Raw genomic sequence first — 72,089 nt, 5'->3', positions numbered from 1 at the left:
TGTGTCAATTATGAGGATGATGTAGACCCTAGGATTGCCTATGGTGTTGATGTGCTTGAGGAGTGTCCACAATACTACATGGGACAAGTAAAGCTTGTTTATCAAGTAGATGCTCTTGTAGCAAGAGGTAAAAATATCAATAGAGCTGCCAAGAGACAAATCTTCAGTGCTACGAGTGTAAAGGTCCACATCGTGTAGCGGAGTGTCCTATTAGACTACAAAAGAATGCCACACTAGTCCAAGCCAATCAAGGAAGCACATCTACGATGCCAATACTCACTTGTAATTGACTTTGCATAAATCATTTGATTGCCCAATGTCCTAATAATCCAAATGTGCCAAAGATCACACCATTGAACTTAATTGAGATTACTAAGGCATCATCACAAACTACACCTGTGGTACTCGTACATGTACTCACACGACCGATGCTCCAATACCAAAATTATATCCTTAAAGAAAGAGATGAAGCATCGATCACCCAATCAAATAAGAAGAAGAAAAGATGAAAGAAGAGATCTCAAAAATTAGCAAATTCAAACCCTAGTTCAAAGATTAGCATAGGAACCGGTTACAACCCCGTGTATATGAATGACCTTGAAGATGATTTAGAATCATATGAGACCATGGAGACTAAAATTGCCACATGCTCAATTATGTGGGGGCATGTGATGCTCATTGGAATTTGTAGATAATTGGGGAAAATATCTTCAAAGTGTCATGTGGTGTAGTCCACAACCCGTTGATATTTCATAATTAGAGATCACAAAGAATCCAAAGTTAAGCCGTATTGTAAGGAGATGCCAAAATTGAGAGCTAGCTCAACAAAAAAGGAAGCGGAAGTAAAATCATAGTCCATAACACAGCAAGATCCCACAGACTTACACCATGCACTTGAGCATTTAAAATCTTACACCACAGAGGAGTGTAATGTTGTGTACACAAAAGCCCAAAGAATTCCTATCGATGGAAGTAATGGAGTCTATGATGGTTTGGTAGCAGTAAAGAAAATAGAGTTAGCACAACTAGGTGAGGAGTCTAAACCTGTTTTCATTGCCCAAGACCCATCAGAGATTGAGGAATTTGTACTTAAGGATATCCTCAAGGAATTCAAGGACATATTTGCTTGGACATATCAAGATATGAAGTACGTTACACCTTTTGTAGTGCAATGTACAATTCCAATGATTAGCACTACTAAACCAATCCAGCAAAGATTCTATCGAATGAATCCTAAGTATGCAAAAATTGTTCAGGAAGAACTCAAAAATCTTATCAGTTATCGTGCTATTTCTTGTTGATTTTGCAGCTTTTGAGTGAAGATAAAGAGTGTGCTCTTGCAGAGAACAAGTGCATCCTCTTGTAGTGTTAAACTTCTTGATTGAGGGCACATACATGGACTACTACTCTCATCAAGATGTTTAACTACTACAAGACCTATACAAGCGGATCCACAAAGTTCCTGCTTTTCAAACACACATTCCTAAATTTTGAGGACGGATTTCACATCAGGAAGGGGGGCATGTTAGCTTTAAATATCATTCTTAATTATCTATATTGAGTCATGGGCCGGGCTTATCGGTTCCACATGTGTAGTCATAGGTGATTGCCAATGATAAGAGCACACTAGATTTAGTAGAGAGAGAGAGAGAGAGAGAGAGAGAGAGAGAGAGAGAGAGAGAGATAACATGTTTGCCTATCGGTCAAGTGTGGGCGTCCATAGGTGGATGGGACGACCCACATAAGTTGTAACCTAGTTTTTGTTCATGCTCAAATGTATGGTGATTGCTCTTGCTCGTCTCCTCTCTTGCATTATCTCTGGGCTGTGTGTGTGTGTGTGTGTGTGAGAGAGAGAGAGAGAGAGAGAGAGCAAACGGTGATATGATAACAATAAGGTGGTTGAGCAGTGGAGGTGAGCTCCCTCTTCACTACGGCACGAGTTTTCTCATCAACAGCTACACAAAGGTGAGTGACGCACTTGATTGCATTTGTGAGTTTACCTACATCCAGGTTGTGTGTTTGTAGACTCAGTGATTCACACATGATGCACAATAAGTTCCTTGCGATCTAAAAAATAATATTCAATGCCCATAGTTTTACGTAAGAAATTGAAACAAAAAAACTCTCATTCTCTTTCTTTCTATCTCTTCTCTCTCAAGAAAGAGAAGAGATAGAATGAGAGAGCAAGAAAGAGAGAATCAAATTTTGTTGCCCATCTTTTGCTAGAAATAAAAAAAGAATCACTCTCTCTCTCTCTCTCTCTCTCTCTCTCTCTCTCTTTCTTAGAAAACTCTGTAACTCCAAAACCCTAAACTCCCTCTTCTGCTCATCTCCCCCTGGGCGAGGGTGGCCTTGTGGGGGGGGCGTTAATGCATGAGCCCCATCCAAGGCCCGAGCTCAACTCTGCGCTACATCCAAGCCCGCTACCTGCTGCTGCCGACCTGCCTCAACTGCACCCTTGTGTCGACCTCAACTCTGCACTACATACAAGCCCACTGGCTACTGCTGTCGACCTGCCTCAACTCTGCCCTCGTGTCGACTTCAATTGCGCCCTCGTGCCGACTGCTTGCACCGACTACACAGAGCAGAGCTGCATCACACTCAGCGTGCAAGGGTCTCTCTCTCTCTCTCTCTCTCTCTCTCTCTCTCTCTCACACACACACACACACACACACACACACACACACACACCACCGTCAACCTGCATCAGACTCAGCGTTGCAGGGCTCTCTCTCTCTCTCTCACACACACACACACACGCACACACACACACCCGTCAACCTTCTCGGTGGTGACTCAGAGCGACCAGTCGACTGGCTTGCCTTCGACTTGCTCTCTTCTGCTCTCAACAACCCCGATCGACTGGCTTTTCTTTTCCCACCAGAGAAAAAAACACACGAGCATGGCTACAAGGGCTTTGTCCTGCGACAAACTCACTTTCGCCGGGGTCTTGGCAACGCCCCCAAAAATGGACAGCATTGCCCGTCTCCAAAATGAATGAAGTCGAATGACTTCGCAAAGAGAACGATGAGCTGAAATAGAGAATCGCTGCCATCAAGACTCGACTCAACACAATGGAAAATGGCAAGAAAGAGGAGATAGAGTAGATGGAAGCCATACTCAACAAAACAATGGTAGAGATAGAAACCACTCTCACAAAGGCGATCAAGAGTCAAGTGCAAGTGGTTATCTCCAACAAGGTCAAAGACCGTGTGCATCCACGCTATGCGAGCGACAACGACAAGAGGACATCTCCCTCAATGTTCGTATCGGCGGGCTCCCAAGTGACTGGAAAGGGGAGGGAGATCACAAGTTTCACAAGTGCTTTGCCCGTATCCAAGTGGTAACCCTCTTGGTACAATGGGATCCAGCAACAATCACCTTTCTTACACATGAGCATCGCACCAATCACGCAATCGTCACTTTCAAGACCAAGGTGGATCGAATCGAACTCCTTGAGCAATCAAGGCTTCTCAAAGATACTAAAATTTGGTTTGCAGAAGATCTCACACCCGCCCAACTCAAACAAAAAAAGGAAGAACTCCAGAAGATGCGAGAAGCACGCACAACAGGGAAATGGGCAGTCTATCGAGGAGGTAAAGCCATCATCCAAGAGTTTCGAACTCCCAAGCCGGCTCCCTCCTCACCGTCCCCTTCTTAGTTTTGTTTATTTTAACTTTCCTTTTGACACCTCTTTGGACCCTCAGTCCTTAACTGAGATGTATCTCACGATCCTCCTGCTTAGAAGAACTCCTTTGTAATGTTTTGATTTTGGTCCCATGGGTCATATCTGGCCTCCGCGGGGACGATAATTCAATCTCTCTCTCTCTCTCTCTCTTCCCCCCCCCCCCCCCCCCTTTCTCCCTAGAGCTAGATAAAAGATAAAGAAAGGCAGAGAGTGGATCAAATTTCATTGCCCATTTTTTCTATTAAAAAGTGAAACAAAAGAAATCTCTCTTTATCTCTTATCTTTTCTCTCTTAAGAGAGAAGAGATAGTGAGACAGACAAAGAGGAAGAAAAGACTTGATGAATCAAGCATCACACACACACACACACACACACACACACACACACACACACACACACACAAAGGCACATGGGGAGGGGGCCAAGATCCATTCTTTTTTTTCACTTTTGTTACCTATGCTCAATGACTCACTCCATGTGTCACTCTCTCATGCACTCTATCACGGTCACTCACTCCAATGCTCACTCACTCGACAATAATAAAGGGGGCTGCCTTTAATCTTTGTGTGTGTGTAAACAAGAGGAACGTGATTCTTTTGTTAACATTACCCCTTCCACATGGCACCCACCAATTGGGTGTCATATGAAGGGAAAAGCCACTTCACATAACTCATCAAGTTACATGGGGTATATATGTTATGCTATGTAATGCAAAATATGCAAGACAAACGGGATTCTTTTGTTAATATTACCCCTTCCATGTTGCACCCATCAATTGGGTGTCCGATGGATTAACAAGCCAATTCACATAACTCATCGACTTACGGGATGACAAAGGGCCAAAGAGGAGACTATATGGCACTTCCACATAATTTGTTGCTATACACTCGGGGGGTTCACTATTCAGTGCACCCCTATAAAACGTGCATTTGCAGGGTATTAAAAAGCCCCTCTTTTAACATGTCTGAATGAATAAAATGACCCCTTATTTTAGGAATTTTTTCCAAAATTGAATATAAAACCCCGTTATTTAATGTATCTTTGTTAAATTGCTTAAAATTTTTGCATTTTAAAACCCTTCCTTTTGAACTCACGTTATACATTAACATGATTACATAGTGTACCCCCCGAGGCTATACATGAACGTTTCATTATAGCATTGTCATGAAACTTAGTCAGTTTCATGGCAATGACACACTTGGTTATTTGGTAGCAACCATGGAAAAGACACATGTCTTGATGACTTACATGGCATGTTCTTGAGGCTTGCGGTGACACGTTTCTTTATGAAAAAAGTGGCTCAAAATGTGGCTCAAGGGAGAATTGGGTGTCATAGTTGGCACCTTCTTGTCAAAATCAAGTATTCTTGATTATGCATCCACTCAGGTCTCCTTATCTTTAAATATAAAACATAAAGGAAAATTTGAAATTTTGTAGATGGGGCCTCTATAAACCTAGCTTTTTTTAGCATTGCTATAGAGAATAATGCATGTTGTGTTTCCCTCTCTTTTTTGCCATAGACTTTAACTCCATTACTTAGTGGGAATCAATCATAAAGTGGCATGAATGTGTTATGCATCATTTGTAAGCTAGGAACATAGCGTACTATGCATTTGATTACATGAGTAATGTGGGGAATGTCAAATGTTGGATTTTGAAAAAGTACTTGACACTGGTTCTTCTTATGGAGCTAAAGGTTGGGGCAAGAACTTTTTAACTTCTACTTGAAAAGAGTGAAGAATATCCAAAAAACAAAATCTTACAAACTTTCTCCGAGTTGAAAACATAAACATTGTATATGCTTCTACTACTTGTTTCGGGTTCTCTTCCTATTGAGGTTATGGGCATGGAAGGGGTTGTGGAAGATAAAGATGCTAGAAACCCCCCCATATTGACTTCTTGAAATTGCATGGCAAGCATGAAAAAAGTTCAAAAGTCACATAAATGCAAGATCATGGCATAAAGAAGTGGTTTGAGAGTTGAGATGTATTACACTTGCTACATTATGCCACAATAAACTCCCAAGTCAATGAAGCTTTTCTACAATGCTAATGTAGTACGGCTTGGGAGGAATTTGGTGGGTCACGCTTCATACATTAACCTCCCATCTTGCTCCCAGCTACAAAACCATGTTCTTTTCCAAAAGAAGAAACAACACTGGGGCCCTTATATGCTTGAGTTCATACCCTTGTCAGCAATACACACTATCATATCCATTCGGCTTAGCTTCTACTCCCTTTGATGCAAAATGAGGCATCAAGGCAATGAAGAAGAGTCCCATATTCTACGCACATTATGATCACTACAAGTTTGAGAGTCTTACCACACACTAATAGAGTGCTCATCCTTTTCTCATGTCAAAACTTGCTTCACTCACATTTTCAGCCATGACTTAGACCTACACACTTTCCTCTCGTAGCCACAATGTGGGCTCTCCATTGCAATTCTCATCACCATAATCCTTGAGCATTGAGAATAATTTATCAGCTCTACATGCATTAGAAAGAGGATGAGTCTAGGAGGGCCTCTTTTTTGCCATGAGGGAGGTGCTTAACATTTTGACAAACATATGTACGCCATGTGTGCAAGAATGGTGGATGTGTAAGAGTGGTAATAGGATACACTTTTCCCCTATTTGTGGGTTGCCGCAATGGGCGTCCATAGCATAGCTCTCAAGCATCAATATAAAATTATCGATACAAGGGAAGCGACTCGGATGAGGCATGGAAACTCACTAGGGTGTCAATCCTAATGAAGTGAACTCGAAGAGATGCAACTACTAACTCTACAAGAAAATCAAACGCACTAAAGCCAAGTAATCTGTCTATGTCCTTCTACACTGCTCTACAGTCATCACGCCCGTTTACCATGCAAATCATATCGGAATCGCACGAAACTTGAAGGCAAGCTACAGGGGACTAGCATGAACATACCCTATCACTGTCACAGCATTCTAGAGAGGTACAAAGATCACGATCGTTCGTCCCACAGTACGCAAAAACAGTAAACGGATGATCCTAGAGGGTCGTTTTTGGGTCCCTAAAGCCTCTCCTAGGGTCAAAACAACATAAAATACGCATATAAACACTCAAAACAGCGATTTGAGGCCTAAACGGATGCGTTTGAAAACTTCACCGAATCTTGAATGCTTACATTTGAATGAAAGAGCATAGTAAGAGGAACACAATGCAAGAAACAAAACTGAATTTGGATTATCGTAGCCATAGAAGCGATGATTACAAGTTTGAGCAAAGAGGTAGCTCTCTGTGTATAACGCAATAGTCACTTATCTTCAAAAAATAATCCCTTTCCCACTATCCTTAGTGTATTATATACCTAGGGCTTTCTAAAGTGACTGGCGGCCAACTTCTCATGGACCTTTACATACACCATTGGAAAAATTACATCTTGACTTAGACTTGACATAGACGATTGTCATTAGGCTTCTACAGGGTTTGATGTATTAAACATCGGAAAAATAATGTAACCACATCAAAACTTTGGCCGGCTGACCCAACGGGCGCCTTGGCTAGGTGGGCACTTGTATGTTGTTATCACCTCCAAACACCCCCCCAAAAGGGGGTGGACAACTTTATGATTTTTGGCCTTCCATAACTCCTACATATGATCTCCGATTTGAGCAAGGAATCAGGATTATAGATTTATAATCTACATGCCGATCTCTTTCTGTAGATATGTTACATGATATGGTTTTGCCCGCTAGATTTTAAATTTCATTTTGGGGGAAACATTTGAATTCAAATAAACTAGCCGTTTTGCCTATTTGAATTCAAAAGATGTCCCTTGATTGTTTTCTTAATACTAGACGTTTGACTCCCTTGAACTCTTGAACTGCCAAATAAAAAGGCCCTCCTAGACCCCATTCTCTTCCTAATAGGAGCATCACATGTATCTTTGGTCCCATAGGTCACATTTCACCTCCAAGGGCAAGAATAAAATCTACCTATAATCTATTTGAACCCGGTCCCTTGGTACCATGTAGTCTCCTATGGGAGTATTGCATAACTCCATAAATACCATTCGGTTACCAAAATTTATCCTATTCTAATACGTTTATTATATGTTGTAACCTTCCATGTAATAGCCCATCCAATGGGAGATGGGTATGGAGGGAGATTTTTGTCCACAAGGCGAGCTTTTTTATATGGATTCACAAAAAAAGCTTTCTGAGAGAGAGAGAGAGAGAGAGAGAGAGAGAGAGAGAGAGAGAGAGAGGGGGGGGGGGGGGGGAGAGGGGGGGGGGGGGCAAAGAGATTGTCATGGGATGAGGAAAAAGGAAAGTATGCACTATGATTAACCAAGCTTCCTGCACAATTAGAAACCCATGTTTCATTCTTCACCGCATCAACACACGTGTTTGGCTCAGTATTGAGTCATAATATGCTCCACTTGTTTGCAAATAAGGTGTCATTGACCCCCTTTTCCTTCTCCATGAGACACTTACACTTAATCAAATCTATGTATTTCACCATAATGGATAAAACTACTACTAAATCCTTATGGAACAAGCTATACAATACATACTAGAGAAAAAGTACAAATAACAAAGTTTATGTGATGAAGAAGATTTTTGAGCTTTGCATGAAAGAAGGTGACATAGTTATAAGGTCTCCACCATCCTAGCAGAGAGGGTCCTCCATGTAAAATATTATCATCAATAAAAAGTCTCTATTGTTAGCAATTTTTCCGCCTCTAATAGATTGTTGATGTTAATATGGATTTAGGTCTCTCAAAAATATAATTTCTTACTTTTTGTCAATTTTACCTAAAATAGTAAGTTTTGAGTAGCTTGCATCTTTTTGAAGGCGATCATTTCATCTTAATCTACTCCACTCTAAGTTTCCATAAAATCAGCTACTTGTTCCAAAAACTGCTAATTATTGTAGGTGTGTGCATCTACCATTAGTTCGTCATTCTCAAGCTCATCTTTCAAAAGAAATTTTTGAAATTGAATTTTGATAAGCTAAGTGCACCCAATATATTATTTTTTATCGTAATTCTAGCAAAATTAATTCATCAAACATATGTATGTGTATATGCATGTGCACGGGCATGGGCATGTATGCACATGTGTATGCATGTCCATGGGTGCCCTTAGGATGACCCATATCCATGGATCCGTCTCTTTTGGAAGAATGGCTCTAAACATGGGATTACATAAGATTTAGCACCCAAAGTTGACATAAAAGGCTTAGGGAATGGTCAACTGACACCTTTCATAACAAGCAAGGGGACACATGACACCTCTACAGTCTGTCTTAGCCATATGGAGTGCCCTAGCAAGGTAGGGTCTTTCTTGGGAAGCAAGGGGGCAGCTTAAGCACACCCCCAACTTACGAAAAAGATATAAAAAGGACCTTGTTTCACTCATTTGTACCCACACTCCAAGGAGAAGAAGACTCTGCTATTGTTGTTGCTAGTGACCTTGGTGATTACTTATTCAAAGCTTTGAGAGATCAATAACACCAAAGCATAATTAGGTCATGGAACCTATTCTTTTTTTCATGCTACCATCACTCACATTTCTTGTTCATTTGGAATCCTCTCCAAATATTGCTAACCTATCCTACTCTTATTTACTATTATCTAGTTGGGATCAACAAAGATTATACATATACTATGATAATTTCTCTACATTACGCTCTATGAAAGTAATGATGGACTCATTGCTCAATTTCACAACCGCTTGTGTGTGACCATATATTCAAACTCCCATAATGCACTCTAGATGGTTGCAAACTAAGCTAATCTTGTTCAAATTCCAAGTTGAACTAAAGTGATGGAAGTTTCTTGTAATAAATTTATGTAAGTCAAAAAGTTAAAATTGGCTCGGTATATGTGCAAAAATAAATGGTATGGATGTGGATATTCCTTAGCCTTTACATAATCAAAATTTTGCTTGTCATAAGTTTGAATTATTAGGAAAAGAAAGTGAAATTGACCTGACTATCATGGCCTTAATCTTATTGTCAAATGGTTTTTGTCAAATTATCTCTTGCATAATTTCATTTCAACTAAGTAGTGGTGAGATGGCCCCAAAAGGAACCCGTGTTAGCAAAATTCACGGACACTTGTTGGGTAGCTGATAATTAAGGGAAAAATAATCTTAATAGAGGAGGTGCCACTAAAGTCACTAGGCACCGGTCCTACACTAGACAAGGTTAAAATAGTGTGATTAGGTATTGCATGCGTTACATAGAAGATAGAGTAGGAAAGGAAAATATAAAAAAAATCTCAAATGGAATTGCAAATCGTGGCACATGTTTTCATAATTTTCTTTGGTAGGAAAGGACTATTTGAAAAATAGACTATTTGGTCATAGGAAAGAAGTAGGAAATCACTCAAACCTTATTCATTCAAAATCCTATACTAATATAGTCAAAACTTTCTTTGATATCCAAGGAGAAGGGCTTAGTGGAGTGAACATTAAAGCAGTGTATTTGGGTGCACATATCTTGCGGGGTTTTGCCCTAATTGCAAAAAAATTCTTGTAGGTTTGTGCCTAAATTGGAAGACAATTTTGTGGGTTTGTGCCTAGATTGCAAAATAATTTTGTTGTATAGAGAGCCAAAGACTCCATGGGTGATAAACTCTTCCCAAGAGGAGTGAATCTTGGGGTTTGGATATTTTAATGAAGAATATTTGTAAGTGGTTTTTCTTCTAAGAAAGAATGTTTTGGTGCCAGTTAAAAATGTTTGAGGGGTTGTTTTAAGGAATCCATGACAAGAATTATGAGAAAGGAACTTTGTGTAATGAACAACCAAGTGGTAGTAATTAGAAAACAAGTTTAAAGTGTCATTGTGGGGGTGGAAAGTGGATACTGGCTCAGGTTGCCATGTTTATGGATGGGTGGTCTTGATTAATTGAGAAACTCTCCACTCCCCTTTATTTAAAAAAAGAAAAACTAGAATCTCATTAAGTCAAGAGCTAGGAAACTTTGAGATATTCATGCTTGGGTATATGCATGAATAGGTGGTACACTAGCTACCTATTTTTGGGGTTGGTAGCAAGCGGGTGGGATGTTTGGTAGCTAGGTGAGGGAACATAATTACTTGAATATTAGAATTGAATCAAAAGCTTCATTATTTTAAAATTGTAGAACTTCACTACGTAAGTGAAAGTAGTGGGGACAAACACTTTACCACACAATCATGAAGCTTGCTCATCAACAGTTGCAGAAGGCAAGTAACGCTGATGGTGAAGCGACTCCCCCAGCTGAAGTAAAGCAAAGTAAGTCAATAGGGAGGAGGAGGAAAACCCATTCTCCATCTCCCTCTCCTCCACCCTCAAACTCGCATTTTTCCACACCATCAACATCCATTGCCAAGAAGAAGACAAAGAAAGTGTTCACTGCTCCTTCATGCAAGGCCTCCACTCCTTTAAAGATGGATTATTTTGTAATTCCCAACACAAAGATACTATTGCAAGCATTTATGTTATTTACTAAACTTATGTTGATGTTGATGTTGTGACCTCTGAACCTTATGCATTACTAGTGCATGAATGCATGCATTCATGTATTTTAATGTTGGTTGTCTCTGCACAGAGTACATTGTTATTTCCAAGGTCCATCTGCTTATAAGTTTTCTTTGAAGAAAACTTGGGTTAGAGGGAGTTGTTAAGTATGGAGCCTGATTTACCCTTGTAATTTTCTGTGGTAAAAGGGCACATTTGTAAGGCCCCCATTATGAGGAGAAGCCATTGTGCGTGAAAGAAAGTCACTCGCCAAAAACCAAAATTTTCACGGCCAAAAATCAGGGACAACTTTAGGGGCCTCGGGGGCGGAAGCCCCCGAGACTTTTTTTCTTCCTTCGTTGGAATATTCCTTTTTACCGGAATATTATGGCCGGACGGCAGCCAAAAAGTGGTCGGAAAACAACCGTTGGTTGGCCGGTGGCCGGAAGTCAATGGTCGGTGGCCGAATTCAAAAGCGGACTTGTCTTCTCAAGGGCGGCCACACATGGGCGGATTGGAGGGTCCGATTTGGAATTATCTACACAAGGGCGGCTACACATGGCTGCCTCTCATGAGAGAGGGCAGCCCTTTTGGCCTATAAAAGGAGGCCATTTCTACACACATTTCATAGTGTGAAGTTGATGCAATAAGGTGAGTGTGATGTGGTGAGAGTGAAGCAAGGCGGGAGCTCCATTAAGGGTATAATCCCTTTATAAACTACTTCTTGTTTTGAAGTACTAAAGCCATTGAGTGGCTGCTTTCCCGTGGACATAGCCCACACTGGGTGAACCACGTATATCGTGTGTACTCTCTCTCTCTCTTTCTCTACTCTATAATCTCGTGTATGTAAATCTATCTCTCTCCATTAAGTAATCTACTCAATTATCTATTTAGCTATGTCTTATTTCCTAACAACTGGTATCAGAGTAAGGTTTGCTCGTAGCTAAATTATCCCAAGGAAAGGATTCCTTGAATTGAGTGGGAGTTATGGCGGAGGAAGGGAAGCTCAAGATTGACAAGTTCAATGGCAAAAACTACCAACATTGGAAGATGCAGATTGAAGACTATCTCTACTAGAAGGACCTCTATTTGCCTCTAGGCGGTCTTGCGAAGAAGCCCGCAACAATGGAAGATGAAGCATGGATTGTCCTTGATCGAAAGGCATTGGGAACAATCCGGTTAAGCTTAGCGTCAACGGTGGCCTTCAATGTTTCGGAGATGAAGACCACGGAGGACTTGATGAAGTCACTTGACGACTTCTACCAGAAACCATCGGCATCCAATAAGATATTTCTTATGAAGTGCTTGTTCAATCTAAAGATGGCAGAGAATGGTTCAGTTGTAGAACACCTAAATGACTTTAACACAAATATAAGTCAACTTCGATCGGTGAAAATCAATTTCGATGACAAAGTGCGAGCTCTCCTTATACTATCATCTCTACCGGATAGTTGGGACAGCCTTGTGATGGCTGTAAGTAATTCTATTTCTGGCACAAATACTCTTAAGTTTGATGATGTTGTGGGTGTTCTCCTAAGTGAGGAAATACGAAGGAGAAGCACAGGAATATCATCAAGCGCTGCACTATAAGTGGAAACAAGAGGAAGGCCTAAGGAAAGGTTCAAAAACCAAAAGGGTCGTGATCGCTCAAGGCGCAGCAAGTCACGCACAAAGTCAGTTCTTGAATGTTGGAACTGCGGCAAGAAGGGCCACATCAAGAAGGATTGCTGGTCCAAGAAGAAGAAGGAGATAGAGTCTCAAGACAACAAGACAACATCGGAGGCCAATGTGGCAGGTAAAGTAGAGCAAGATTCTCTAATTCTCTCATTAGACAATGTGTTTAATTCCTCGATAGTAGATTCCGGGGCTTCATTCCATGCGACACCACACAAGCAACATTTCCAAGATTACACCAAAGGTAATTTTGGGTATGAATACTTGGGAGATGATGAAGCTTGTGAGATTGTCGGCAAAGGTACAGTTTCTGTCAAAACTGCTAACGGAAATGAATGGAAGCTTAAAGATGTTAGGCATGTTCCTTCTCTTTGCAAAAAATTGATCTCTACAAGACAATTAGACGATGAAGGTCACAACATTGCATTCGGAAACAAACGGTGGAAGATCTCTAAGGGATCTTTGGTGGTTTCCAAAGGAGAAAAGGTCGGTACACTTTACTTGTGTACTGTTAGCACGCAACCTTCAGTTTGTGCAGCAACAGAAGTTGACAGTGTGGTGTGGCACTACCGGCTTGGGCATATGAGTGCCAAAGGAATGCAAATCCTTCAAACAAAGAAGCTTCTACCTCGTTTGAAAGAAGTGGACTTACAGTTCTGTGAAGATTGTGTTTACCGGTAAACAAAAAAGGGTGAAATTTCAAAATTCAGGAAATGAAAGAAAAAATAAAAAACTTGAGTTGGTTCATTCTGATGTTTGGGGTCCTGCAAGTACACCACCACTTGGTGGCTCATTGTACTATGTAACATTCATAGACGATGAGACTAAAAAACATGGGTTTATGTCATGAAGAATAAGTCTGATGTATTTTCCATATTTCAAACATGGAAAGCCCTTGTGGAGAATGAAACAGGTACCAGGTTAAATGCCTCATATCCGACAATGGAGGTGAATATTGCAGCCAAGCTTTTGAAAGCTTTTGTGCTAGCAATGGCATTCGGAGGCAAAGGACAACCCCAAGGACACCTCACAAAATGGGATTTCGGAAAGGATGAACAAGACAATCATGGAGCGAGCACGAAGCATGCGGCTACATGTTGGCCTACCACTTGAGCTTTGGGCGGAAGTTGTAAGTACGTCTGTGTACTTAATCAATCGGTCACCCTCAACGGCATTGGATGGGGCAGTTCCAGAAGAGGCATGGACAGGTAAACCGGTGAATTATGCATTTCTCAAAGTGTTTGGGTGTGAGGCTTTCATGCACATAGATAGAAGCCTAAGATCAAAGCTAGATGCAAAGTCCAAAAAGTGTTTTTTCATTGGCTATGGAGAAGGTGACTTTGGGTATCGCCTATGGAATCTTGAAGATGGTAAAATCTTAAGAAGTAGAGATGTAATTTTTAACGAAAAAAATATGTACAAAGATTACTTGGAAAGAAAACAAACAAAAGAAACAGGTGATGAGTACATGGAGTTTGAGGACGGTGAAGACTCAAGGACTGCAAACGGTGACAATGTGTAACAACGTCACCAAATGAGGAGCCTCAACCTATTCCCCGAAGATCTACAAGAGCAAGTAGACCTCCAGAAAGGTTTGTTCCTTCCTTCAACCATCTCTTGATCTCAGATTCTGGACGGCCAGAATCATACGAAGAAGCTATGCAAGATGAATCCAAAGAAGAATGGATGAAGAGTATGCAAGTGGAGATGGACTCACTACATCGCAACCAAACATGGGAGTTGGTTGACTTGCCTAAAGGTAAGCGGGCACTTCAAAACAAATGGGTGTACAAGCTGAAGGAAGAAGAAGGTGGGAAGAAAAGGTACAAGTCTAGGCTTGTGGTAAAAGGTTTTTCTCAAAAGAAAGGTATTGACTTCAATGAAATAAATTCTCCTGTTGTAAAAATGAACTCAATTAGGCTTGTCTTAAGCCTTGTGGCTTCTCATGATCTAAATCTTGAGCAAATGGATGTAAATATGGCATTCCCTCATGGTGACGTAGAGGAGGAAATCTACATGCTTCAACCAAAGGGGTATGAAGTAAAAGGTAAGGAGAAAATGGTTTGCAGATTAAAGAAGAGCTTGTATGGTTTAAAGCAAGCATCAAGACAATGGTACTTGAAGTTTGATCAATGGATGTTGGATCATGGATTCACAAGATGCAACTTGGATCACTGCGTCTACACGAAGAATTTGGGAGATGGGAAATTCATCATCCTAATGTTGTATGTTGATTGCAAGTGCTAACATGAAGGACATCAAAGACCTAAAAGAGGAGCTGTCTAAATCTTTTTCAATGAAAGATCTAGGTGCTGCAAAGAGGATACTTGGTATGAAAATATCAAGGGAGAGGACGAAGAAGACAATAAAGCTATCTCAAGAAGATTAGATCAAGAAGGTACTAGAAAGGTTTGCAATGCAAAATGTAAAACCAGTTTCTACACCTTTGGCTAGTCACTTTAAACTAACAAAGGATATGTGTCCAAAGACACAAGAGGAGATAGCCTATATGTCTAAAGTTCCATATGTTGTAGCGGTAGGTTCTCTAATGTATGCTATGGTCTGGACAAGGCCAGACATTTCACATGCAGTGGGAGTTGTGAGTAGGTTCATGGACAACCCAGGTAAAGAGCATTGGCAAGCTGTGAAGTGGATACTTAGGTATCTAAAAGGGACAACAAAAAATGCTTTGTATTTTGGAAGAACTTATATTTTTCTAGAAGGGTATGCTGATGCAGATATGGCAGGTGACAAAGATACTCGAAGGAGCACTACTGGCTATGTGTTCACTGGCTATGTATTTTGGAGGAACTAATATTTTTCTAGAAGGGTATGTTGATGCAGATATGGCAAGTGACAAAGATACTCGAAGGAGCACTACTGGCTATGACAGTTGGAGGCACAGCAGTAAGCTGGGCTTCAAAGCTGCAGAAAGTGGTTTCACTTTCTACCACGGAAGCAAAGTATGTAGCAATGACGGAGGCAAGCAAAGTAATTCTGTGGCTTCACAGATTTTTAGAAGAGCTTGGATTCAAACAAGACAATTGTGTCTTGTACAGTGATAGCCAAAGAGCTATTCATCTTGCGAAGAACTCAGCCTTTCATTCAAGGACAAAGCACATTGAGGTGAGATATCACTTCATACGCACTCTTTTGGAAGAGGGACAGCTAAAGCTAGGAAAGGTGCATACAAGTGAAAATCCTGCAGACATGTTTACAAAGGTGGTCAACAAGGAGACGTTGAGCTTTTGCTCATCTTCAATCAGCATTCAAGGATAAGAAGCCAGAATGGAAAGCAGTCACAGGTTTGGTTTGGAGATCAGCCTCCAAGTGGGAGATTGTTAAGTATGGAGCCTGATTTACCCTTGTAATTTTCTGTGGTAAAAGGGCACATTTGTAAGGCCCCCATTATGAGGAGAAGCCATTATGTGTGAAGGAAAATCACTCGCTGGAAACCAAAATTTTCATGGCCAAAAATTAGGGGCAACTTTAGGGGCCTCGCGGGCGGAAGCCCCCGAGAATTTTTTTCTTCCTTCGTCGGAATATTCCTTTTTGCCAAAATATTATGGCCGAACGGCGGTCGAAAAGTGGTCGAAAAACAACCGTTGGTTGGCTGGTGGCCGGTAGTCAATGGTCAGTGGCCAGTGGTCGGAAGTCAATGGCCGGTGGCCGAATTCAATCGCCAGTGGCTGAATTCAAAAGCGGACTTGTCTTCTCAAGGGCGGCCACACATGGGCGGATTGGAGGGTCCGATTTGGACTTATCTACACAAGGGCTGTTAGGAAATAAGACATAGCTAAATAGATAATTGAGTAGATTACTTAATGGAGAGAGACATATTTATATACACGAGATTATAGAGTAGAGAGAGAGAGAGAGAGAGAGAGAGAGAGAGAGAGAGAGAGAGAGAGAGAGTACACACGATATACGTGGTTCACACAATGTGGGCTACGTCCATGGGAAAGCAGCCACTCAATGGCTTTAGTACTTCAAAACAAGAAGTAGTTTACAAAGGGATTATACCCTTAATGGAGCTCCCGCTTTGCTTCACTCTCACCACCTCACACTCACCTTGTTGCATCAACTTCACACTATGAAATGTGTGTAGAAATGGCCTCCTTTTATAGGCCAAAAGGGCTGCCCTCTCTTATGAGAGACAGCCATGTGTAGCTGCCCTTGTGCGAATAAGTCCAAATCGGACCCTCCAATCCGCCCATGTGTGGCCGCCCTTGAGAAGACAAGTCCGCTTTTGAATTCGGCCACCGGCCACCGGCCATTGACTTCCGACCACCGACCACCCGACCGGTTGTTTTCCGACCACTTTTCGGCCTCCGTCCAGCCATAATATTCCGGCAAAAAAAGAATATTCCGGAGGAAAAAAAAAGTCTCGGGGGCCTCCGCCCTCGAGGCCTTTAAAGTTGCCCCTGATTCTTGTCCGTGAAAATTTTGGTTTCCGGTGAGTGATTTTCCTTCACGCACGATGGCTTCTCCTCATAATGGGGGCCTTACAAATGTGCGCTTTTACCACAGAAAATTACAAGGGTAAATCAGGCTCCATACTTAACAAGGGCGGCTACACATGGCTGCCTCTCATGAGAGAGGGCAACCCTTTTGGCCTATAAAAGGAGGCCATTTCTACACACATTTCATAGTGTGAAGTTGATGCAATAAGGTGAGTGTGAGGTGGTGAGAGTGAAGCAAGGCGGGAGCTCCATTAAGGGTATAATCCCTTTGTAAACTACTTCTTGTTTTGAAGTACTAAAGCCATTGAGTGGCTGTTTTCCCGTGGACGTAGCCCACATTGGGTGAACCACGTATATCGTGTGTACTCTCTCTCTCTCTCTACTCTATAATCTCGTGTATGTAAATCTGTCTCTCTCCATTAAGTAATCTACTCAATTATCTATTTAGCTACATCTTATTTCCTAACAGGAGTTGAGGATTGGAGGGAGCTTTTGGAGGATTTTTCCTCGATTTAGAAAAAATAGAAAAAAGCTTGCTTCGCTCCAAATTTAACTTTTGAAGCGAGCTTTTCAGAGCGTGCTTTTTTTCTTCTCTCTGTGTGTCTCTGTGTGTCTCTGTGTGTGTATGTGTCCCTCCCCCTCTCTCTCTATTTATCTCTCTCTCTCTGTCTGTCTCTCTCTCTATATATATATATATATGTGTGTGTGTGTGTGTGTGTGTGTGTGTGTGTATAGAGAGAGAGATGGAAGAGAGAGAAAGAGATAGATAGAGAGAGGGGGGAGGGAGGGACACACAAAGAGAGAGAGAGAGAGAGAGAGAGAGAGAGAGAGAGAGAGAAGAAAAAAAGCTCACTCACAAAAGATCACTCCAAAAATTGATTTTGAAATGAAGTGAGCTTTTTAAAAATTTTGATCAGTTGAGAAAAAATTTGGAAAAAGATCCCTCCAAAGCTCCCTCCAAAATCTCTCTCCATTCCCATCCCTGGCTAGAGGCTAGATGTATGTGCATTCATTCAAGCTCCATAAGCTTATATGAATGCATCCAATTTTGCATTTAAAACTCAATGTAGAGGCATGCAAGCATGCATTGAAGCATACATGCATTGTAACTTTTATTGGCTAGCTGTCCATGTTTTCATGTCTGAGATGTTTTAATGTTTTTTTAAGGGCAAGATGCATTGATGCAATCCTTATGTGTCTTTTGAAAGGAAGAAATTCTTTCACATGAACAAAGCCCAAGCACATAAAGTATATGACCTTCCCAACTCCGGAGTGGATCCATGAGTCCTAACTGAGGTAGATTTCACAAACAAAGATCGGCTTAAATGCTTTAAGGAGGTGCCAAAGAGGGACAATAAAGTAAAATTTAGAGATGTGAAGCCAAAGTTTTGGAACAAGTTTTATACACTGTTCACATCTGTGTATCAAGAACCTCCTAGAAATTATGGCATGGAGGTGCCTAAAGCATTTTCCAAGGGCTTTCTATATGAACAAGAGAAGGGATAGGTGGATTGGGCTTTGTTTTTGGAGAGTATGATCACACATATGGCTACAAACAAATTGTAGGAAAAGAAGCATATATGGGTAGTTTTCCATTCCTCCTTTGCTCCTCAAAGTTCTTAGCAAATGACACGAACTCTAGATCACTTAGAGGTAGGACTTGAAACTTCAATCTATAGAGTGGATGATGTGTAGAATGTTCTTTTATTTGGTCCACCATCTCTTGTAGATTTAGAAACTATTTACAACATGGTTGAAAGAAGGCATGCTTTGGCATTGTCTGTAATTAAGCTTCTAAGAAGCTTGAATTGCATAAGGTAGATGTGCATTGAGATGAAGATTCCAGCCTCCTAGTAGTAGACACACTCATTGGACAATTGAAGGATGCAAAGGATGCATTACAAAAGGCAGAAGATGACATGGATTCTCTGGATGCAATGCGTGTGGAGCAGCTTAGAAATAATATTGGTAGGTTGTCACTGGCAATCCAAACATTGCAAGGAATTTTTCTGGACAAGGCATCCACTGAAGCTATGGCTAGGGCTCAAGACGGAAGAGATTTAGCACATCATCTCCCAAGTATACATACCCAAAATTACCTTTGGTGTAATCTTGGAAATGTTGCTTATGTGGTGTCACATGTAATGAAGCTCCAGAGTCAACTATCCAAGAATTTGGACACATTGTCTAGTGAAATAATTAAAGCAACTTGCTCTACTTTATTTGCCACATTGGCCTTTGATGTTGGCTTGTTGTCTTGAGACTCCGACTCCTTCTTCTTCTTGGACCAATAATACTTCTTGATGTGGCCCTTCTTGCCAAAGTTCCCGCACTTGAGAACTGACTTTGTGCATGACTTGCTCCACCTTGAGTGATCACGACCCTTTTGATTTTTGAACCTCCCCTTTGGCCTTCCTCTTCTTTCCACTAATAGTGCATCACTTGATTATTCACCTATGCTTCTCCTTCACATTTCCTCACTTAGAAGAACACCCACAACATCATCAAACTTGTGCCAGAGATAAGAGTTACTTACATCCAACACAAGGTTGTCCCAACTATCCGACAAAGACAATAGAGAGGTCGCACTTCATCGTCAAAGTTGATCTTCACCAAACAAAGTTGACTTATATTGGTGTTGAAGTTGTTTACTTGTGTTATGCAACCAAACCACTCTCTTCTATTTTTAAATTGAACAACCGCTTCATGAGAAATACCTTATTGGATGCTAATGGTTTCTCATAGAGATCGTCAAGTGATTTCATCAAGTCCTCAGTAGTCTTCATATCCAAAACATTGAAGACCACCGTTGATGCTTATAGCCTAATTTTTCCCAGTTCCTTTTGTTCAAGGATGATCCATGTCTCATCCACCATTATTGTGGGTGCATAGTGTCAAATAAAAATCCTTTTGGTAGAGGTACTCTTCAATCTGCATCTTCCAGTGTTGGTAGTTTTTTTCGTTAAAATTTTTCATCTTGAGCTTCCTTTCCTCATGCCATTACTTCCATTCGATTCAAGGAATCCTTTCCTTTAGATATTTTAGCTACAAGAAAACCTTGCTTTGGTACCAATTGTTATGAATAAAGACATAGCTAAGTAGAGGCTAGAGTGGTTTACTTAATGGAAAGAGTTAATTTTTGCACACAAGAGAGATAAGAGAGAGAGAGAGAGAGAGAGAGAGAGAGAGAGAGAGAGAGAGAGAGCACATGATATACGTGGTTCACCCAATGTGGGCTACATCCATGGGAAAGCAGCCACTCAATGGCTTTATACTTCAAGCTCAAAGTAAGTTACAAAGGGATTAGCAACCCTTTATGGAACTCTCACCTTGCTTCATTCTCACTGCCTCACACACATCTTGCTTCACCAATTCCACAATGCTTCAATCACAATCCATTTTGTGTGTAGAAGAGGCCTCTTTTTATAGGCCAAAAGGGTTGTCCTCTTTCACGAGGAGACATTTGTGTGTAGCTGCCCTTGTAGACAAGTCTAAGTTGAACTCTCCCATGCATCCATGTGTGGCCACCTGTAGGTAGACAAGTCCACATAAAAATCACTCATTCACCCATGTGTAGCCGTAGCCAAGTCCCCTTGAAACTCTACTACAGACCATCAAATTCTACCACCAACCAAAGACTTTGGACAACCGGTCAATTGGCCAACAAACTGAATGAGAGGTCCCCAACCAACCAACATCAAAATTGAGATGGGGTCCTTGATAGGTCTCTAGGCCTATTGAAATTCATAGTCTCTAAAAAGTAAGAAGGGTCTAGGGAGTGAACCTTTACCAGTGACAATGGCTTGGGTCTACAACCCTAGAAGAAGACCTAGTCTTATCTCAGAACGAAAACACGACAACATCTTAAAAGTCCAAAAACTCTTTGGCCATATAACTTCCACGAATTGGGCCGAGGTATCCTCAACCAACTCTTTTTTCCCCCTAACAAATGTGAGGGCACAACCATTGGTGGACTTCTCTTCCAAGTGGAGAAGTTTTCTAAACATTTTTAGCGTGTGTGGATGGATAGTTACCTGATTAATTAGGTCCACCCGTCCTTGATTGACAACCTTAGTCAATCCCCACTTATTACCCTGCACTCACACATGATTCTTTTGTTTCCTAATCACTACCACATTCTTTTGACATTTTTACTTTCACAAATAGTAATTTGTTAAGACAAGTCATGAAAATCAACATTAAAAAAGAGTCTTTCAGAAAACCAGCATCTTTAGACTTAAGACAAGGTACGGTCATTTATAATATTTTTTGACAACCCTGACCCGTACTCCACTTGTCTCAAGCACACCTATACATGGGTGAAACAACAACACCCTTTATTATTCATAGTCTGGGTGGAAATTCATCACCAGTTCGAGACGCCCATATGCCAAATGAGTTGCCCATACAATTTAGCGGTTCCCCTAGGATAAAAACGATATTGTAAGTAATATCCACAAACATACATATGTAAAAGGTAAAGACTCCACGTACATGGGGGCAACTAACTCATCCATGGCTGACAAGCTATTGTTACTCATCACCTAAAGTGAAACTATTCCAAGGAATCAGAGGTGTCTTGAGACAAGCTATCTTGAGGATGACCAATCATTCTTTCATAACTAAACCAGCCTTAACCAAAAAAATTCTTTCCTAACTAAACCAGCCTTAACCAAAACAATTCTTTCCTAATTTACAAACAAATGCACGTTGATTTCTTGGAAGATGCCTTTCATTTTTAACCAGTTTCACTTTTCCTAATTTCTTACACCTTTTTTGTATGCAATGTTAACTTAAAAAAGAACTTGAATTATTCATCTTAAATTATAATGAAGACCCACCTGGGACTGATTAGACATTTTCTGTAGTTCTGTGGCATGAATGATTTCATCTGTAGGCCTACTACTAGGCCCGACCTTGTGGTCATGCGACGCTCTAGCCCTCTTGGGCATATTTTCTTCCTCATGAGACTGAGGGTTTTTCTTGGGTCCTCTTTGGTGCCATGACTTCTATCCTCGCTTAATCTCTTAGATTTTGCTCTCTTAGAGATTTCTGTGAAGTGTCTCTCTCGTACAAGAGATTTTTGGCCAGGACTCCGAAGTTGAGGGAGTTTGTGAAGCATAGGGTCTTATTTATAGCTTTTTCTGGTACTACAGGCTCTCACGAGTTGAATCTAGCAATTACTTGCAGCTCAAGTAGCCCCCATACTCAAGAAGATGCCCCTTGTTGCTAAAATAGTTTTTGGAAGGTCCAATTTTTGGTGCTTAAGTTCATTGAAGCTGACATGTTTAATTCTAGCTTCCATTTGACTCTCTCGTGATATGCAAGCTTTTTTTTTGCTTCATACTCCTTGATTACACTTTGTTTTCATGAGATGCACTTGGCTGAGCCAGAACAAAGGCATGTGCTAATAGTTGAATTTACAACATCCTCAACTCAATTAATGACTAGCATCTTGTGAGTCTTTCAGAGGTGGAAAGAGGATGGCAAAGTACCCTACCTAAAGTTTCCAAGAAGCGCCTCTAAAGGGATTGGTGTATGTGTGTGTATATGAGAGAGAGAGAGAGAGAGAGAGAGAGAGAGAGAGAGAGAGAGAGAGAGAGAGAGAGAGAGAGAGAGAGAGAGAGAGAGAGAGAGAGAGAGAGAGAGATTTATATCAGCTATGGAGGGAGGCAAGATATTGAGAGAGAGAGAGAGAGAGAGAGAGAGAGAGAGAGAGAGAGAGAGAGAGAGAGAAGATATGGAGACAATGGGTACTTTAGAAAGAGAGAGAAAGGGAGAGAGAGAATTAAAAAAAATCTTGTAGCAGCCTTGGATCATAGTGAACACCGCTAATAATTTTGAAAATTCTATTATTGAAGTCACAAAAAAGTTTCCCTCTAGCTTTAGATTTGGAAATTGGGAGGTAGCTACCCCCTTGCTAGTGGTATTCAAGACACATGTAGTAATTCCACCTATTCATGCATATATCCACCTCTAAAAGCTATGGGGAAAAGGGAATTTGAGGTTCTCTCTTTTGGAAGGTGAGAATTATTGACGTTTAAATTCTCATGCTTATTTCATATTTTCCCTATGAGACTCTAGCGGTTTAGATCTAAGATACTCCAGAGCTTGTCCATTGGACTATCTTGGCTATGCTTCTCTCAAATAGCTAGGTCCGAGTGAACTCTCAAGAACCCTCCTATTGCTAAATGGTTATGGTGATGGGGTGGGAACCTCACAATAGTTTTTGAGAAGCTGAATGCATTCAATGCACTTTTCAGTCCATTGACATCACAAGGATTGGACTTTGACAACATAGTGCTATCCATATTCTTGTGGTGATATTTACCCTCTTCATGGGACATATTTTGCAAAAAAATCAGCAACTTTGCGCCTCAAAGAAAGTTGGCATAGGATGTTGTAGTTTCCAATCTACTAAGTGAATAGATACACATGACTGCAAAGCAAGGTGATGCATGTGTTGTTAGTGGCAAAGGTCAAAGACATTGCACTTATAATAGTGACAAAAGTAAGGATTGTGATAATTCTTGAAGCAAATCTAGATGTTCTTTGTGCAATGTCAAGTGCTACCATTGCAACAAAAAAGGAGATTTAAAGAAAGATTGTCGTTCATGGTGAAGAGATGTAAGGTTTTCAATTTCTGAAACCTTAAAGATTATATAAAGATTAATCAAACTGATATGATTATTGAAAAAGCAATGTAGAATTGTCAGACCATGGCAAATATTGATATTCTTGGAACCGTAATCATTACTTTACTATGGTTAGAAATTTTCAGAATTGAATTTCGATAAAATTTGACATGGTTCTGGCCACTGGAAATTTATATTATTGATTAAATTAATTAAATAAATTGTAATTTCTTGGTAATCATTGATGTAAAATACTTTTATCATAAAACCCTCTAGATATTTACATATATTTTCAAAATTAAGCATGTAATGGGCTAGAAAAATAGCAGGGTCGATTTGGAGCATCTGGGGGTTGTGTGGAGCAGTGATGAGCCTGCCCAGGCCAAATTAAGCAACAGGAAGCCCTAGGGGGAGAGGCTGGGGGCTGCTTTGAAGTGCAAGAAACTGCCAAACATAGCCTATGAACCCTAAAACTCTATAAATAGCCCCCCCTCTCCACAATTGAACTCAGACTCAGAGTCCTGGCAGAATTCTCTTGCGAATAAGGAAATACCTAACAAAAATTACTTAGAGAGCAAAAACTCTTTGTAATTAATTGAGATAATTAGTTTAATTTTAGTTAATTAAGAAAATAGCTTAAGTTTTGATTAATTTTTCTAATTAAATTATTAATTAAGGAGATTAAGTATTCCCTATTATTAACTACTCTCTAAATTATCATTAGCTGTTGATCACCAATTTCTTAAGCTTGATCAATAATCTAATTAATTAATTACTGCATATTAAGCTGAAAATGATTAATTTTAGGTGGATTTATGAAGAGAAATATTTTTTCAGCCTAAATAACTATAGTATGATTTTCAAAGCTTCGTTATCCTGTCTAGAAGCCAAGGAAATTAGATCTTAATGTTTTGGGTAATGTACCTACTTAATTAGGCATAAATTAACTTTTCTTAAACATAAAATGAAGGAAAAACTAGTTAACACACTTAGATAATTACATAGTAATTATCAAAGCTAGGAAACCTTGTTAGAAAGTCAAGGTAATTAGGCCATGCATAGAAAATTACTTTAGCTAATTAATTAATCTAAAATTGTCTATTTTTAAGCATAAATTGAAGGGGAAAATTAATAAATCATGTTAGATGATCACATGCTATTTATAAGAGTTATATTTCATGATAAAAAATCCATAATAGTTATCTTAAGGTTAGAAAATTAATATAGATATTTATCTAAGTCAAATTATACTAATTCTAGCTAAAAATTAAAGCGAGAAATTAGTAAATCATGTTAGATAACTAGATGCTATTTATTAGAGTTAGATTACATGATAAAGAAGCTGTGATAATTATTTTAAAGTTAAAAAATTAATATAGATATTTATCTAAGTCAAATTATACTAGTCCTAGCTGAAAATTAAAGGGGGAAATTAGTAAATCATGTTAGATATCTAGATGATATTTATCAAAGTTAGATTACATGATTAAAAAACCATGATAATTATCTTAAGGCTATAAAATTAATATAGATATTTATCTAAGTCAAATTATATTAATTCTAGCTAAAAATTAAAGGGGGAAATTAGTAAATCATGTTACATAATTAGGTGCAATTTATCAAAGTTAGTTTACATAATATATAAGTGGTGATAATTATCTTAAGGTTAGAAAATTCTTATAGCTATTTATATAAGTCAAATTGGACTAATTTTATCTAAAAATTAAAAATGGAAATATGATAATTAAGTTGGAAAACTAAAAAGTATTTACCAGAGATCACAAATATCATTGTTTACTTGTGATAATTATACCATAGTTAATTAGTCAGTTTAGAAATTTATAATTGACCAAAAGTCCTCTTTTTAACAAAATATTAATTAAAATAAATAGACTTTGCAGTCAAATGTTTCTAGGAAAATTATGGTAAGTGTAAACCAATGATATAAACTTGAGGAAATAAACCTTTAAGATAAAATAAATAAAATGAATATTAAGCTCAAAATAAGAAGATTTCAAGCTTAAAATTCGATGAGGAAATTAGGAAAAATATGTAGAGAACTATAAGAAAATTAAGAGATCTTAAAAAACCCTTAGGAAAGTTGTGGAAAAAGTTATCATACCTATATAGGCAAATAAAAAATTACTAGGTCAAGAATTTACCAATTAAAACTAGAAATTTAACCTAGATTGGATTAAAATAGAATACAAAGGTTAAGTTTAGCTTTTGGATAATTTAACTAATGATTAAACGTCCTTTTTTATAAGGATAAGAAGTAATGGCACCTAAAAGGACCCGAGCCAATCCTACATCTGATGATGAGGGCAGAGCTCCAAAAAGAACTAGAGCGTTGCACGACGACGAAGCGGGCCTAGTAGTAGGCCTGCTAATGAGAGTGTATAGGCCTCAGTACTACAAAAAATGCCAGATCAGTCCCAGGTGGGTCTTCATTATAATTAAGTTTAGTTAATTCAAGTTTCTTTAAATATTAACATTGCATACGTAAAGAGGGAGTAAGGAATTAGGAAAAGAAAAATTGGTTGAAACGGAAGATCTCTTATATCCACCCCGGATTGTGAACAAGGAATGGGTGCCGTTTTTCACCCTTAGGTGGTCTTGAGACAAGAAGAGTACTGGTCATGGTTATTATGGTCAATGTTTTTATTAGGCCTAGAGACCTGTCAAGGACCCCATCCCAATTTTGGTATTAGTGGGTTGGTGATCTCACAAGAGACAAGCCTAAAAGTCTCAAGGCAGCAAGACTAAAAATGATGGCAAGAGCAAAGCTAAGATTGAGGAGCTCAATGTACTAGAGTCTCCTAAGATTGTAGATGTTCGTGAGATCCAAACTTCCTCATATGCTCTAGTCTTTATAGTAGATCTTAATCCAAATGCTCTCATTTCTAACTTATTGTGCCATAGAATATGGAGTTAGTTTCCATGTTGTTCTCTACGTATGCACATACTTATGGAAAAGTAAAGCTTGATGATGCCTATGAGCTTGAGATACATGGTACTGGAGACATCAGAATGGCATGGAGCTCATAGTCAAGAATGTCAGACATGTTTCCAAGTTGGTGAAGAGTTTGATATTTATTCATTATCTTGATGATGTGGGTTACACAATCACATTTAGGAATGGTTCATGGTCAATCATGAAGGGAGATCTTGTAATTATTAGGAGTCAAAATCATGCAGTTCTTTGTTGCATGTTTATTTCATGTGTAAAAGAGGATTGTATATCCATAGCTGAGTTGCCATCTATTGAGTTGTGGCATAGTTGGCTAGGGCATATGAGCCAAAAGGAAATAAAAACACTAGCACATTTTGGTACCTTTCTTGTGTTAAGTTATTCCAGCTTTTCCAATGTGTGAGCATTGCATCTATGCCAAACAAACTAGGAGCACCTCATTGCCATTGAGTATGAAGCATTTGCAGCCACTGGAGCTTGTCCATAGTGACGTTTGCAGTCCTATGACAACCAAGTTTCCAAGAGATGCTAGCTATTTTGTAACTTTCATAGATGATTCCACTGGAAAGGTTTGGGTTTATCCTTAGCAACATAAGGATCGTGTCTTCTCTACTTTCCATAAATTCTTAGCATTGGCAAAGAATCAATATGGAAAGAAGATAAAAAGTTTGATAACTAATAATGGTGGAGAATACATCTCCAAGGAGTTTGATAATATTTGTAGCAAGAGAGGCATCAAGAGCCACCTTACTACACCTTACCACTAGTTTGATAACCTAACATGACATAAAAGTGTCCTTTCAAGGTTTTGGAAAAAAATCAAATACTCCTATCATATGTACGTGTTTGTAGAAGTCCTTAATTAAACTCAAAGCTAACACCACACTTTATGTGGGAAACATAAGAAACACTTATAACTCTAGACTATATGGCCATGAGGAGCTCTCAAAGTCAAAAGAGTGCTCAATTTGATAAAAAAGAACATATTCTCTCTAGGTAAACCCAATATTTGTTCATGTTGTCAACACCCCTCTTATGCATCCAATTGTTATGTTTTGTTGTGTCTAGTATTTATGATGAGGAAGAGCCTTTGTCATTTGATGAAGCACAAAACCCAAAAAATTGATTGGTTACAATGCAATTTGATTATGATGCTATTATGAAGAATGGTACATGGTCTTTGTGTTATTTGTCTCCTTGCAAAATGCACTAGTACTAGATGAGTTTTTGAGTTAATATGTAAGCAAGGTGGTGGTGTTGATTGTTGTTAGGCTAGACTTGTGGCAAAAGGATATGCTCAAGAGAAGGTCATTGATTTTGATGGGAATTTTGATCCTACATAATGGGTGAAATGTTGATCATTTTGACATAAAGACTGCATTTTGGATGGTGATTTGCATGAGGAAGTCTATGTAGTGCAATCGCATGGTTTTTTCAAAAAGAATGGGAAAAAAACGTGTGTAGTCTTAAGATGGATTTATATAGTTTGAAACAAGCTCCATATGCTTGGTTTGAAAAAATTCATGCTTATCCAACTACTTATGGGTTTTAAAATATATTCCAAATGCAAGCACTTTGTATGTCAAGCATGGGGATGATGTATTCCTAATCAGTGTTCTCTATGTTGATGATCAATCCACTAGCATCTTGCTTAGGTGATGTATGTTTCCTTTGAAGCCAAGGGAGAGGTCAAAACCTCTATCAGAAAATAGCTATAGAAGATATAGTTTTGGTCCTTTACATGTTATTTTTTGCTATCAATTCTCTTGTATACTCTCAGAGTCTCTATTAGTTTGTTTTTATTACATAAAGCTTCTCTTTATCTTATTGAAAATCATAATTCATTGGTTGAATAAATAAGAGTAATTAAAATACTCAATCAAATTGATTTAAGGGAGTGGTTGGTTGCGAGTATAGTGTCTCATGAAATTTCTTTTATTTCTCCTTCAACCATTTTTTCCATGTTTGTGATTGCTACTACTTAATTAGTGATTCATTGATTTGATTGTGTTTTTGTGACTTTGAATTATACTTGAAGTGCTTGGGAACAAACTGATATGCTAACACACACACACACACACACACACACACACACACACACACACACACACAAATATTAATGCTTTTTACTAAACCCTCTTAAAATTTCCCTTTAACCTACTCTGTAAGCAGCTATTTTGACTCACAATCTCTAGAAACACACACACACAGATAGTAGCAGACGGGTAGAAAGCTATAAGAGTCCCATCTTAATGTTTCCCTACAACTCCCTAATATTGTGAATCTTACCTCAATGTACATCTTTCCTTATTACTATCTGTGGCTATTGATGCAATGCCTCTATAATGACCTATCATAATTCATTTCCCTTGTAATAATGAAAATCCCTTTCCTCTAAATTGAGAAATAAAATTGGCCCCCTTTATATTTTTTGTTGAATCTAGGGAATGCCTTCAGGGTTAGTCCATAAAATTGGTCACCTAATGTTTTATTCTCCATAGGGAAGTTTGGCAATATGTGGGACTATCCCCTTGTAGTTCACCTACTTTCCTACCTTGCAAATTAACTAGCAAGCACTCCTTGAGGGAGATTACTGATTCCACCCCTTTCTCTCTTCCTAGCGTGCATCACGCATTTCTTTCCTCTACCTGATGTCCTCCTTGACATCTGTATTGAAGTCTCCTCTTGGATTTATGTTAGGATCACTACTCGCTATAGAAGGCCTGGTTGTACTCAAAATATCTTTGAACAACTATCAGGTCAAAAACCTACCATTAAGGAGGTTTTCTAATCCTTTTTTATATGTATGCTTATAAATATACTACGGGTTTTGAAAGCTACTTATGTTCTTGATATAGTGTACTTGTTGATGATTGATGGATGGCATTTGATAAGAGGACTAAATAATTTAACATAGTAGATGGCGTCCTTTGCCTATTATGGCAATTGCTACCCATATTTTTGTATTAATGCTAAGGTTATGGAATTGTTATATTTTTTGTCCCTAATGGTAACCCTTCCTACTCAACCACGTTTTCTTAGTGTAGGGAATAATTTGCCTATTGACTACAAGGTTTTTTCCTTGTCTAGAAGCTCAAAATGTAGCCTCTTGCACTCTTGTCTAGGCTTGACTAATGGTTTATAGGTTCAAGTGAGTATAAAGATTCCTCCTACCTTTTACCTCTATATATAAGTTGAGGGATTCTTCATCTCTCACTTACTTGGGTCAATTTCTTGGTTTTTGTTAATCAAGAGAGATAAAGTTTGGAAAGGTGTTGGATTCTTCTACCCCCTGGACATTTTTGTCTTACTTTTCTTATAATTGAAAGAGAGAAAGATGAGTTTTTATTGTGCTTATTCTAGTAATAAATTAATGTGTTGGGCTCTCCTGGCCACATGCAAAGAGTGAATATGAAAGATTGCTATGGTGTCTTGTCTAGAAACTAGGGGTGCATTTGTCTTCTCTCCACATGGAGTAAGTGATCATTGTTTTGATAAAATAATGATTACTTACATGTAATTTGTGCGTTCAATTTTGGCATTACTCAATTTTGTCCTTTAAGCTCTAAGTTTTGAATAAGCAATATCTGGTAAACCAAGCTTATGATAGTCTTACTATATTCTTCTCTCAAATTATGGTTGTTACTAAAAAAGTAATTCTGATGGAATCATAAGTTTTCTTCTTAAAACTTAGGTAACTTACTCTACTTCTATCCTTTTTGCTAAAAAGTGGGAATGCTTTGCCAAACGTCTCTATCACTAGCTGATATGTTTTCCTTTTACTTCACTAATTTGACTTGGGTCTCTTTACCATTGTTGTGATGATGAGGCTATCAATCATCGTGCATAATTGGTGTCCATAATAATAAGATTTTTTTTTTGAGAATGGTTTTGGAATTTTGGTTGTTTTGATATTAGGAGTCAACAACACGCCATAACTCAACAAAGCCTTATTTTTTGAGAGTTATGAAAGGCTACGGATTATCATGTTAGAAACATCATTTGTAATAAGTAGCTAGTCTAGTTGCAGAAGCTGGGGTGCAATGGCACTTCCAAATTGTACATACAAAGCCATTTGACCCATTAAACTCTATTTTAGGTTTAACCTATGGTAGCCTTAGTATATAAGGTACCTAGGTCATTTTGTAAAAAGAACTCTTATCATAATCAAGTTTTAAGCTGCCATGGACTGTGTGCGAGAGAGAAAGAGAGAGAGAGCGTGAGCTTCTTCCTGACGCAACTCCCCGCTTGTTCATCACATTGGAGATCCAACAACACCATCGTGATAGGCTCAGTAAGAGCTACGCAACAACACCAAGCATTCCTCATGAAATGGAGTGAACACGCTCATGTATCTAGGAGCTATTTGCGGCTATAAGTATATCAAACAATGTATGTTTTTTGCTTGCAATTAGTCATTAGAATCGTGGCGACATAAGCTACGTGTAGGTACTCATAGATTTCAATTTCGTGCACTTTTAAAATTTGGCTCTATCTTTATATACATTTTCTACAGATGGGTTTAGAGTTAGGATTTTGAGTGTCGAGGATTTGGGACGGATGTATTCTAATGAAGGGATGGTGTTCCTTAAGTTTCGGACGATTTTGGTATGGTTTAGTGAGTTTCCTTCCATTGGTGTGTATGTGGGTTGAGTGGTAGTTAAGAGCAGTGAGATTCTAGATTGTGGTTTAGTTAGCCTTCTAGAGTGTTGTATATGGGGGATGGTCTTAGCTTGACAAGTTAAAGAGATTGCTTCCATACGCCTATCGTGTCATCTGTGTCCTTGATTGATATTATGTTGATCTAGGTTGTGTTGGATGCACTTTATTGGTGTTGTGATTCGCCCCCGCAACATTGGTGCTGCTACCGGGGACACAAGGACCTTAGTATGTAGTCCTACTAGCACTCATGTGATGGTTGTTTGCTTTAGTTTTGGCCAAAGAAAGAATTCTTCTTAAGTGGATCCGGAAGAGGTTATTCCAAGATCAAGTAGATAGCCAAGAAGCGTGTGTCTCGCCGAGGGCCTGCAACTAGGTGGATTTAGTTAGGATTTGTAGTATTAGTTGATTAGAGTAGTTGTTGGTGGTCGAGTGATTTGTGAGGTGATAAAAGCATTTGCTAGTTCGTGTGTGGCAGTGAAGTGTTTTTCTACTCATAAATGCAAAACTCCATATGATGTGTAGGAGCAACTTTAGGTAAAGGACCTGATTTTGATCTAGGGCTATTCATCTCACTGATTTATTTGTTGAAGTGCTTGTTTGCATTTACAATCTTTGAAAAGTCTATTTTTGAGGAAAAAAATGCAATAAATAGCTTTCTGTTGACATTTTTCATGACTGATTGATGTTGTGCATATAAGAGGGCATGTGCAAGGGTTCTGTATAGAGAAACTGCAAATTTGTAAACTTGGACATCATACACATATGATGTCTCAAGGGGTACTAAAGATAAAACCCCCCTTTTGAACACTCTGATGCAGTCAAATTTGTCAAATTTGGTGTGTGATGCCTAAAAGAAAAAAGACGAAGTGTTGAAAACAAAAACAAAAAGAGAAACTTGCGATTTTGAGCATGTTTTTGCATGAAAATTGGTAGAAGTGCTTGAAAACCAGTGCTAGAGACTTGAGGATGCTTGTGAATGAAATCTATCCAAAAGTCACCAGCAGACATCATATGCGTATGATGTTTGAAGGGTGATTCTCGCAGAAAATTTGAACTGTTGACATTATAGCCATCTTCTGCATGTTGTGTTGAGCACATACACAAAATTCACATCATTTGGGCCTATAGATTGAGAGTTAAGGGGATTTACTCTTTCAGGGGATTTTCTTGTCAAGAAGTGGTTATTTTGTGCATTTTTGAGTTCCAAATTTGCTGTGGGCACATACTCTTGTTGTACACACCAAGGGGCACCTCTGGTAGAAACAAAACTAAATTTTTACCCCCTTGACATCATACGCATATGATGTCTTAGAGGCCAGTTCTGAGGTCAAAAGTTACATTTGAGTGCACCCTTGTGATCTGCAATATTTAGGAAGCATATAGGCCAAATAATTTGAAGCATTTTGGGCTTGCAAAGACCAAAAGATGCATCTAGGCAAAGTAAAGGCTTAAATTGACCATAACTTGCACAAAAAGTGTTGGAATTCAATCTTGAAACTTGATGTGAGTTACCAGTGTAGTGAGGAACCTTTGAAGTGAAATTTACTTCAAACTAACCAGTTAGACATCATATGTGTATGATGTCTAAAGGGCACTTTTAGGGACCAAAAATGACATTTGAGCATACTAGGGTGTTAAGCACAACAAAGCAAGCTTACATACCAAGTTCGGGCTGAGCACATAGACATCATACATGTATGATGTCTTGAGGCTAGATCTGACAGTCCAATTGCACCATTGACCACATACGAGGTTGGGGAATGATTTGTTAATCTTGCTTGCAAAATTTCAGTTCGTTTGGACACATACTTTTGTATTTAAAGATATTCTTGCAGGTATGCGTCAAGGAATACCTTGGGTAGAAATATAAGTGAATTTTGAGCAAAAAGACATCATACATGTATGATGTCTTAGGGACCAGATTTGGGTCAAATCAGACATTTAAATATACCCTAGATTTGGGTCCTAGAGCATAAAATAAGTCCCTAGACAAAATTTCATTGAATTTGGAGCACATTTGAGCTTGCAAAGGTAAAAGACATAAATTGGGCAAGGTTCTGCTTGTAGTGATCATAACTTGCACAAAAAGTGTTCAAATTGAATTATGAAAGTTGTTGAGAGTTGCTTGAGTGATAAGAAGCCAGTGGGACAAAACTCACTTCATTCTGCTACAAAAGACATCATACATGCATGATGTCTCAAGTGCCAAATTAGAGGTCAATAATGTTAGCCAAGTTTCTCAGAATACGACCAAACATGTGGGCTACTGTGGGAAAATGCCTAGAGAAATTTGGTGTAAGAAAACCAATTACTCAAATTGAGGAAGGGATCAAAGAGCTTAAAATGCCTCAGCTAAACACTTGGCCAGTGCCACTAAACAAGGTAGGCAAGTACTATGAGGGAGAAGATGGGAACACCACTCTTCTTGTGGAATTTCAAGGTGTAAAAACCATGGCAATCCTTGACAGTGCAACTGGCATTGCCATTGCAACAAAAGATATCTAGAAAAAATGGGGAAAGCCAGCACTGAGGGCTCCCAAGATGAAACTACAGCTTGTAGACAAACATATGAAAAGGCATATAGGACTGCTAGAAAAAGCAATTGTTACTTCTTGTGGCATTGAATATGAGCAAACCTTTGCTATTGTTGACTTTGGCAAGAACACCTACAACATCATCCTAGGAAGACCATTCATGCGACAATTGAAAATGGTCCAGGACTCAGGTTATGACCGTATCTACTTAAGACATATGGAAACCATGGGGAGAATAAATCTCCTAGACCATAGCTACAAGGATGTGATGAGAGCCCCTGTAGGGAGTTTGATTTTTCCACTGTAGCAAAATCAAAACTTCCAGCATGGTTGGGTAAGCCTAAAGAACTGTGGATGCGTGGAGCTTCGCAATGTAGAAGTTTAAAGCACGAGGAATGCATCCTAGAAAGGTCAATTGAAGATAAAAATTATATCCCAAAACCCTTTCTTGAGGAAGCTTTAGAGCCACTCAAATGGGAACACATCCTGGCTACTCTGGATGTGTGCACTATTTAAAACGGTCCAACAACAATTTTTTGTGATCAAGATGGCTATGATGTTGTTCCTTACTTTGCATAAAAGACACTTTAACTAATTAACGGTTTTTTGATTGTCTAGATCAAAGATTCAAGAACCAATGTCACCACTACAAGAATAAGGTGCATCAAAAATAGATTCCAAAATCTTTGATGGTGACGCAACCGCAACAAGCATCCTCATACGTGGCTCCTATACATGCAAAAAAGACTCAATCAAGAAGAATACAACCATGTCAACGGGCTAGCAATGCTCTAATAAATTTGCTAGGAAAGCCCTCCCAAAAACAACAATCCAAGAGAAAATAGATGGTAACTTTCCATAACCAGCCAAACCACAAAGAGAAAGTGCTAGAATGCAACCTTGCTAAGGATAGTACCGACAGTGATGATTCTTTTCACTTCCCCTACCAAGTACTTATGTCATCACCCTCTTGTTAGCAGCTTCCATAACAACCAAAGAAGGCCAAAAGCAAAGAACAACAAGTCAGAACCAAAAAGTTTGACAGATTTGGATACCAACGAGCCGCTCGGCCAAAAATAGGTATGGACCAAGAAGATAAAGATCTTTCGAATAAAAAATCACAAGGTCCAATGCCAGTAGAAAAACAATCAAAGCTTGCAAGAACATCTAAGAAAATCACAAAGTCAAAAGCTTTCATAACTCAAATTTGGGTTCCAAAGAAGTTGATTCAAGCACAAAGAGGTGAAGAGTTTATTTGGATTCCAAAACAAATAAAGTATCAACTATCAAATTCTGAATCCAATCCTCAACCAAGAGTATAAGGACTGAAGCAAAGACCAATGGTGACTCACACAAAGACAAGGTGGATCCCAAAGAAGTCTCTTCAAACACAAACAAAACAGGGAAAAATATGGGTTCCCAAACAAGTAGCATCAACAAAATAGTCAATAATCACAAAGAAGTGGGTCCCAAAGGATACCAATAAACCTACTCTCATTGCACCATCACTTGACTTCTTCCAATTATTCCTACGGTTTCAGTACAGTTAGAAGAGAACCAACTCTGAGGAACAATGCCAAATACGACAACCAACCACAAGGCTAAAATGGACTCCAAAGAAGCATCAAACAGATAAGTAAGCCTTCATAAAATCTCTACAACCTTCAACCAAGCAAGCAACACGGGAGCTTCAGATACCATCACATTGATTAGAATAGGAAGCCTCACTAGCAAATGCCAATAAGCAAATTGCTTATATCCACATCTTACACAACATAAATCTTTTCCATACAATGACTTTGTATGCATAATATGGCTACATTACAAGGCCTGCATAGGCATATTTTTTGATTGCCCAAGCACAACACATACCCTTGGCAATACCATGTCTCCAAGGAGGAATCCAAATAGGAGGGGGGAGGCATTCTATATGTGGACTAATATTATGAATACTAGAGGGAAATGTTTTCTGAGCTGTATTGAATTTTTGCGTTTTTGTGGTGACTTTTTGACAAAATTCAGAGTATATGCCCTCATCATATTTTTAAAGGAGTACAAGGACAAAACTCATTTATGAGACGCTAGGGACATTGTACAATGTACATAGCGTTTAGAATTCTATTAAAATAATTTTGCTTTTTTGAGTTGACTTAATTTTTGGTTTTATTTTGTTATTTTTGTGATCTTCAAAAATAAAATAAATTCCATAATCTAGGTGAAGAACACACTGAAGAAATGCCGAGCAATACAAAGAGAAGAAGGACTAAGAAAATGAGGACACTTCACGAAGCATGTCTCAAAAGCCATACGCATAATGGGTAATGTCATAGGGAAGAAAAGAACATTGATCAACCTTTGACTATAATAGAATGGTCATAAAACTCCGGGATGGACTACAAGGACAAAGAAAGTTGGTGATCGACTAAACAGAAGCATCCATCAAGTGTAAAGTTGCCTATCAGACATTTCATGCAACTACAAGGCCATATACAAGGACTAGATCTTTATACTGTAAATCTTCTATCTTGTATGTAACTTAATGAAGCCTAACAAACAAAAGGAACTAATAATACTGACAAGAACATAAGGTGCTAGAGATGCCCATCATTCATTCTTGAGATTGAAATTCAAAAAAATTAAGCTTGGAAATCCAAATGCAAGTCCACATCAAGCTAAAATTTGTCAGGAGGCTATACATAGAGAGTGCAAGCTAAGGCTTTCCAAAAAAAAAGGTCTAACTCCTAGCTAGCCAAAGATGCATTTTTTTCAAATCTAAATCCATAATAGCCATCTACATACCCTGTACATCATGTATATGAGTTGTGGGACAAATGGACAATGATAGCTCATAAATGGTCATCTATTGCGAATGATGTCAGATAAGGCCCTTTTGAAGCAATTTACTAACTTGGGGAATTAACTGGAGTTTGTCAAGCTTTAATTAAGTCATGTATCAAGTAGAAGCAGTATAATGATTTAAACAGCACACAAAAGCTAACAGTGGCACATGTGACTTGGATCACCGTGATGCAGGAACAAAGGAGTCACCAATGGATAAGATCAAACACATATGGTCAACAAACCAACCTTCACAGGTTTACATATCTTGTCCTTGATGAGGCGAATTGAATGTTGGACATGGGTTTTCAACCTCAAATAAGACAAATTACCTCCCAGATTTGGCATGACAGATAGACTTGGTATTGGAGTGAAGAAGTTAAAGGTTTTGCCATACAATTTCTATAGAATTCTTACAAAGTTTCCATTGACTCACAAGATCTAAAAGTCAATCATTCAATTCTACAGATTGTCAAAATTGTTTTCGAGAATGTGACATACTCAAAATTGATAGATTTGCTAGAGCAAGTGATGGACGGAGCTTTATCTATATCAATGCTAACAAGATTCAAGCTCAACGAGATTGGTTCTTTCTAAATTTAGATCTGGAAATAGCCCTATAATGATAGCAATAGATGATGCAACTCGGAGCTTTGATGTAAAGGACATAAAGTTTATCATCAATTATGATTTTCATGGATCATAGTTCTTGTTGTGGTTTGACAAAAGTACAAGCAATGGATCAAACAAAAGCAAAAATGACAACAAAGACCACAGTGACATTGACAAACAGGTCATGTCAAGGACGACATGAATTCGGAGGGGGGGAGTGTTGACCTGTGGGTCAACATCACGCCATAACTCAACAAAGCCTTATTTTATGAGAGTTATGAAATGATGTGGATTATGGTTAGAAACATCATTTGTAATAAGTAGCTAATCTAGTTATAGAATCCGGGTGCAATGGCACTTCCATATTGTACATACAAAGCCATTTGACCCATTAAACTCTGTTTTAGGTTTAAGCTATGGTAGCCTTAGTATATAAGGTACCTATTTCATTTTGTAAAAAGAAGTCTTATCATAATCAAGTTTTAAGCTACCGTCAACTGTGTGTGAGAGAGAAAGAGAGATACCATGAGCTTCTTCCTGATGCAACTCCCCGCTTGTTCATCACATTGGAGATCCGCCAACACCATCGTGCTAGGCTCGGCAAGAGCTATGCGACAACGCCAAGCATTCCTCGCGGAACGGAGAAAATGCGCTCGTGAATCTACGAGCTATTTTCCATTGCAAGTATATCAAACAATGTCTGTTTTTTGCTTGCAAGTACTCATTAGAATTGTGGTGACATAAGCCACACATAGGTACTCATAAATTTCAGTCTTGGGCACTTTTGAAATCCGGCTCTGTCTTCATACGCATTTTCCTCATATGGGTTTAGAGTTAGGACTTTGAGTGTAGAGACTTTGGGACAGGTGTATCCTAGTGAGGGAATAGTGTTCCTTAAGTTTCATACGATTTTGGTATGGTTTAGTGAGTTTCCTTCTGCCTTCTAGAGTGTTTTAGGCATGGGATGGTCTCAGCCTGATGGTCTCAGCCTGACAAGCTAAAGAGATTGTCTCCGTGCGCCTATCGTGTCATCTGTGTCCTCGATTGACATTATATGATCTAGGTTGTGTTGCATGCATTTTATAGGTGTTATGATTTTCTCCCGCAACACTATGTCTTAGAGTGATGGCCTATGAAACTTGTGTTCTAAATTAGCCTCTTAATTTTGATTCCTAGGAAAAGGAATTGCATCAAAACTTTGACTTTTTTCCCATTGCTTTTGCAGCTTGAATAGCTTTGGGGATTTTCCTTTTGATGGTTAGCATGGATGACCATGGTCTTGACTATCCCTAGGATAGACAAAATGATTGACTTCTCCTCTTTAGCATTTTACTAACTTGGTTATGATGAGACACATGCCTAGTTGGCTGGTTATTTTTGTACCTTGGATGTGAGCTCACGATTTATTACTATTTTGATTGCTCCTTGTTTATCTTGTTCCATAAATAGGCCTCCTTAGGGTTATTATTTTAATCTCTAAGTCCTTCTAGACTCTATTAGTTTTTGATAATTTGATAATGGTTTATAGCTTAATCACAATGATACAATGATTGATAATGATAATTTGATAATGGTTTATACTCTTTGGTGATTCCTCTCCTAAACACTCACTAGTGATACAATTATTGAAATCTAAAATGGATTACAATTTCTTAGATTAACAACTTTATCTCTCAAACTGCTTTACATTTACTAAAATGGAACTTCTCTACGAGTTTCATTGCAAGACTTTTCACAAGACTTGGTTGACAAATTTCATGTGTATTTTGTCTTTATATTGTGATTTTTTTGTTTTTACTTGGCTTTCCTCCTCATATCTACAACTACTAAAGTTTCTTTGGCACTCTGCTTTGAATCTGATATTTGTTATATTGTGATTCTTTGGTTGTCATTAGGAAAAATACGAACCCCAAAAGGGCCTTGTAAGGATTCCTAATTTTAAGGGATTAAAGCTGAAAATGTATGTGACTTAGGAGACAAGGCCATTGAATGAGGGTATTCTCATAGGCTTTTTTTAAGGCTCTCATAGGCTTTTTGTAGGTTGAAATAGAGGCTAGTGAGGGAGGATAGGTACATTCTCTCTCTACCCAAAAGAGTGGTGGTCCTTATGACAATAACTACCCTCCCCCCTTTCTTTTGCCAAATCATCAAGGGCGTCCATAGCCTCAACCTCAAAAAGCACTTTTTCCAAAAAAAATAAAAAAACCTCACTTTTACTCAAAACTTCTCCTCAACCTATATGTATACCCAAAAATCAAATTTCTCTCTTAAAATCTCACTACTAGACCTGCAAAATATCAAACTTCCCACCTTTTTTATTTCCCTCCAAAAATACTCCCCTCTCTCTCACGCCTCTCTCTCTCTCTCTCTTCTCTCCCCTACTTTTCAGCACACACTCTTCCTCCTTCCCCCTCTCACTCCTCTCCCTCTCTCTTTTCTCTCCTACTTTTCAACATACAATCCACACTATATGGTGAGTGCTTGCTATTCCGACTTGGTCTGTACTATGCTTTAGTTTTGATCATCGATGTGTTGTGGCTTTATGGGTAGCACATCCTCTATGCCCATGGTGCATAATTTATGAACATGTATGGTTCAATAGATCTTTGGAGCACGCAAGGTATGGAGAAGTCATAGTATCGTGCCAGGGGTGTCTACTTCAAGAATACAAGCCATGGAGGGGGTTTAGTGTGCTCATGCTATCTTCAAGTAATGTTCAAATGGTTTTACCGCACCACCTTTAGACGCAAAGTGTCGATTGAATGTGCAATGTCATCGCGCTTGGCAAAAGAAGCCCGTCGACTGGCCCATGTTTATTCCTCAGAGCCCTAGAGATTCTCACAAGGTCTAGCACGGCATGCAGTGTGGCGAGCATCGAGGACTAGGGTGGGAAAAGTTTGGGTCAGGAGGTAGTAGATGTATTTAGAATCTCATGATAATGGAAAATCCATTGCACTTGGATGCACATGTTATCCCCGTAATCTGAGCATTACATCATATTTTATTGTGCCACAATCCTCTTTTTTTTGGATAGAGTGTTTTCATTGTTTGATTGTTTACGCAATTTTACAAGTAGACGTTTTGCTCTGTGTGTTTGAATAGTTCTCTAATTTCATGTGGTTTTAAAATTCAAAATATTATTTCCTCATGCTTTTAGTGGCTCTTTCTTACCATGTGAACCCACCCTTATATGGATACCCTATGTAAAGAGGGGAAAATCCCACTTCACAAACACATAACACTCCTTCCCTCATTGAATACCACAAGCTCTAAGAAGCCCCCCAAATGCACTTTCTAGATGGCAAGGACCAAACAGACTACAAAGAAGAATCCAAAGAGCAATGAGGCGTTCAGAAGGCTTTATATTGTGATGGTTTGGTTGTTACTTGGCTTTACTCCTCATACCTACATCTACTAAAGTTGCTTTGCACTCTGGTTTGAATCTGATATTTGTTTGCCTTGGGGGTGTTGCCTTAATGACCAAACCTTGTTTGATCTTGATTAGAAATACTTCTAGTTAACAAGTTTTTGAGACGGGGTTTGGGCCTTTAAATGTTTTACCTAATTTGGGTATAATAAATGCATTTTTGATTTATTTTGACTCTTGATAATACATATAGTAGATCTTTGGATTGCTGACTAGCTATACTTGTGAAGCTTGGCATCTTAATTCAACCTTGATTAGTCTTTATTGGTGAAAACAAAAGGATGCCCCTTTACAACACTCTTCTTCTCTGGCTACAATATGAGGATTGGGAACTTATTCTCTTCATGGTTTTGGTGTTGACATATAGTTGTAGTGTTTTATTGATTTATCTAGCACAACGACATTTAACCTATATGGAATACTTTGAAAGTTGGCCAGATATAGCTTGATACCATTATATTGAGCTATTTGGATACCACGGATTATCCATTCCATTATGGATAATGCTTATTATTGCTACTTCTACAGCAACTTGGATGAAATATGGTTTTTGATAGTGTTGGTTCTTGGCTTCTCTTAGCTCATGCTTTGGCATGACTAGTATTTATATCTTGATACAAATCAAATAACTTAGGGAAGTTTATTTTGCTAGACTTGAAAATTTCTCCACTATTAGTTGTTAATTTTGACAAGTGAATTTGGATGGCTGTGAACCATTGAATGTTAGGGGTGCTCTAGTTTTCTTTTTATCAATCAAAATTGAGAGAATTTGAAACATATTATGGCTATGACTACATGGATTGCTCATGATTAATGGGGAAATGGATTCCGCTCAATTGAACAAAAGTCATTCCAAAATTTAATAGGAAAGCTAGGAGAAACTCCTAAAAGGATGCAAGAAAGTGTAGAACATCTAGGAGCTACAAGCTACTATAGAATGGCTAGCTCTCCTTTATTATCTAGGGATGTTAGAAATAAATGCATCAAACAAGTCTTTTAGCACCACATCTCTTACAAGATCTACCCCCTTTGCCAATGTTTAAGGACTTTTTTGTTGCCTATATTTCTTCTAGTATGAGCAATATGGGATCAAATTTTCTTTTGGGGTATCATCCAAATCTTCAACTCAAGAAACTTTAGATTGCATTCTTGCATGTGAAGAAATACATTCCACTTGACGTTTAGGGTCTGGGACGTTAAGGGAGTGTAGAGGGCTATAAATTCATAGGGGGATTTGTGGAGTAGAGAAATTATTGATGTAGTAGCCACTACAATAAACACACGAATGGTAGTCATCTTGGCTACGGATTTGAATGTCTCCTCATAATCAATCCCATACGTCTATGCATAACCTTTAGCTAGATGTCTTGCCTTGTACATGCTCATATTGCCATCAAAATTATTCTTTATTTTGTAAACCCACTTACATCCAATTGCCTTTTTACCTTTTGATAATGGCACTAGTTTCCGTGTTCCATTTGCATCAAGTGTAACCCTCTTTTCATCCATAGCTTGCCTCAATTTTTCATCTTTGACAACATCCTCAAAACATGTGGGTTCTACCTCCTCTGTAATCTTTTCCATAGACGCACAATGACGAGCCACATAACTTTCATAAGTCAATCTCTACATTGGCTTTCTTACTCTTTCTGACCTATGTAATCCAAAATCACTTCCAAGTGCCTTGTTCCCTTTTTGCACCCAGAGTTTTCATAGAAGGTATGCCAAAATCCTCATCCAAACTTTGCTTAGATCCACTACTATCACCATCATCATGACCAACACTGAAAATTGGCAACTTAGGGGCATCTTCAACTTTCTACTTCCCTTTCCATGATACATTTGAAGAGTTAGTAGGACTAACTCTTTCACATAACCTGCCACTCCATGGATTCTCACCATGACCTGCACTAGATGACCCTTGCAGGCCACTCAAGACTTGTGAATGCACACTTGTATTTTCTGTAGCTACATTCTCTCTTACATTAATCCCCCAAATCATTTTTTACATTAGTATACCAACTTGCCATTTCATCAAAAACAACATCCTTACTCACCCTCACTTTACCCGTGATAGGCTTGTAACACTTGTACCCATTTTGCTCAAGGGAATAGCCAATGAACACACACTTTTTTGCTTTTGGATCAAGCTTACTTTTTAGTGCATCCGACACATGCACATAAACAATACATCCAAACACTTTAAAATAATGCAATTCTCTCTTACATCAGCCCCCAAATCATGTTTTACATCAGTATACCAACTTGCCATTTCATCAAAAGCAACATCCTTACTCACCCTCACTTTACTTGTGATAGGACTGTAACACGTGTACCCATTTTGGTCAAGGGAATAGCCAATGAACACACATTTTTCTGCTTTTGGATCAAGCTTACTTTTTAGTTCATCCGACACATGCACATATACAATACATCGAAACACTTTAAATCTGATACATCGAGTTCTTCACCACTAAACTTCTCTTCTAGTGTCATATCATGTATTGTAACAGTAGGGGTCATGTTAATAATGTAAACACCTATAGTAACAACTCAACCCAATAAAAATGAGGCATGTTCTTCTTATTCATCAATGCTCTAGCAACCTCTACAATGTGCATGTTCTTTTGCTCAGCAACACCTTTTTTCTATGGAGTATACCTGCATGAAAACAAACTCTAAATTCCATGCTTTTATAGAAAACCATTGAATTCATTGGAGAAGTATTCTCCCCCTCCATCTGACCTTAGGCACTTTACATGTTTCCTAGTCTATTTTTTAACCATAACTTTGAAAATTTGAAAGTGCATAAACACCTCACTTTTCTGCTTCATGAAATAGACACATACCTTTCTCGTATGGTCATCAATGAAACTCACATTATATCTATATCTAGTCATAGATGCAGTCTTTGTCGAACACCATACATCGATATGCACTAAATCCAATGCATTCCTGCTTACATGCTTATCATTAGGAAAGTATGCTTTTGTTTACTTTCCAAATTGACAAACTTTACAAACTTTTTACAGCGAAGGAGAAGCTTGACAAGAAACTCAAGGACAAAGGCATCAAGGAGGGAGATCTTGTGCTAAGGTATGACAATCGACTTTGATAATTGTTTTGATGCCAAATTTGAAACTAGATGGCAGGGCCCATACATAGTCAAGAAGACTTTTAATTCAAGTTACTATCAGCTTATGGACTTGAATGGTAAAGAGTACTCCAGGAAAGTAAATGGGTATCCGCTTGAAGCTCTATTTGAGTCGCTTTCTACCAAAGGAACTACCAGAGATCTGCCAAAAGGTAGCCATCTCATGTAAGTATTCTTCCATGAACCATGAGTGTAACTTGAGCCAAAATTCCAAGGGGCCAAACGATGAAAATCATGTTAAGGACTCAGAAGCACTCTCTTTGGAAAAGATGCTTTATGATGGTACATGAATATACCATCAACCTGGGGGAGGGCTAATGATAGCCGTTTTTTGGCTATTCAAAATTTTCATAGTGAGCTACCTCACCCTACCAAAATCACCCAAACACTATGGCTATCCCTCCCTTTTCATTGTACATAGGTGTATATGAGTTAGGGGACTTTTCCCATATCTCCTTAAAACTCTCAGCTAGCTAGTCATTGGGTTAGTTGAGCCAAAAAAGTAAATAAAAGAAAAAAAATAATATTATGGTCTATTTGTGTGTAAATATTTCATTGTATATATGACCTAAATATAAGGATTTTTCATAATTATTTTGGTATTTATTTAAACATTTCTATCTAGGTGTGCGTTATTTGCCTATGCATGCTATGTACATTGACTTACCATTACCACAATTTTCTTACCATTTTGCATACTCTTTATTCCATATAAAAATATATTCACACAAGCTTCTCTTATTTTTGGTGTGAACCCACTCCAAGGAAAAACCTCGAAAATACCTTTCACCATTAGTCTTGCCTTTCACTAAATTCCTATTTCCTAGAGGTATTTTTTCTTATCTCTTGTAAATAAATATACTTCAATAAATACAAATAAGGGTCCCCTCATTTGATTCCTTATATTTTCATATATTTCTTTTTTCCATTTTATATTTATATATAGTTGACACTATTTTAGATTCCATAAATTGTTTATATATACCAGCCTGTTTTTTCCCATCATATCCATGTATTATAGTTATGCATAATCCATAACCATGCATATTTTCAAACCCCTAAGAATCAATTAGGTCATACTCTAATGCAAGGAGGGACTCACCTTTGGAGCCATATGCAAATTCAACTAAAGGGGGGCCACTGAAGACTCTTTTTGTGAAGAAAATAGGCATTTTGGTGGGATTTTTTATATTCATCTCCACTCCGGATTTGAAGCGGTGGTTAGAAGAAAAAATCTGGACCAAGAGTTGAATAATCACCTCAAAAATGTTCATAATTTTTGGAGCTACCACTGGTGAGGTATGATTTTTTGATTGAATCCCAATCTGTCCACTTTTCTCACAAGTAGCCCATAGTCTTCTCTCACCTCTTTCCACACACACACACACACACACACACACACACACACACACTAATTCCTCTCAATCTCTCACTCCAACCTACACCTTCCATGGTTTCTCTCATCTTCTTCGCCATTAATCTCTCCTCTTACTACCATAGCTCTCATATGAGCTAGACATGTACATACACCATCTCTATGCCTCTCTCTATTACTTCCAAAGTACAATTTTATCTTACCCCTTCTCTATATACATTAAATTCAGCATATAAACGATGCTTAACGTCTGCAAATTGAGAAATATCATCAACCGAACTACCATTTTCATCGCGGTAATCAACCTTGACAGCGATGGCATAAAGAAGAGAAGAAGAAGAAGATGATCGATAGTCATTTTGAGAACCTACACAAGTAAGTCCAAAAATTCTTCAAGCTTCACCATCACAAGGATTTTCTCACTTCATTCAATCATCTTACTTCAACCATCCACCTCATTCTACCCAGTGTAAATATATCATTAACTTCTAGTGATTACTAACACTAATCATTAACATACTAACACAAAATAACCATTGACCTAACCATAAAAGACACCTCACCTCAAGACATGTGCATAGTAACTCTCTCTCTCTCTCTCTCCTTCCTTAAAACTGTACTTTCACCTTATCTACTATCAATAATGCTCTCATTTGAGCCCACATCCATGAGTCAAGCAGACAAAGAAGGTACACAATGTTTTGATATTCAGAAAAATCATAATCCTGATTTATTAGCTTGTAAATTAGGATTTCCAAATAATGTTAATGAGCATCTCCAACCTATAAATAGGCCCCTCTCTTTCTTGTAAAACAACCTCCAATATCTCACATAGCACCCCAACACTCTATGCGTGAGGAGAGACTTAGGCATATAAACCACTTTGTGAGGTTCACTTTTGGTGTGAGAGAAGCTTTCAAGCTACAAATTGAAAGTGAGAGAGTGTTAGTGCAAAAATCTCAAAACCACTATTGTATATGTTCCTCGATCATCAATAAATTGAGGTTTGGTGCATCAAAGGCGTGATTCGATGTTCAAATCTTCGTCCTTCCATTCGTGCAATACGGTTTGGTGAATTCAATGTGACTTGTATATTTTGAGTTTCTATCGTTTGATCTTGTTTTAGAAAGTGTTTTAGTGTGTTTTCGTTGCCAATTTTGTGTCCATTGTAAGAGGGCATTTTGGTGAGAGGTCTCCCACACCCTAAGATAGTGTGTGTTTGTTGGCAATTAGCATTCACTAAGCATTGAGTTAGTTTTGTACAAGCTCTACGATAGCATCAATAACAAACCATCTATTTGTTGCAAGTCACAAATAAGGTATTATGCAAGATCCAGTCCTCTCTCTCTTCCCTTTACTCTGGTCTTTCTGGTCCATTTTGTGTGTGTCTTGGTGAGAGGTTGCTTGTGTGTGTTTTGTGGAGCATCTTCTTGGTTGTTACAAAATATCTCTTGCGTCCTGGTTCGCATATCATAACTAGGTGGTGCCCCTATTTTGTTTGGGTTTGGCTGTGGGTGTCTCTTGTGTTGTGCCTTGAGGGGTGTTTAGAGGTCGCCTCTCTTGTTGCCCGCCCCGGACCGCCTCACTAGTTGGAATCAACTAATATTATACATATACTATGATAATTTATTTACATTACACTCTATGAAATTAATGATGGACTCATTGCTCCATTTCACAACCGCTTCTGTGCGACCATATATTCAAACTCCCATAATGCAATCTAGATGGTTGCAAACTAAGCTATTCTTGTTCAAATTCTCGGTCGAACTAAAGTGATGGAAGTTTCTTGTAAGAAATTTATGTAAGTCAAAAAGTTGAAAGATTAGTATAAGTTGCACAAATAGATGGTATGGATGTCGATATCCCTTAGGCTTTACATAATCAAATTTTTGCTTGTCATAAGTTTGAATTATTAGGAAAAGAAATTGAAATTGACGTGACTATCATGGCCTCAACCTTATTGTCAAATGATTTTTGTCAAATTATCTCTTGCATAATTTCAAATTAACTAAGTAGTGGTGAGATGGCCCCAAAAGGAACCCGTATTAGCAAAAATCACGATGATGAGGCTGACACTACTCGTGCAGCTGATAAGGGAAAAATAATCTTAATAGAGGAGGTGCCACTAAAGTCACTAGGCACCGGACCTACACTAGACAAGGTTGAAATAGTGTGATTAGGTATTGCATGCATTTCATAGAAGATAGAGTAGGAAAGGAAAATAAAAACAATCTCAAATGGAATTGCAAATTGTGGCACATTTTTTCATAATTTTCTTTTGTAGGAAAGGATTGTTTGAAAAATAGAGTATTTGGTCATAGGAAAGAAGTAGGAGATCACTCAAACCTTATTCATTCAAAATCCTTAACTAATATACTCAAAAATTTCTTTGATATCCAAGGAGAAGGGCTTACTGGAGTGAACACTAAAGCAGTGTATTTGGGTGCACATATCTTGCGGGATTTTGCCCTGATTGCAAGATAGTTCCTGTAGGTTTGTGCCTAAATTGGAAGACAATCTTGTGGGTTTGTGCCTAGGATTGCAAAATAATTTTGTTGTACGGGCAGCCAAAGACTCCATGGGTAATAAACTCTTCCCAAAGGAGTGAAATCTTGGGGTTTGGATATTTTAATGAAGAATTGATTTTTACTTTAGACCATATGGCAAGATTTTCTTTGACCTGCAAACCAATTTCTCCTTACCCTTTTTTTCATACCCCTTAGGTTGAAGCATGTACATCTCCTTCTCCAAGTCACCATGAGGGAATATTGTGTTCACATCCATTTGCTCAAAATTTAAGTCATGAGCAACCACAAGGCTTAACACAAGCCTAATGGAGTTCAATTTTACAATAGGAAAAAATATTTCATTGAAGTCAATACCTTTCTTTTGAGAAAACCCCTTTCCCACAAGCCTGGACTTATACCTTTTTGTCCTGCCCTCTTCTTCCTTCAACTTGTACACCCATTTGTTTTGCAGTATCCAATTACCTTTAGGAAATTCAACCAACTCCCATGTTTGGCTGCAATGTAATAAGTCCATCTCCGCTTGCATGCTCTTTGACCATTATTCTTTGGATTTATTTTGCATTGCTTCTTTGTATGACTCCGATTCTCCAAAATCTCAGACCAAGAGAGGGTTGAAGGAAGGAACAAACCTTTCTAGAGATCTACTTTCTCTTGTAGATATTTGGGGCATAGGTTGAGGTTGGTGCAATTTGTCATCACCACTTGCACTCCTTGAGTCACTGTCCTCAAGCTCCATGTACTCATCACTTGTACCTTTTGTTTTTTTTCTTTCCAACTAATCTTTGTATATATTTTGTTTGTTGAAAATTACATTCCTACTTCTAAATATTTTACCATCTTCGGGTGTAAGGTCCCCAACCCGCCTATACCGAGATCGGGATGGAATCTTTGACAGGTCTCTAGGTCTAATAAAAATCAGAGTCTCGAAACAAGAAAAATCCAAGGAATAGACCTTTACCATTGACAATGGCTTGGGTCTATAGCCTTAGAAGAAGACCTAGTCCTGTCTCGCAGCGAAAACGGGACAACGTATTAAAAGTCCAAAAAACTATTTCGGCCCTATAACTGCCACAATTGGGCTAAGGTATCCTCAAACAACGCTTTTTCCCCCCTAACAGATGTGAGGGCACAGCCGCCGGTGGACTTCTCTTCCAAGTGAAGAAGTTTTCTAAACGTTTTAGTGCGCAGGGATGGATAGTTACCTGACTAATCAGGTCCACCCGTCCATGATTGACAACCTTAGTCAATCCCCACTTACCACCCCGCACTCACACATGATTCGTTTATCTTACTATCATATTGTTTTAAACATTTAAAATAATGGTTTCTTTTAACGTTTCATCACAGTAATTCCTTGAAGACAGCATTGAAAGCATTCCTTTAGAAAACAGACATCTTTAAACTTAAGACAGGGTACTGTCAATCAAAACATTGTCTATAATAACCATGACCAGTACTCTTCTTGTCTCAAGACCACCTAAGGGTGAAAAAACGGCACCCATTCCTTATTCAAATCCGGAGTGGATAAACTCCCACCCAAGGTTCCGGGTGCCCATACACCAAACCAGTTGCCCATACAACCGGGCTACTCCCCTAGGATAAAAAAACGGTATCCTAACTTATGTAGAAAATTCAAGACATGACACGGAGTAGAAACTCATCGTTCATGGGGGTAACCGACTTAACCGTGGCTAGAAAGCCAATCATTATCATCAATTTATATCAAGGAGTCGGAGGTGTCTTGAGACAAGCTGTCTTAAGGATGATCAAACATATCTTTCCTAATTCAACCAGTTTTAACCCAAACAATTCTTTCCTACCTTATAAATAAATGCACGTTGGAAGTTACCTTCCGTTTTGAGTCAGTTTATCCTTCTTACGTATGCAATGCTAATTTATAAAATAACTTAAACTAATTAAAGACTTAATTGAATAATGGGACACCCACCTGGGATTGATTGGCCATCTGCTGCTGCACTGGCGCCTGAAGACTCTCCTCCGTAGGCCTACTACTAGGCCCGGCTTCGTCATCGTGCGACGCTCTAGTTTGTTTTGAAGCTACTTCCTCATCATAAGATGTAGGATTTTATCGGGTTCTTTTTGGTGCCATAACTTCTTATCCGTTTAAAAAGGACGTCTAATCATTAGGTAAATAAATCAAAATCTAGACTTAGCCTTTATATTCAACCGTAACCCATCCAAGGTTAAATTTATAGTCTTATTTGATAAATTCTTGACCTAGTAATTTCTTATTTGTCTATATAAGCATGATAACTTCTTCCACCGCTTCCCTAAGGGTTTTCTAAGCTCTCCAAACTTTCTTATAATTTTCTATATCTTTTTCCTAATTTTCCTATCAACTTTTAAGCTAATAATTTACTTATTTTGGGCTTAATATTTATTGTATTTAATTTCTCTTAAAGATTTCGTTTCCTCGACTTGATATCATAGGTCTACACTTACTATAATTTTCCTAAAAACTTTTGACCGCAAGGTCTATTTATTTTAATTAATCATTCACTAAAAATAGAACTTTTGGTCAATTATAATTTTCTACCTCACCACTTAACTATGATATAATTACCACAAGTAGATGAGGATAATTTTGACCTCTGGAAATTATCTTATCATTTTCTAACTTAATTATATAATTTTCAACTTCAATTTGCAGCTAAAATTTGGATAATTTGACTTAGATAAATATCTATACTATTTTTCTAACCTTGGCATAATTATCACGGCCTCTTTATCCTATAATACAGCTCTGATAAATAGCATGTAATTATAGCACATGATTTACTAGTTTCCCCCTTTACTTTTTAGCTAGAAATAGTGTAATTTGACTTAGATAAATATCTATACTACTTTTCTAACCTTGGAATAATTATCACGGCCTCTTTACCCTATAATATAGCTCTGATAAATAGCATGTAATCATATATCATGATTTACTAAATTCCCTCTTTAGTTTTTAGCTAAAAATAGTGTAATTTGACTTAGATAAATATCTATACTACTTTTCTAACCTTGAAATAATTATCACGGCCTCTTGACCCTATAATACAGCTCTGATAAATAGCATGTAATTATAGCACATGATTTACTAATTTGCCCCTTTACTTTTTAGCTAGAAATGGTATAATTTGACTTAAATAAACATCTATACTACTTTTCTAACCTTGGCATAATTATCACGTCCTCTTAACCCTATAATACAGCTCTGATAAATAGCATGTAATTATAGTGCACGATTTACTAATTTCCCTCTTTACTTTTTAGCTAGAATTAGTATAATTTGACTTAGATAAATATCTATGCTACTTTTCTAACCTTGGCATAATTATGAAGGCCTCTTTACCCTATAATACAACTCTAAAAAATAGCATGTAATTATAGCACATAATTTACTAATTTCCCCCTTTAATTTACCCCTAAAAACATTGTAATTCCAATAATATAATTAGTTAAACTAATTTTATGAGCTTCTCCTAATTATCACAGGTTCCTTAACACCTAGTTAACCACTGATAAATGTATCATAACAATTGAAATCAATTTACTAATTTCCCCTATTTAAATTGGTCCAAAAATAGAGTAATTCTACCTAATTAATTAGCTAGATTCATTATCCGAGCTTTTCCTAATTAGCACGGGTTTTGTAACACCCAATTAACCACTGATAAATATAATATTGCAATTGAAATCAATTTACTAATTTCCCCTATTTAAATAGCTCAAAAAACAGAGTAATTCTGCATAATTAATTAGCTAGATTCATTATCTGAGCTTTTTCTAATTATCACAGGTTCCCTAACACCCAATTAACCACTGATAAATATATTATAGCAATTGAAATCAATTTACTAATTTCCCCTATTTAAATAGTTAAAAAACCAGAGTAATTTTGCATAAATAATTAGCTAGATTCATTATCTGAGCTTGTCCTAATTATCACGGGTTGCTTAACACCCAATTAACCACTGATAAATATATTATAGCAATTGAAATCAATTTACTAATTTCCCCTATTTAAATAGCTCAAAAAATTAGAGTAATTCTGCCTAATTAATTACCTAGATTCATTATCTAATATTTTCCTAATTATCACGGGTTCCTTAACACCCAATTAACCACTGATAAATATATTATATTAGTTGAAATCAATTTACTAGTTTCCCCTATTTAAATAGCTCAAAAAACAGAGTAATTCTGCATAATTAATTAGGAAAATTACTCAGAAAATTATAGGATAATTTTCCTAGCTTAATGACTATCTAATGAAACTCTGATAATTACCTTATCTTAATCTAAGCTTAATTAATATATTTATCATTAATTCATGGTTAATTTGGTAAATTTCAGCCATAATATGATAGGATAATTAATTAGCTTAATATTACTAAGCTTAATTACAATAATCAGCAGAGATTAATTAATTTAAAGAGGTTTAAGGAGCATGCATAGGCCTAATCTTTGATTTATTAACAATTTATCTTAATCTAACCTTGCTAATTTAGAAGGATTAGGTTAATTACCGTTAGGGTTAATCAATTAGAGATTAAAATCTAATGATTTCTACGTAGTGTTCTCTCTAGATGAGAGAGAGAGTAGCAAGGCTCCGAGGCTGTGTAAAATGTGAAGCTAGGGGTCCTATTTATAGTTTTCTGGCACTCATCAGCTCTCACCGGCTGAAAAAGGCAGTTGCTTGAAGTTCAAGCAGCCCCCAGCAAGTCGAAAAACGACCCCTGCTGCTAAATGAGTCCCTGGCAGGTCAGTGATGACCCTCCCATTACCTGCCAGCTTTTAAAATGTCAATTTTGCTATAATTTGACCTATTTTTGCTTAATTGGTAAACATCTTGTAAATATGTGGGAGACCTTTAATAAAGTCTATGCTTAAATGATTACTGTAACCCTTCAATTTTTCTATTTTACTCAATTCACAGTGTAAACTTCCAGGGGTCATAACTATACCAGTTTTTATCGGAATTCAATTCTGAAAAATTCTAGCCCGGGGTTTGCTGTGCTTAAGATTCCAAAAATACCAATATTTGCCATGGTCGGACAATTCTCCACTGCTTTTTCAATAATCATATTAGTTTGATTAGGCTTTATACAACCTTTAAGGTTTCAGAAACTGGAAAGCTTACATCGGGACTCCATAGGCGATACCCAATGTCCACTTCTTCATAGCAAATGAAGAAACACTTCTTGAACTTTGCATACAGCTTTGACCGTAGACTTCTATCTATGTGCATAAAAGCCTTACATCCAAACACTTTCAAATATGCATAATTCATGGATTTACCTATCCATGTCATTTCTAGAATTCCCCCATCCAGTGCTGTTGAGGGTGACCAATTGATCAAGTACACAAACGTACTTACCGCTTCTACCCAAAGCTCAAGTAATAGGCCTTGTAGTTGCATGCTTTGTGCTTGTTCCATGATACTTGTTCATCCTTTCCAAAACTCCATTTTGTTGAGGTATCCTTGGGGTTGTCCTTTGCCTCCTCTAAATGCCATTGCTAGCACAAAGTCTTGGCTGCAATATTCGCCTCCATTGTCAAATCTAAGGCATTTAAGCTTGGTACCTACTTCACTTTCCACAAAGTATTTCCACCTTTGAAATATGAAAAACACATCAGATTTATTCTTCATTGCATAAATCCATGTTTTCCTTGTTGCATCATTTATGAAAGTTACATAGTACAATGAACCACCAAGGGATGGTGTACTCGTAGGATCTAATACATCAGAATGAACCAATTCAAGTTTTTTATTTTTTCTTTCATTCCTGCTTTTAGGAACTTTACCCTCTTTTGTTTACCATAAACACAATCCTTACAAAACTTTTAGTCCACTTCTTTCAATCTTGGTAGAAGCTTCTTCGATTGAAGGATTTGCATTCCTTTGGCACTTATATGCCCGAGCCAATAGCAGCCACACTGCACCATCAAATTCTGTAGCTTCTGCACAAGTTGAAGATTGCATGCTCACTGTACACAAGTATAGTGTACCAACCTTTTGTTCTTTTGAAACCAACAAAGATCCTTTCAAGTCTTCCAACATTTTTTTTCCGAATGCAATGTTGTGACCTTCATCATCCAGCTGACCTCTAGAGATCAAGTTGTTATGAAGAGAGGGAACATGCTTGACATCTTTAAGCTTCCATTCATTCCATTTGCAGTTTTGACATAAACTGTACCTTTCTCAATAATTTTACAAGCTTCATCATCTCCCAAGTATACATACCCAAAATTACCTTTGGTTTAATCTTGGAAATGTTGCTTATGTGGTGTCACATGGAATGAAGCTCTAGAGTCAACTATCCAAGAATTTGGACACATTGTCTAGTGAAATAATTAGAGCAACTTGCTCTACTTTATCTGCCACATTGGCCTTTGATGTTGGCTTTTTGTCTTGAGACTCCGACTCCTTCTACTTGGACCAATAATCCTTCTTGATGTGGCCCTTCTTGCCGGAGTTCGTGCACTTGAGAACTGAATTTGTGCATGACTTGCTCCGCCTTGAGAAATCACGACTCTTTTGATTTTTGAACCTCTCCTTTGGCCTTCCTCTTCGTTCCATTAACAGTGCATCACTTGATGATTCACCTATGCTTCTCCTTCACATTTCCTCACTTAGAAGAACACCCACAACATCATAAAACTTAAGAGTATTGATAAGAGTTACTTACATCCAACACAAGGTTGTCCCAACTATCCAACAAAGACAATAGAGAGCTCGCACCGTCAAAGTTGATCTTCACCAAACAAAGTTGAATTATGTTGGTGTTGAAGTTGTTTACTTGTGTTATGCAACCAAATCACTCTCTTCCATTTTTAAAATCAACAACCGCTTCATGAGAAATACCTTATTGGATGCTGATGGTTTCTCATAGAGGCCGTCATTTCATCAAGTCCTCAGTAGTCTTCATATCCAAAACATCGAAGACCACTGTTGATGCTAAGCATAGCCCAATTTTTCCTAGTTCCTTTTGTTCAAGGATGATCCATGTCTCATCCACCATTGTTGTGGGATTCTTTGCAAGATCACGTAGTGGCAAATAAAAATCCTTTTGGTAGAGGTACTCTTCAATCTGCATCTTCCAGTGTTGGTAGTTTTTTTCGTTGAACTTTTTCATCTTGAGCTTGATTTCCTCCACCATTACTTCCATTCGATTCAAGGAATCCGTTTCTTTAGATATTTTAGCTACAAGAAAACCTTGCTCTGGTACCAGTTGTTATGAATAAAGACATAGCTAAGTAGAGGCTAGAGTGGTTTACTTAATGGAGAAAGTTAATTTTTTCACACAAGAGAGATGTGTGTGTGTGTGTGTGTGTGTGTGTGTGTGTGTGTGTGTGTGTGTGTGTGTGAGAGAGAGAGAGAGAGAGAGAGAGAGAGAGAGAGAGAGAGAGAGAGAGAGAGCACATGATATACATGGTTCACCCAATGTGGGCTACATCCATGGGAAAGCAGCCACTCAATGGCTTTGCACTTCAAACTCAAAGTAAGTTACAAAGGGATTAGCAACCCTTTATGGAACTCTCACCTTGCTTCATTGTCACTGCCTCACACACACCTTGCTTCACCAAGTCCACAATGCTTCAATCACAATTCATTTTGTGTGTAGAAGAGGCCTCTTTTTATAGGCCAAAAGGGCTACCCTCTCTCATGAGAGACATTTGTGCGTAGCTGCCCTTGTGTAGACAAGTCTAAGTTGAACTCTCCCATGCATCCATGTGTGTCCGACTTTATGTAGACAAGTCCACATAAAACTCACCCATTCACCCATGTGTAGCCGTAGCCAAGGCCCCTTGAGACTCTACTACCGACCATCAAATTCTACCACCAACCAAAGACTTTGGACAACCGGTCAATTAGCCAACCAACCGAATGAGAGGTCCCCAACCCACCAACACCAAAGTTGAGATGGGGTCCTTGACAACCTTTACCATTGACAATGGCTTGGGTATACAGCCCTAGAAGAAGACCTAGTCTTGTCTCACAACAAAAATGGGACATCTCAAAAGTCCAAAAACTCTTTCGTCCATAAAACTTCCACAAATTGGGCTGAGGTATCCTCAACCAACTCTTTTTTTCCCCCTAACAGATGTGAGGGCACAACCATTGGTGGACTTCTCTTCCAAGTGGAGAAGTTTTCTAAACGTTTTTAGCGTGGCAGATGAATAATTACCTGATTAATTAGGTCCACCCGTCCCTGATTGACAACCTTAGTCAATCCCCACTTATTACCCCGCACTCACACATGATTCTTTTGTTTCCTAATCACTACCACATTCTTTTGACATTTAAAATAATGGTTTTCTTTTTAGCTTTCACAAATAGTAATTTGTTAAGACAAGTCATGAAAATCAGCATTAAAAAATAGTCTTTCAGAAAACGAGCATCTTTAGACTTAAGACAAGGTACGATCACTTATAATATTTTCTGACAACCCTGACCCGTACTCCACTTGTCTCAAGCACACCTATATATGGGTGAAACAACAACACCCTTTCTTATTCATAGTCCGGGTGGAAATTTATCACCAGTTCGAGGCGCCCATACGCCAAACAAGTTGCCCATACAATTGAGTGGTTCCCCTAAGATAAAAACGGTATCGTAAGTAATATCCACAAACATACATATGTAGAAGGTAAAGACTCCACGTACATGGGGGTAACTAACTCATCCATGGTTGACAAACTATTATTACTCATCACCTAAAGTGAAAATATTCCAAGGAATCAGAGGTGTCTTGAGACAAGCTGTCTTAAGGATGACCAATCATTCTTTCATAACTCAACCAGCCTTAACCAAAACAATTCTTTCCTAATTTACAAACAAATGCATGTTGATTTCTTGGAAGATGCCTTTTATTTTTAACTAGTTTCACTTTTTCTAATTTCTTACACCTTCTTTTTCGTATGCAATGTTAACTTAAAGAAGAACTTGAATTATTCATCTTAAATTATAATGAAGGCCCACCTGGGACTGATTAGAAATTTTCTGTAAGTCTGGGGCATGAATGCTTTCATCTGTAGGCCTACTACTAGACCCGACCTTGTGGTCGTGCGACGCTCTAGCCCTCTTGGGAATATTTTTTTCCTCATGAGACTGAGGGGTTTTGCTCGGGTCCTCTTTGGTGCCATGACTTCTATCCTCGCTTAATTGCTTAGATTTTTCTCTCTTAGTGATTTTTGTGAAGTATCTCTCTGGTACGAGAGATTTTTGGCAAGGACTCCAAAGTTGAGGGAGTTTGTGAAGCATAGGGTCTTATTTATAGCTTTTTCTGGTACTCACAAGCTCTCACGGGTTGAATCTAGCAATTACTTGTAGCTCAAGTAGACCCCATACTCAAGAAGGTGCCCGTTGTTGCTAAAATAGTTTTTGGAAGGTTGAGATACTCTCTCCCAGTACTTGCCTACTCTAAAATCAAGCCTGCTAAATTTTTGTGCCATTTTTTGCTATTTTGATATATATTTGGGAATGTCATGGATGCTTGAGAGTCCTATGTCATCAACTTTCTAGAGCTTTCCAGAACTTCTAGATTCTTTTGGAATCTTCTCCATGCTTCTAGAAACTTCTAGAATCTCCTTGATACTTTTAGAACTTCTAGAATCTGCTAGATCCTTCTAGAATCTTCTAGAGCCTTCTAGCGATGATGTAGGTGATGACATAGGCAATGATGCAACCTTTGGGGATACTGATAGAGGAAGGGTTGCTAAAACCAAACTGAGAAATCTCCGCCAAGGATCAAGACTTGCAGCCGTCTACGCATCCGAATTTCAACAGCTCACTTGAGATCTGACTTGGCATGAGGAATATTTCATTAACCAATTTCGGTGGGGATTAAAGGATGACATAAAAGATATTTTATTGACTATGCCAAAGGTTCACACACTAAGCGAGTTCATCTCTCAAGCAATAGAATGTGATAATTGACTATTTGAGAGGAGACAAGAGAGGCGTCTTGGGGCACCATTGCGACCCCAAACAGAAGTGACACATAATGGCTACACACCTCAATAGGGCCATGAACCAAGCATCGAGTCCATGAAAATTGATTCATCATGGTTTCAACCTCTCTCAGCCCAGGAGAAGCGAAGGTGACGCATTAATGGCTTATGTAGGTATTATGGAGAGCAGGGGCACATAGTTCAATAGTGTCCAAGGAAGAGAAGGATGAAGGTTCATAGTGCAATGGCCAACATGTTCGGAAAACATGGACGCCCAACCCCAATAGTGACCGACCGGTTGGACAAAAGACAAGCAAAAAAAGGTCTCTTTGTTCCCGTTGATTCCACTTCAAGTTTTATGCTACCAGTCAAGATCCATATGCCGGGTAGGCACATGGATTGTGAAGCATTACTAGATTCAGGCGCAGCGGCGTGCTTCATGGACAAAGAATTTGCAAAAGAACAAGGCATATCAGTTGTGGAGAAGTCTAATCCAGCAACTGTAGAAGTCATTGATGGTTGTCCCCTCGCTTCAGGGGATGTTAGGTATGAAACTCGCCCCATAGAAGTAACATTGCAAGAGCATGTTTCAAGAATAGCGTTCAATATTATACAAAGCCCAAGCACTCCACTTGTTATTGGGCTACTGTGGCTTGAACATAATCCTAACATCGAACCACGAAAAGTCCAAAAGAAGAAGGGAAGGCATAATAGGCCTATATATCTTGGAGCCAAGGTCTTCATGCGTGCAACCAAAAAGTATCCAACTTTCCTGATATTTGCAACACCAACCAACACGTTGATGACAAAAATCATGGAGGCATTGCCACATCGATATCAAGATTACAATGATTGAGAAGAAGAATGCAGACCTCTTACCAGATCATCGACCCTATGATTGTGCTATAGAGCTTTAGGAGGGAACCCAACCCCCTTTTGGCCCAATATACAAACTATCTTAAGATGAATTGGTAGAATTACGGAAAAATATTGATGAGAATCTTGCTAACGGGTTCATATGGCATTCAAAGTCCCTAGCAGGAGCTCCAATACTCTTTGTAAAAAAGAAGGACGGAACTCTCTGGATGTGCGTGGATTATAGGGCCTAAACAAGATCACTGTCAAGAATCGCTATCCCCTTCCCTTGATCCCAGAGCTTCTTGAGCGCCTTGGCAAGGCAAGAATATTTACAAAAATAGATCTTCGTGGTGCTTACAACCTAGTCAGAATCAAAGAAGGTGATGAATGGAGGACAGCCTTTTGGACAAGGTATGGCCACTTTGAATATACCGTCATGCCATTTGGTCTCACAAATGCCTCAGCTGTTTTTCAACATTTAATGAACGATATCTTTCGGAAGTATTTGGATTATTTTGTGGTAATATATTTGGATGATATCTTGATATTTTCCAAGGATCAAGAAGAGCATGAGCACCATGTATGATTAGTGCTTGAAAAGCTTCGTGCATAATGGTTATATGCAAAGTTGGAGAAGTGCTCTTTTCATCAATCTAAGGTGGAATTTCTTGGTTATGTAATTTTTGAAAAGGGAATCTCTATGGTACAAAGAAGGTTCAAACCATCCTTGATTGGGAGACACCCACCTCGGTAAGAGACGTTCAATGTTTCCTCGGATTTGCAAATTTTTATCGTATCTTTATACAAGGATACTCCAAGGTGGTTACAACACTCACAAGGTTGACATGCCATAATAAGTTTGTCTGGGACTCAGAGGCCGTGAAAGCATTTCAGACTCTCAAGCAAGCTTTCATGAACACACCCATTCTAATTCACGCAGATCCTAAAGCCTTTCATCCTAGAAACAGACGCTTTAGATTTTTCCCTTGGCGCTATTCTATCCCAAGTAGGAGAGGATGGTCGAGTACATCCAGTGGCTTTTCATTCCCGCAAGTTCTTAGCTGCAAAAATCAATTATGAAATCCATGACAAAGAGCTCTTAGCAATCATCGACTCCTTTGACATTTGGCTTCACCTACTTGAAGGAGCTCCTCATAAGATCACTGTCTATATAGATCACAAGAATTTGGAATACTTCATGACATCCCGTGTCTTGAATCGTTGCCAAGCCAGGTGGAGTGGTATCCTATCAAGGTTTGATTTTCTTATCTCTTATAGACCTGGCCATCAACAAGCTAAGCTAGATGCCTTATCAAGAAGATCCTACCTTGCACCTAGAGAAGGCGACGCAACATTTGATCAGCAAGAGTCAGTGATTTTGAAACCTGAGTAGCTTAAGCTAAATGCCACCATGAGCCAAGCTCCTGAAGATTCTACTTTTCTTTGTAAGGTGAAGATGCAAATTGCCAAAGACCCGCTTGCTCAGAATATTAGAAAACAACTACCAAGACAAGAGGTTAATGAGGACTTTCAAGAAAGTGATGGACTAATTTACTATAAGGGTCTTCTCTATATTCTGCCAGGACCAACACGCTTGGAGGTACTTCAGCAATGGCATGATCTTCCATCAACAGGGCATTTTGGGGTTAATAAGACAATTGAGCTTCTCTCCCGTGACTTTTGGTGGCCTCAAATGTGGAAGCTTGTCAAGGAGTATGTAGGCACTTGTGACACTTGCAATAGATCAAAGGCCCCTCATCATTGTCCTCATGGGTTACTTCATCCCTTGCCCATTCCAACCAAACCATGGTCATCCATCTCCATGGATTTCATTGTAGATCTACCCTTGTCACAAGGATTTGACTCCATTTTAGTAGTCGTGGATCGGTTTACAAAAATGGCACACTTCATTCCAACCACTAAAACCATCACCAACAAAGGTACGAACAAACTCTTTCTACAACATATTTATCATTATCATGGATTGTCGGATGACATAGTTTCTGATCGAGGCCCACAATTCATCTCTAGCTTTTGGAAAAGCTTATTCAAGCTACTTGGAGTACAAAACAACCTCTCCTCAGCCAATCACCCACAAAGTGATGGACAAACAGAGAGAGTAAATCAAGTTTTGGAACAGTATCTCCTCTGTACTATCAATTATCACCAGCATAATTGGGTCGAGCTCCTACCGCTAGCGGAATTCTCCTATAATAACAGTTTTCATGCCTCCACCCGTCACACTCCACATTCTTTGCTAATTATGGTCAACATCCGAAACAGGATATCCACAGTCACTATCAAGTCAAGAATCCAGATGCTATTCATCTTACACAACAATTATCTACAATTCACAAAGAACTTACAATTCATATCAAAGAAGCTCAATCCAAGTATAAGGAAAGTGTAGATCTCCATCTCACGCAGTATCCAAAATACAAAGAAGGGGATAAAGTGTGGCTCCTCTAACGTGATCTGCGTTCATCTCGTCCCTGTCAAAAGCTTGATTATCGAAGGCTTGGCCCGTTTAAAATTATCCGTCAAGTCAATCCAGTCGCCTATCGACTCCGATTTCCCTCATCCATGAAAATCCATCCGGTCTTTCATGTCTGAGTCCTAGAACCTTGTCACACATTTAAGATCCCAGGAAGAGCCCTACAACCACCTCCTCCGGTTGAGATTCAAGGACATGACGATATGAGGTCGAGAAAGTCCTAGACTCTCAAGTTTCGCGTGGAAAATTACAGTACTTGGTGCATTGGAAAGGCTATGATGTTAGTGAACGAACCTAGGAACCAGCACACAATCTACAACATTCATCTTTCAAAGTTCAAGAGTTCCATCAACAACATCCATGGAAGCCCAACTCAAGGAACACCACTGCTCCTCGTGGAACTCATCACTAGAGGAGGGGGTAATGTCATGGATGCTTGAGAGTCAGCTGTTGCCTGTATCATCGCCTACATCATCGCTAGAAGGCTCTAGAAGAATCTAGAAGATTCTAGAAGTTCTAAAAGTACAAGGAGATTCTAGAAGTTTCTAGAAGCATGGAGAAGATTCTGAAAGAATCTAGAAGTTTCTGGAAAGCTCTAGAAAGTTGAAGAAGGATCTAGAAAGTTCTAGAAGAACTAGAAGGATCAAGAAGTTTCTAGAAGCTTGGAGAAGATTCTGGAAGAATCTAGAAGTTTTTGGAAAGCTCTAGAAAGTTGAAGAAGGATCCAGAAGGTTCTAGAAGAACTAGAAGGATCAAGAAGGTTCTAGAAGATTCTAACCTCCTCAAGAAGAACCTAGAAAGTCCTAACCTCCTCAAGTAACCTCCTCAAGCACTAGTATATATAGGGGTATTGGGCCACAAGCCCCTCAGTCTTGCCAACACCAGCTGTTAGGCTCCTATGAGGAAAGCCCTCTTCTAGTTCTTGTCTTATGTTCAAGTCTTGTCCTTGCAATCAAGCCTTGTCTTGTACTCAAGTCATGTAATCCAAGTATTGTATCTAGCTCTCTTAATAAATTATTAAGTTTTATAATCAAGATTAAGCTTATCATCAAGTCCCAAGTTCTTCTACATTGTGAGCACCTCCTCTTGCTCTCTTCTAGCTCTATACGTGCTCATAGCAGGGAAAATATCTAAGGGCTATAACGAAAGTCCTAAGCTTTAATGAGTGATTACTAAAAAAGCATCCAATTATTTTTTCAATTTAAAGCGGCACTGAATCTTCCAGAGAGGATAGCTGTGTCAATTTTTACCCGAATTTAGTTTTGAGAGTTCCTAGCTATAGGTATGTGGTGCTTAAGATTTAAAAAATACAAATTTTAATTGCTTTTGAGATAGTACTTTACCTGTTTCTATATCTAATGATTTCTCCTAAAGAGTTGAGTTCATTTCCCTACAGCTCGAAAGGTGGAAACCTTACAATCACCCCAACTTAAGAATTTGAGATGCCCTCATCTCAACCAAAGTTGGGAAAGTCTTGAGAAGAGAGGTTTCATCTTCCCAAGTGGCATCTTTGGTGGGATAATATTTCCACTTTATCAAATGTTCCCTGATTACTCTATTTCTAAGAGTTCTATCTATAGTTTCAAGGATAAAATCTGGATGAAGTTCAAGCACTCCTTGTTGTTGCATTACAATCTACTCGTCATCCAATGCATGGTAGGGATTTTCAATGTAGGGTTTTATTAAGCTGATGTGAAATACATCGAAATACATCATGGACCTTGATGTGTTCAGGCAGCTTTAATTTTTAGGCTTGATCACTAAGGACCTTGATTATTTCATAAGGACCACAATACTTGGGACTAAGCTCTTTGAATTTTCCCACGGATAAGTTTCTTCTTTTTGGATGCACTCAAAGAAAGATTTTGTCTCCTTGCTTGATGATTTGATTGGATCATTTTTGGTTTGCATAATTCTTTGACAATCCTTAGCAGCCATAATGTCTTGTTGTATGGCTTTGGTTTGGGCTTCCATTTCTTCTAGCATCTTCTTTGAGGTTTCTACCCTTATAGTAGGGCCAAAAAAAATCAATGGTGATGTGCATTCATGCCATATAGAGCATTGAAAGGTGACATCCTAATGCTTTTATGGAAAGAGAAGTTATAGGCAAACTCTACCAAGGGAAAAAATTGAATCCACTTGCAGGGTTCTCTATTGCAATAAGCTCGAGGATATCTTCAATTACCTAGTTTATCCATTCTATTTGTCCATTTGTCTGAGGATGATATGCCAAGCTAAAGCATAGTTGTGTTCTAAAGCTTCAAATAGAGCCTTCCAAAATTTGGAAGTGAACTTTAAATCTCTGTCTCACTGATAATTTTCTTTGGAAGCCCATGTAGTCTAAAAATCTCTTTAAAAAAGATCCTACTTATATGTCTGATGTGGTGTAAGTGGTTTTTACTACTATTAGGTGAGATGCTTTGGTGAGCATATCCACGACTACCATTAGAGAGTCATACCCTCCCTGAATCGTGGGAAGACCCGTGACAAAATCCATGTTAATGAATTCAAACTTCATTTGAGGTATCTAAGGGTTGCAACTTTCCTGGCGTCATCACTCATTCAGCCTTGTTTCTTTGACAAGAAAGGCGTTTTTTGATGTATCAAAGTACATCCCCCTTCATTCCGGTTCAGAAGTAACTTTTTCTTAAGGTATTAAGAGTTTTTGCATATCGCGGGTGTCCTGCTACTAGGATATCATGTCCTTCATGAAGAATTAACTGGTTTAGGGAGGTATCCTTAGGAATGTAAATTCGATGTCTATAGTAAAGAAGGCCATCCTCCATAGAATGATCCTTAACTAGGGCTTTTTCTTTTCTACTTGTGTCTACCTGCTGCTACTGAGAATTTGAATGATTTGAAGATAGAATTTATCTTTCTGTGAGCATTCCCTCACCTTATCCAATATTGGATTGTTGGCCATGGATATGGCTCCAAGGAAGGCGTATCTGTTGAGAGCATCAACAACCACATTTTCCTTATCGGGTATGTACTTCATTTGAAAATTGTATTCTTGAAGAATTTCTATCCAGCATCTTTGTATCGTGTTAAGGGTTTGGGTGTGAAAAGATCCATTTTAGACTTTGGTGATCAATGATCAGCTGAAATTGGCATCCTAATAGATAATGCCTCCATAGCTTGAGGGCATGAAAAACAACTAATAATCCAGGTCATGAGTTGGATAGTTTAACTCATAAGCCTTAATTTTCTAGAAGTTTAGGCAACTGGTCATCTTTCCTACATTAAGACTCCTCCTATAGCAAGTCCACTTGTATCTGTTACCACCTCAAAATCTTGAATAAGATTGGGTAGCGCGAGTACGGGAGTGGAGGTGAGATATTGTTTTAGTTGTTGAAACCAATCTTCTTGTTTTTTCTCCCATGTAAGCTTGGAGGATTTCTTAAGTAGCTCAATCAAGGGTGCAACAATGAGTGCATAATCTTTGACAAACATTCTATACCATCTTGTAATACCTAGAAAACCTCAAATTTCACTAATAGTTTTGGGTTGTGGCCATTTTATTATGTCCTTAACCTTTGCAGGTACCACTGAAATCCCCTTAGAGAATATTATAAATCCAAGATAGCTCACTTCAAGAGCACAAAAGACATTTTGCTCATCTTGGCATATAGTTGATGTTGTCGAAGGATACTCAAGACCTTGCATACATGTTCCTTAACATCTTTAGAATAGACCGATATATCATCAAAGAATACCAGAACAAAATCATCCAAGTATTCTCAAAATACATCCTGCATGAGCCGATTAAAAGTTGTCGGTGCATTTGTAAGGCCAAAGGGCATGACTATGAACTCATAGTGCCCATATCGAGTGTTGAAGGTAGTCTTGTATATGTTTGCTTCTTTGATCTGGATTTGATTATATCCTCACGTGAGATTAAATTTTGTGAACATTTTTGCCCCGTGCAATCTCTCCAAAAGTTCATCTACGTGAGGGATGTGGTACTTGTTATTTACTAATACCTGATTAAGGCCTTAATAATCTATGTAGAGATGTAAGGATCCATCCTTCTTTTTATAAAACAAAACAGGTGCTCCCCATGGAGAAATACTTGGTTGGATGAACCCCTTCTCGATTAGTTGTTGAAGCTGCTCTTTGAGTTCTATGGCTTTGGGTAGAGACATCTTGTAAGGTAATTTGGAAATAGGTTCACTACCTGGAAATAGGTAGACATCTTGTAAGGTCTTTTGGAAATAGGTTCACTACCTAGAAATGTTTCTATCTCACGATCTATGTCCCTTGGGGAGGGCTAAATTTGAGAGGTCCTTTGGAAACACATCTGAAAAATTATTAAGCCACTCTAGAAGTTGGTTGGCCTCTAAATATTTGGCCTTGTTTAGCTTGACCATGAAGATTTGTTGTCCCTTATGTAAACCTTTAATAAACGTACTAGCCTTAACTAGATGGGATTTCGATTTCCCATTACGTTCTTGAACTAAAATTTCCTCTCCTAACTCATTCCTAAAGGATAAACTAGCCTCTGCACAATGTATGTGAGATTGATTTTTGATTAGCCAATTCATTCCCAAGATACCATCGTAGATTCCTATAGGTAGGGTGCAAAAGTAGGATGAGGTGGAAAATCCTGCTAGTTCAAATTCTACTTTCCTTGTTGAATATTGAGAAAGGACTTCTTTTTCATTTGTTAATTTGACTACCATTTTTTTGATTTGATTTTAATTCAACTTAAACTTCCTTAAACATTTTGGAGAAAGAAAAGAATGGGTGCTACCACAATCTATAAGTAATTCAAACTTTTCACCTTGTCGTTTTGTAGTAGTTTGAATGACTGCATATTGCTGGTGTGCTCTAGGATTGTCAATTGTGGGAAATAGGGTTGCTCTTTCATCTTCCTTGTTCATTAAGGTAGGCCGTTGCATATACTTGGTCTCCTCTTCCTCTTCCCCCACAACGTCCTCCATTTATTCCTCCTCTTTGTAAGATACCTTGGTTGACTTGAGGTTGGCAGTTAGACCTAGTTGTAGCTCTAGGATCTCTCTCTTGGGGACAATTACACTTATAGTGTCCCATCTGACCATATCCATAACATCTTACATCCAGAAAGGTTTGGTTCAGTGTCACTACAACAATTATCGTACATTGTTGACTTCCTTGGTTAAAATCTCCTCTACGTCTTCCTCTATAATTGCTATAATTATTATAGTTTTTGGTAGGGTTGGTTCCTTCAGCTGCAAGAGGCTTGGCCCTAAGAAGGGCATCCTGAATTGATATAGGTCTCATGAATTCAAGACATGTACTTAGAGGTTTGTTGAGACCTTGACAGAATTAGGCAATTTGTTGCTCCATGGTCATTTGAGGAGCATAGCATCATAAAGACACAAACTTGGTATAATAATTCTCCAATGAAAGTCCTAACTAGCATAGACCAAAGAATTCATTCATCTTAATGGCTTGGTCAGTAGGAGAGAGATAGCACTCTATGATGGCTTGCTTCATCTTCTCCCAAGTTGTGTTACTATTGGGATTATCTCTGCATTGTTGTTTTAACCACAGCTTGGCATCTCCATTGAGACGTTGGGTCCTTCTCCCTTGAAGATAGGGAGTTGGAATTGCTTTAACAGTAATTTCTTTTCTTGTGTAACAGTATAGAGGCTATTTACACATGGGTTACCCTGGGATTAATTTATGGAGTTTAGTGTTATTTAAAATTTTCTCTAATTTATTTCCACTTCAAATACATTTATAACTTCATTCTCATTGCAATGATTCAATAGTAGATTCACTAGTCTTTATTCAAATAAACATGACACCAAGAAAAACTCATGATGTTACAATGACTGATACAAGAAAACTAATATGTACAAGAAAATAAACACTCTTATATAAAAAGCCTATGCACCATGGGTGGGTCAGATACAAGATCACAAAATACAACATCACTTGGCCCTCTAAAGCTAGAACCTATACCCATGGGCCTAATTTTTCTTGGGTAGACTATGGTAGCTACTGAGTCAAATACCCATTGGTTTTGTGACACTAGAATACCATCTACTACCAGGGTTTCATCTGTATCCTCTGTTCTTATGAAAAAGTATACCTCAATTACTTGAAGCTCCTCAGTCCACTTGAGTCTTTTAAGATTTAATGGAAAACCTTCCAATTCTTCGTCATCTATGAGGAAGACCCCACCAGACCCTCCCCAACTAATTCCCCAAGTGGGTGGGGAAAACATGTAGTCCAAAAGCTTCATCAAATTCTTCCAGACTATGAATTTTTGGGATGTGCATGCTCCTATAAACATGATATTCAAGATCATAAACTTGCGGAAGGCCTGATGGAATTCTTCCTCCGGCAAAGATGGGGACAATTTTTTCTCTTTCTCTTTCTCTCTCTCATTTCAACTACACACATTTCTAATTTCTTTTGTTAAAACCCCATTTCCCCTAATACCTTAATATTTCCCCCTAGGTCCAAGACCTTAATTAACACATGCTCTGATACCAAGTGAGAGGTCCCCAACCCACCAACATTAAGATTGAGATGGGGTCCTTGATAGGTCTCTAGGCTTATTGAAATTCAGAGTCTCTAAGTAAGAAGGGTCCAAGGAATAGACCTTTACCATTGACAACGGCTTGGGTCTATAACCTAGAAGAAGACCTAGTCCTATCTCACAGCGGAAACATGACACCATCTTAAAAGTCCAAAAACTCTGTTGGCCCTATAACTTCCACAAATTGGGCTAAGGTATCCTCAACCAATGTTTTTTTCCCCCTAACAGATGTGAGGGCACATTGGTCGGTAGACTCCTCTTCCAAGTGGAGAAGTTTTCTAGATGTTTTTAGCCCTCAGGGATAGATAGTTACCTGACTAATCAGGTCTACCTGTCCCTGATTATTTTGTTTCCTAATTACTACCACATTATTTTGACATTTAAAATAATGGTTTTCTTTTAAGCTTTCCCAAATAGTAATTTGTTAAGACAATTCATGAAAATCAAAATTAAAAAATAGTCTTTCAGAAAACAAATTTAGACTTAAGACAAGGTACGATCATTTATAATATTTCTTGACAACCATGACCCGTACTCCACTTGTCTGAAGCACACCTATACATGGGTGAAACAACATCACCCTTCCTTATTCATAGTCCGGGTGGAAACCCATCACCCAAAGTTTGGGACGCCCATACGCCAAACCAGCCGCCCATACAACCGAGCGATTTTCCTAGGATAAAAACGGTATCCTAAGTAGTATCCACAAACATACACATGTAGGAGGTAAAGACTCCACGTAGTACATGGGTGAAACCGACTCATCCATGGCTGACAAGCCATCATTACTCATCACTTAAAGTGAAAATATTCCAAGGAATCAAAGGTTTCTTGAGACAAACTATCTTAAGGATGACCAATCATTCTTTCCTAAGTCAACTAGCCTTAACCCAAACAATTCTTTCCTAATTTACAAACAAATGCACGCTGATTTCTTGGAAGATGCCTTTCATTTTTAGTCAGTTTCACTTTTCCTAATTTCTTACACATTTTTTTTTGTATGCAATGTTAACTTAAAGAACTTGAATTATTCATCTTAAATTATAATGAAGACCCACGTGGGACTGATCAAGAATTTGCTGCAGTGTTGTAGAGCCTGAATGCTTTCATATGTAGACCTACTGCTAGGCCCGACATCATGGTCATGCAATGCTCTAGCCCTCTTGGGAATATTGTCTTCCTCACTAGACTCAGGGTTTGCTTGGGTCCTCTTTGTTGCCATGACTTCTATCCTCGCTTAATCACTTAGATTTTTCTCTCTTAGTGTTTTTGTGAAGTAACTCACTTGCACAAGAGATTTCTGGCCAAGACTCCGAGTTTGAGGGAGTTTGTGTAACATAGGGTCCTATTTATAGCTTTTTTTGGTACTCACAAGCTCTCACGAGTTGAATCTAGCAGTTGCTTACAGCTCAAGCAACCCCCATCCTCAAGAAGGCACCCGTTGATGCTAAAACAGTCTCTAGCAGGTCCATATACTCTCGCAGTACCTGCCTACTTTAAAAATCAAGTCTGCTAAATTTTTGTGCTATTTTCTGTTATTCTGGGAAAATATCTAAGGGTTATAATGAAAGTCCTAAACTTTAATGATTACTAAAATCGTCCAATTATTTTTTCAATTTAAATGGCAGTGAATCTTCTATAAAGGATAGCGGTGTCAATTTTTACCTGCATTTAGTTCTAAGACTCTTCCTAGCTATAGGGTCGTGCTTAAGATTTTAAAAATACCAATTTTAACAGCTTTTGAGATAGTGCTTTACCTGTTTGCATGCCCAATTCTTTCTCCTAAGGCTTTGAGTTCATTTCCCTACAGCTAGAAAGGTGGAGACCTTACACCGACCATTTTTTGACCAATTTCTAGCCATTGTTTGATCATAATATTTTAGCAAAAAGGAATAATTTGATGGGCATGCATGTTTGGGTTTTTGGTGAGTGATTTTTCTCAAGCATGATGGCTTCTCCTCATAATAGGGGCCTTACAAAATGTGCATTTTTTAAACTAAAAATTACAAGGGGTGAATCGGGCTCCATACTTAACAGATAGGTGGTAATTTTGGCTCTATTTTGTCCTTAAGGCAAATAATATTATTTGGAGCTCAATCCTACTCATTGTTTCTTCTTCCCTGGAGATGAGGCCGGTAGAAAGCCTACCGAGAAAACAGAAGGGCAAACAAAGACATGAAAGGACATCGCAGAGAAAGATGCAAGAGAAGATATTTCCAAGATGTTGGAGTAAAAGGTGATACTGCAGCAGAGTCAAAATAAAACTCCAAACCTAGTGGATGGGAATGGGACCGTGCTAGCTAGGATGGATGAAAGAGAAACATCATGAACACAAGTGAGTGTGTGTTGTCACTCAAGAAAATTAGGTTCCAAGATCAATTAACTTGGACTCATAAACATGATCTTGAGTATTTGCTAAGACATCACAAGCTCACCACAAGTGAGATGCAATGGAAAATAAAATTGTGTTTATTCATTCATGAAATAAACTTTAAGTAGCTCTATAGACTTGCACCACTGCATGTGGAATAATTCCACCTTTCCTCTCTATGACTCATACTCTTGTACTCTAGGACAAATCTCACACTTTACAATCCTCCCCTTGAGGGTTGGAATAGGAACATACAATCAAGGTTCTTTATCCACTAAGGATGACACATGGTATCCACTAACAGTGTTAATACAAGAGGAATCCTCCCCTTAAACTTTGGGCTACAACTTGATGAAGAAAGACAACACTTCAATCAAGGAACACATACGACGTACATCCCCAATCCAGGAGACAAATAGCATAACTCTCCAATCCAGGAGCCACATTCCAATCCAGGAGCAAAAACAACACTCTAATCCAAGAGCAAGATACCAAAAAATGTATGCTTCGCTCTAATCCAAGAGCAGCTTTGTCTTCTTCAAAGCTTTGTCTTCAACTGCTTCATGGTCTTTGTCTTCATATCCTCCCCTTGAACAAGTGCTTCTTTCCCCCTTTTGTTGTGCAATGAAAATTTATTAAAAAAATTTTGCAATGCAATAATACTGATGTAAAAGAACTGATAATGTGGATCTAATGATGGTGTTACCGATTTTCCCTCCCCTTGAAGTGAATTTTGAAATTTCCCCATGGTGCCTTGGAGTGGTCTTTGCACTCAGAGACTTTCCAAGGCCAGTGTCTCATCCCCATACAATAGCACCATGAAATTATCCTCCTTAATGATGGATGTAGGGACATAGAAGTTGTCCTTGGTTGAAAGATTTTCAATTTTAATGTGCTCTTTAAAATTCTCCTTCAATGTGAAGTACCTCTTCACTTGCATGAAGTCACCCTTCACAAAAAAGTTTCAAATTCTTTGATTTGCTTGGAGAAGTTTTTGAGGTTTGAAATTGTCTTCGTTGGATGCTTGAAGTTGTTGATGCTCTTCAAGGTTGAAGCCCAAAGTTGCCTTTGAATGCCTATAGGTGAGAACCCACCCAAGCTTGAGAGCTTTTCTCCTTTGATGCCTTTATGAGAATTGAAGTTGGAGGCTCTTAGAATTATGATGCTACTTTGATGCTTGAAGGAAGCTTTTGAGGTGTCCTTGAAGAGACTCTGATAGCCTTTGTGCTCTTTTATTGATCTTTAGTGCACTTTGCAGGTGTGATAGGCCACCAAGGAGTGGCAAGGCCAATGTTTAGTGCCCTTTGCAGGTGTGACAATGGGAATAGGCTCCTTACTAGGTGGTTGTTGGAAAAGGGGCATGGGAATTCTAACTATGCAAGATTGGCATGTGGAGAGGAAAGCCCGTGGAAAAGGGCCCTTTAGTGGTGGAGCTTATAGGGCAGCCGCGTATTGGACATGCGAATTCCTATTGAAGATGACCATATCACAACCCGGAACCTTGGAAGTAGAAAATGTACGAATTCCTTGGTTCTTGAATGCACAATGGCTCTACAATCGCCTATCCTGAAGGTGTGCAGGTTGACAAGTTTTGCGTGGGGATCATACGGCTCCCAAAACAACAAGAATCCGTTGATGTCTAAAATAATTAGTCTTTGCAAACATTTTGTAAAACAAATAAGTAGTTATAAAATAGGTTGAATTTCATATTCTTTTCCATTGGTTATCATTAAAACAATCATGTCAATGTCTAGCAAAGGTCCATACTGGGTTTACCTGCCGTTGAGGTTGTCTTGTCGAGTGTTGACATCCTCGAGCTTCTTCTCTTGTT

Source organism: Adiantum capillus-veneris, chromosome 7 (assembly GCF_014529385.1).
Source record: "Adiantum capillus-veneris isolate H3 chromosome 7, ASM1452938v2, whole genome shotgun sequence".
Lineage (NCBI taxonomy): Eukaryota > Viridiplantae > Streptophyta > Polypodiopsida > Polypodiales > Pteridaceae > Adiantum > Adiantum capillus-veneris.
This window is presented reverse-complemented; position numbering follows the sequence as displayed.